The sequence below is a fragment of the Dreissena polymorpha genome, chromosome 2 (genome assembly GCF_020536995.1).
Source record: "Dreissena polymorpha isolate Duluth1 chromosome 2, UMN_Dpol_1.0, whole genome shotgun sequence".
Lineage (NCBI taxonomy): Eukaryota > Metazoa > Mollusca > Bivalvia > Myida > Dreissenidae > Dreissena > Dreissena polymorpha.
The window spans coordinates 78,546,645-78,618,733 of NC_068356.1; the positions used below are offsets into that span (position 1 = coordinate 78,546,645).

A 72,089-nucleotide genomic window follows, 5' to 3' on the forward strand; every position below is an offset into this window, starting at 1 on the left:
CTGTGTCGCTGGGAAAACCCCAAATGCAGTTATTTGTAGATTTGATCAAGAATGTAACCCGCCTCCCAGTTGTGCTTAATGGGTCAAGTTCCCAATGGGTACTACTTCCCCGTTTCCCCAATTTTTTTTTCGTACCTAAAATTTGTCGTTCCCATTTTTTTCGTACCCAAATTTAGTTTCTTATCCGTTTTGTTTCGTACGCAATTTCTTTTCCGTACACAACTTTATTTTTGGCATAATTTTATCGTACCCAAAATTTTCGTACCCATTTGTTTTCGTACCGAAATTTGTGTACCCACATACACAATTGAGGTGATGTAGATAAACTTAATTTGATGCTTTTATATCAATCCTCTTCAGAGCATCGTCACACCAGTACTGTCAGTACTTTGATTTTAACACATGATTATATATTTTGTAATTACAGATAGACTTCTTGAAACAACGTCATCGTTCTTAGATGAAAGTGCATACACATCAGCCGTTACATTAAACGCGCCTAATGACGTTTCAGAATTAAATCAGGCATGGGATCTCTTCAACAGTAAGTATAGCACATGCGCATGTTAATAACAAATTATTATATGTACGGTCATTGATTTTTTATTTTAACATCCGTTATGAAGCGATGGGGGCTTGATTTGAATCACAAAGGATTTCCGTCTTTTTGTCTGCCCCTGAGGTCAAACAAGACATGCCGTTAGTGACAAGGCCAATACAAACGTATAAAGCAGAACAACAAAACATTTTTGGAGCTCAAATTACAAGTTTTATAGGTTTTAAAGTTGGTATGCAACACAATACTATGGGTCCTTAACACCTTTGTTTTTCATAATGAGCATATGGTCGAAACTAGCCATGAATTTCATAAAATGCAGCAAAGACAAATTTGCGCCCGAGCCGATTTTGACGAAGATATTTCGTACAGATTTTCCTACAATAACCGAAGCATTTGCCTTTTTATTAGGATCAGAGTTAGTGTTCGACACGTTTGAAAATATATCGTTGCAGGAATTTAAAATAACCGTTGAACTTAATTTAGATCCACATCGTACATGCATGATATACATGCTGGCGAATTCGGCTGTACAGACATTTTCGATTTCATAATTAAATATTTGGCTTATATGGCATTTAAAATTTCGACACATGTTCTTCTTTCCCTTATTTTAATTTATATTGATATATACATATATATACAACGTGTAAATAAAGGTTTTTAAAATCGCTTACTGGGCCTCTACACTTATGTGCTTTATTAGGCTTCTGTTGTTAACGAGTTTATTTAAATTTGTATCATCTTCCTACATCAATCGGCATGTCGCGTTTGCGGAACTCTTCGTCATTATATTAAATATCGTTTTTTGTGTGTGTAGTTTTTGGCGTTGTATTCGCAGTATTTATTAACGTTAATACACTGTTTGCGTTTACAGATGTATTTATAAGAAATGCCATAATCATCAGTACCACTGCTATCGTGTTTCTTCTTGCAACAACTTTGTTGATATGCGTCTACAGAAAGTTCAAGACACACACAGGTCGGGAGGTGTATTATAAATTTTAAGTTTAATGTATCTTGATTCTCATGACATCATCATGTTCCGTATGATTATATTTGTTACCACACTAGCATAGTATCCAATCGCCTTTCGCATCATGTTGTTAATCGTATATTTGGTAAGCATATGGTACATTTACATGTCTGCGCATTTAGCTGTTTTACGCATTATATGATTTTTTAGAAGCAGTAAATCCGTTCAATGACGGTACAGGTGATAAAGTCCAAGGTGTTGACAATGGTAGGTCTACTGAACAACTTTCAACGGACCATGTAGTGGATCATTATGAACTTATCCCGATGATGAATATACCGCCTATGGCTGAAAGTTTTCCTCTTACAAACGATGACGAGACGCAAGTTAAAGTAATAGACTCAGGCACTGGACAAGCAGATACAAGTATTCAGTATTTTGAATTTATACGAGATACGAAGGATGCTATACAGGCTGATTTTAACGGTAAGTGACCGATTCAAATTACCAATGGGTTTAGATTTGTGTATGTTTTTCACCTTAACAATTATGTTGTAGACTTGATATGTAAAAACAAATCGATTACTGTAACACTAAGTTTATTCTTACAACTCATTGCATTTGTACTGAAGGCATTTAATCACTTATCTTCAATGTAAATAATAATTTCTAACCTTATCGTGATTTTATATTTTTAGAAATGCAAAGTGAACCAGAAGAGCATACGTATGTTTCAACATGATTTTTAAAGAACAACATACAATCATGTTGCGATTTTAAATACCAAATATATAATGCAAAAATATTAAAGGAAAATTCCAGTTGGCGATACTGCGCCATGTTCAATGAGTCTTATTTCTTTCTACTTTATGAGAACACAGAGCGAAATAATCAATGAACATAGTGATGTCAAACGGTAATACAACGAATTTTCAACAGTATTGTTAAGTCATACTTCAACATTTTCTTTTAAGTGCAGACTTTACTGGGCAATTCATAGTCAACACGTGATATATGACTAACTTGCAGTTCGTATCGTTTCTCATCTTTCTAAGCGCTGCATAAAAGCATGCAGCTAATGGCATCTTTAAATGGCTTTGTATTACATACTAAAGTAGTTAAATTATGATTGTTGTATGGTCGTTTCGTTAATATAAGGCTCATTCAATAATTTACTTTCTTTTATTATGCAGTTATTGATTGGCTTCAAACACTAAAAACTCGCTAATATATTTTAAAGCTCCCCAGCAATAGTTTTACACCAATATGTATGCGGCAATGTATTAAATAACTGTTATGGTATTACATATGTATTGAAAGTGAAATAGAATAAAACGATATAAGAATATCCAATTGACTTGGAGTTTTCCTGTCCTGTCCCTGATCATATGGATCACGTGATAAACATTCACAAGTTCAAGATTGTATTTGATGTTATCAGAGTTGATAAGAATCATGTTTTTCGTTGGCACGCTTAATAATATGCATCTTTAGACTTGAAGACCGCTTTGTTTAGAATGACATTGCATTTATTAGTAATATATTTAAGACGCATATAAACTAGTAAACCCCATTGAAGTTTACATGATACAGAGAAGACTCGGTTCGCTATGAAAGTCTTCTGGAAATATGGATCGATACAAAACACAGTACAGCAAAAAGTGAACAAATATGTTCTTTTGCATGGTTTGGAGATGGACTATACTAGGATATAACTAGAGCAAGACACAGTAAAAATTATGTGAAATCACGTCCGTACACATGACATCATTAACTTAGTAAAGAAAACAATGAAATAATTAGTGTAATTAAAGATTATGTCAAGTTTTGAATATATCTGCTGAAACGTTATGTTATAACCCACAAACGTTTTACTGTAACAGAATGTTTTTTTAGATAAGTGGTACAGAAAATATACGTCGAATATCTTTTTAAAGATATTTCTTGTTATATTTGATCAAGAATGTAACCCGCCTCCCAGTTTCGCTGAATGGGTCAAGTTCCCCATGGGTACTACTTCCCCGTAACCCCAATTTTTTTTTCTTACCCAAACTTTTTCGTACCCATTTTTTTTTCGTACCCAAATTTTTGTTCCTACCAAAATAAAATTCCTGCGCCAATTTTTTTTACCCATTTTTTGGCATTGTTTTTGTACCCACAATTTTCGTTCCCATTTGTGTTTCGTACCCACACACACAATTTTGGTTATGCAGATAAACTTAAATTGATGCTTTTATATCCATCCTCTTCAAAAGCATCGTCACATCAGTACTGTCAGTACTTTGATTTATTTTGTGTTTGGCTGATTTAAAAAAAAGTTCGGACTTGTAAAATATTGTAGGTTTTAAAATTTATTTGTGTTGGAAATTCAGATGTTAAACCACTATCCGAAACTCTGATATAAATAGCAAGGCTAACACATGCTTGAAGTTGCAGGACTCCATCATGCTCCTATATTTTACTTAAATCATACTTAAGGTAATCCATCTATTAATAATAGATCCACATGTTTAATCAATTAAAGCACATAAGGCACAATTACTTAAGAGGTACATCTGAAATAACCTTTTCCCCAATTCTCGATGGTCAACATTAATCATTGAGCTTGAAAATTATTTCCATACATAATTATTTTTTAAGATGTTTATTCAATTTTGAACAAAGCGGGTTTGTGCAGGTGCATCTATATGTTTATCAGCGTCCTATTTATACAAATTTTAATAAACAAGTTAACCATGATGACCCTAGCCGCCATATATTGCTTACCTGTGGAGATGTTTCATGCCAAATTTATTTGCCCTAAATCTCATGGTGTCACAGATTATTGTTCAGGTTTTCAATATATACACCAGGAAAACATTTGTCCCAGAGTGGAGTTAATTTCCACACCTAAGGCAAGATTTATACAGTCTTGGTTAAGGTCCACTAGACAAGGTTTCATGCCAAATATCGAGCTAGGTGTGTGGGTTTGGAGATTTAAAAAAATGTTTTTACTATAAAAACACAAGGAAAACACACTGTCCCCCTTAGCGGCTAATTTTGACCGTAAGGACAATATTTTAGTTTAAAAAATCTGGGTAGAGATCCACTTGGTGATGTTTCATACTTGATATCTTGACTTAGCCCTTGTGGTTTCAGAGATTGTTCAAGTCTTTAAGGTATACAATCTACATAACATATAATGAAAACATGTGGCCCCAGGGAAGGGCTAATTTTGAACCCAGGAGTTTAATTTGTAATTTAAACAATCTTGGAGAGGCTCAACAAACAGCGTTTTATAAAAAAAATATCTGTGCCCTTTGCCTTGTATTTCAAAGATTTTTTTAAGTTATTATTGCATGCGGGTTTCTTATAAGGAAAACACATGGGCTTCACCATAGCAGATTACATACCTATTTATTTCCATACATGTTAAAATTTAATTTGAAACTTCTGTCATATTTTTTTTAATTTGAAGAATTTCTTTATGGTCGAATACAAATACAAATACAAATCTAAGTGTAATAATTCGAAAATGTATTTATATACCCAAGTATAATGTGTTTAAATAGACAAGTATCTAATGCAAATTCAGAAGATGCACAATTTCGTAAGACATATTCTGTCGTGAATGCATTTTTCAAAACATCTAATCGTTCAACTTTTCAAGTACCATGGCTTACTTCAAACAGTTATCATGGTTAAAATAATTTGCTTCTATGTCGTAGTTTCTTCCTAATAAATGACGACTGACAGAGGTTGCTTTTTTAAATGTTATATTCATATATTGCAGTATCGATCATTCTAAAATATAACTCATTAGAAAGCGGTTATATTTTTTAAACAGATAAACCGTTTATTAATTACAAACTAGAATACAAGTTAAGATGAATTAGTATCAGACAACTTTTGTGGATATTAGAATTTTTATACTATTGTAAATACTTATTGTTAGCACGGTTGAAAAGTCGTTCATAAACGAAAGACATTTACCCTGTTGTGAATTCATACTATTATGCGTACATAGCCACAATATTTGTTTCTGAAACAAATACGAGTAAACGGTTTGGTGATGAAATGAAGCGGGTAAGTGTGCCAATAACAAAAGATGGAGGGTACAATTATAAGATACTTTATATATTTTGTTTTAAAGTAATCATTCTTCATCATATATTGTTTGAATTTTAGAAGAAACCATATTTACATATAATCGTATTCACTAACTTAAAATATCCCATCCATTTATCTGTTTTAGATTTGATACAAGTCAAGCTGTACGTTTTCGCTTATATTTTATTTCGACGAATATTAGGAAAGAAACTCAGAGAGAAATCAAATGTTATGCCAAATTTAAACGTAAGATTTATAGCAGAAAGGAAAAAAAGACTGGATGTCTTTAAATGCGCGTTCATAATATCTTTACATAAATGTTGTGGCTACACTATGATGATGATAACACTGATTATCACGATGATAATGGTTGCGAAAGTGATAATGATGGAGAGTATTATGATTTTGGTGTATTTATTATGATAAGCATGGTGATGATGGTGAAAATGGTGGTATAGATGGTAGCTGTGGTGACAGTTTAAAAATGATGAAGATCATTTTGGTCTTGCTTGCGAAAAAAGGGTATTCATGAATTTTGTTGTATTGGAATTGTAAAAATGATAATAATGATGACGATGATGATGATAATGATGATGTTGATGATGATAGTGATGATGATGATGATGACGACGACGATGATGATGATGATGATGAGGAGGTAACTTATGAGGTATAACTTTTAAAACTTGAAATAATGGAATTAAATTCAAACTATCGGCATGAATCTTGAATAACCTTTTTTTAAAGAAAAAAATATCAACAAAAGCCGTAAATTACTTCGATATATAAAAAATATCTCATCCGGTGAGGTAACATCTGACGCATCCTGCCCACTTGCGGCCCGAATATTCTGGAGCTTCCTCGCGCCTTATTCAGGATATGTTTGCGTTTGTTTGGTGTTGATTACTGTCGTTAAATAAATATTTCGATCACGTTGATATATATATATATATATATATAAATATATATATATATATATGAATTTAGAGCTACATGTTTAAGCAACGAAATTAAGCATGACCGACCATTAATTATTTTTTGCCGACAGTAAACGTGGTTTGTACTTTCGTCGGTGTGTCTGCATTGTATTCGTTCTTGACCTTTGGCGAGCACATATCTATTTCGCGTCTATTGTCATTTTTATATCGCAGGCGCCATGGCCTTTGCCTATTCATTTTCAAATTTTTCTAACAATTAAATCGCGGATAAAAAATAGCAGTGTCATGGTTTGGGTCAGGCACGTTGATATATACGTTTCATTCTTATTAGTGAAACCGAAATCATGTTCTTAAACAAATAATTGTTAATTATTTTACAATGTTACTTTCCGTGTCGCCGTTCGTGTCGAAATTCGACATTGAGTTGTTTGTACAAAACAGATCAAACGGTGTGAATTCTCTTATCTGATCTGTATTTAAAGCACTTCTTACAAAATATATCGCCTCATTAACATTGGAATGAAAGCACTTGATTTTTTTCTGATTGTATACGCTTGAAGAACAATGGCTGTATTAAGATAATAATGGGTTATTAAGTTCAAGTATAATATGTATTTTCACTATTGGTTGTATTACGTCAGCGAAGAGATTCGGGTCATGTAAATATAAAGGTGCATTGACAAACCCAGGTGTGGGACATATCACAGTACAAGAATGGTTGACAGTTATAGCCACACAGTGAGTATTGAATGTAAAAAAAACAATGCGTGTGAGAAACTCAATATTCTAACACGGCACGTACCAAATTTCATATAAACAAAAAAGAAAATCTTCTATGGTTTATTCTGCAATAATCATTAGCGATGCTTATACACTAAAAGCACGCGCTGTAACTGAACAAAACATGCCGATACATTTTCCACCAGGCTAATAATACGGTAGTTTGGCTGTTATTGAGGGCGGAGATCTGATCGACAGAACAGCCGAAAGTTATTTTTAAGGGCGGAACTTCAGATAAAATAGTACACAAGAAAAATAATATACATTGTATAAATCTTTAGTAAAAACCGTGTTAGAATCGATAATTCGTGAACGTTATAGTTTGTTGTCGAATAACAAACGGCCGGAAGTTTAGATGCGTTGTTTCAAATCACGAGTTTCTCGAGTACCCTTCGGTAGTAGGTATGGATTGATATACACCCTCAAACTTCTTAACTCATATGGCTAACACCGCAGGCACAATTAAAGAATAATGCCCAAGCGATTAAGTTACACACAATGTGAATGTTGAAACGAACAAAACAACCGTACTTTTTATCAACTAAAGTTAATCAAACTTGAAAAACAAAATTAAGACTGTGATCTGTTAAATTGCAATGTCTTAATAGTTTAATGGTGTCTTCTGATTATTTAAACAGGTTCACATTTCAAGACAGGTGCAAATGATAGCATATTTATTACACATGATACACCGTTTTAGACAATATCATGTCGAGTTTTTAACATGACGAATCACATTTCTTTGTAACACATGTTTGACACATAGCATTCATCGTTTGATTGTGTCATTGGAAAGGAAAATGGGATATTTTTGAAAACAATAAAGAAGATAATACACTATTGCGAATGTAATAGGCCCAAAATGCGATATGCTCCAATTATAATCTTTCAATAAGTAATACTTTTGAAACGAAATATAACCATTGAAACGTAACACTACAGGTATTGACACCTTTTTATTTTGGTAAAAGAGTCACACTGCCATTTTTTTCCAGTCTACTTAATAAATAGAATATCTATATAATGATTGGTACGAAATTTGCAATAAGTGTTAAGAGGATTGTTTCATATTTAAATTTTGTAAATTATGTAAATGCGTTTGTTTCATCGCATGTTCTATATCAATGTTAATGTTCTTACTAAGTTCTGATGAAGATGATTATAGCGTACTTTATGAAAACATTCAAAAAGGATAGTTGTGTTCCAAATTTTAATAAAAGGCATGATAATGAATTATTGCTTTCTATCCGTTTACATTTTTCGAAAACGTTTAGTGTTTTATTTTGTTTCTGTTCTATCTGTTCAATGATGTTATTTTCTCGTGTTAACTTTAAGGGCTTTTACAATATTTCAGAGAATTAAAGCCAGGAAAATTGTTTGGCTAATGTTAAACGGTTAAATATATTACATATATGTAAGGTCGTGTCCTAATAGGTGTGTTTCGTATACACATTTCTATATTCTATCTAGTTCATTTTTTAATTTCAAATGTCCATAAAGCAGAGCAATGTGCCATTTAACGAATTGATAAGAGGTCAAGGAATTGTTAGTGATTATACTGGTCTCATTGACACTTTATAACAATTGTCTTTTTTCTGATTGATCGCTTTGAAAGCCGAGACCATGTCTTGTGAAAACCTTGTATTGTTCCTTGTCAGTACATTGTGTACGAACTTTGATTGTCTTATGGTCAATACGCAACTAACTTTCACAATGTCAAGTTTATTTCAATGAATTCAATTAGTACCCATTATCACACTTATAAATCTTCAAACGCCTGATCAACGTTATATACTTTTCTACTTTATTGTTGGTATTGAATTTAACCACATTAGACTGCCTGACCTCATATTGTTCTTTTATTCTTTTATTCTTTTGACGCAAGGAAAGCAGTGCTATGTTCGACTCTTTCTTGGGCAACAATTAGAGCAGTTAAAAACCCAACGAAAGAAAATACTCCTTCAAATGAATTGTTCAAGTAGGATCTATGAAACCGCAATGTACTGTAAAGATTGTTGAATTATAATCTATGTATTAATAGTAAGATTGCTTTTGTTATTTTTGCATTGTATTTTAAATTAATATTACTCACCGCGCAAAGTAATTCTTTTTATTCAGCTTTCTTGAAATTGTGTTTAATCTGTGCTAGACAATGTATATCGAACACACAGCATTGCTGGTCAGTCAAACAAAGAGATAAAACAAAATGACAAGTTTCGTTTTGTAAAATGTACGCGTATTATTTTCCTTCTTGCCATTTAATTATTGTGTTTATACAACAATTATCAAGCGGGTCGCATTGATCTGAATGGTCGATTGACCCTTTTTGTAAGAACAATTTCCTTTCTGCTCAATATAAACTATGACTAATGTTATGAATGCGTCTTAAACACGCATGTGTGCGATTTCATGAACAATTAAATTAATGATTACATATTTATACTTTCACTCCTCAGAGCGAGTATTCATTGTAAATTTATATATATATATATGTAAATAAGATAGATATATAGATAGAGGACGGACGGACGGACGGACGGACGGACGGACGGACGGACGGACGGACGGACGGACGGACGGACGGACGGACGGACTGACAGACAGACAGACAGACAGACAGACAGACAGACAGACAGACAGACAGACAGACAGACAGACAGACAGACAGACAGACGACAGACAGACAGACAGACAGACAGACAGACAGACAGACAGACAGACAGACAGACAGACAGACAGACAGACAGACAGACAGACAGACAGACAGACAGACAGACAGACAGACAGACAGACAGACAGACAGACAGACAGACAGACAGACAGACAGACAGACAGACAGACAGACAGACAGACAGACAGACAGGACAGACAGACAGACAGACAGACAGACAGACAGACAGACAGACAGACAGACAGACAGACAGACAGACAGACAGACAGACAGACAGACAGACAGACAGACAGACAGACAGACAGACAGACAGACAGACAGACAGACAGACAGACAGATAGATAGATAGATAGATAATAGATATGTGGATAGACGGACAGATAGACGGGCAGATAGACGGACGGACAGACAGATAGAAAGACATACAGACAGACATACGGACGGATGGACGGACGGATGGATGGATGGATGGATGGATAGATAGATATAGATATGTGTGTGTGAAATACAGCGTAAAAATAATGTTTGCATGGTATTTAAATTTTTGTTGTGCATAGCCTTTACTGTATCAAGTCAACGAATATGTTCCCAAAGTGACCGGATGTTTGGAGTGCTTTAGCTCTGGACAATTTAAAACCGATGATAGTTAAACATGCTTTGTTTGCTTAATCATTTTAATACCACATGTATTCAAGGCAAGCAATTCTTATCTGGAAGGTTTTACAAGTTATGTGATATTAACTTCCCTTTAAGTGATCACTTAGTCGCGAGAATAACTCGAGGATCTACGTCTCTATTCTGATAAATATGTGCTTCAAAAAAATGCAATCGTCATCAAAGAAGTTAACAGACAAATCATAACAATTAGCTTGATTAATTCACAATTATTCAGAGTCGTTAAGGGATATTATTAAACAGTTGAATCTGATCATAATTTTGTCACTTTTCTACATTTGAAAATGCAGCCTTGATAAGCCTTCTAAAAACAAACAAAGATAAAAACATAAAATGCAAGTAACAATATAAACTAGAAGAGGCCGACGCGTATCCCCTGGGGTGGGTAACGTGCACATGGATGGTCAAAATAAACCGTGTTGTTATAAGAGATGTTCAGTATTAATTTGAATTCAATTGGTGAATAAATGAAGAACTTATGTAAAAATTAATTATTTTTTTATTTTTTTTTGGGGGGGGGGGGGGCGCCCCAGGGTTGGTGATGGGGCCATGCATAGTTGAGATTGACCGTAGTGTAATAAGAGAAGTTCAGTATCAATTAGAAGTTAATCGGTGCAGAAATGAAGAAGTTAATGTAAAAAAACGACAAAAATTAATGAAAATCTCTGAGCTGGCCCCATCCCAGCCCCCATTACTTTTGACCCAGGAGTCAGATCAAAATTCCATAAAGTGTACTGTCACAGATGCACATAACTACCACGTGTTTAAGTTTCAATGTTCTAGTGCTAATAGTGTAGGATTAGATAGTGGCCAGGACGGACGGACGGGCAGACGGCAGAGATAACCACATCATCCCGCCGCTCAAATTTGGAGCGTGGGGATAATGAATGACAAATAAGAATCAAAGTACTGACAGTACTGGTGAGACGATGCTTTTGAAGAGGATGGATATAAAAGCGTCAATTTAATTTTACCTACATCACCACAATTGTGTATAAGAGTACGAAAAGTTTGGGTAGGAAAACAACTTGGGTACGAAAATTTTGGTTACGAAAAAATTATTTTGCAACAAAAATTGGGTACGATAAAAAATTTGGGAACGAAAACAAAATTGGGTATGAAAACACTTTGGGTACAAATAAAAATTTGGGCAAGAAAAAAAATTTGTACGAAAATTGTTGGACACGAAAAAAAAATTGGGGGTAAATTTGGGTACAAACAAATTTGGGTACGAAAAACAATTGGGTTCGAAAACAAATTAGGTACGAAAAAATTTGGGTACGAAAACAATTTGGGGGTACGGGGAAGTAGTACCCGTGGACCTCTCGATAAATTTAAGAGGACGGGAACTTATTGCATTTACCTTTATCAATGGCCCTGAGGTGGGTAATGTTGTCATGGATGGTCGAGATAGACCATGTTGTCATAAGAGATGTTCAGTATTAATTTGAAGTCAATTGGTGAATAAATGAAAAAGATATGTTAAAACAAAATTTTGGGTGGGCGTGGTCTATGTGGGCGGGGCGCCCCAAGGTTGTTAATGGGGCCATGCATAGTTGAGATTGCCCGTATTGTCAAAAGAGATGTTCAGTATCAATTTGAAGTAAATTGGTGTCGAAATGAAAAAGTTAATGTAAAATAACCTAATAAATTAAGTGAAAATCTCTGACCCGGTCCACCCAACCCCCATCGGCCACTATCAGTTATTGAAGTTATTATCATGTGCGTCGCATATTATTAGTAAAATAAGTTTTTTTCCCCATTTATTTACCCATAACATTTGACTCAGGGGTCAGATAGATCAAAATTCAAAATATTGCACCGTCGCACATATGCTCATAGCTACCATGTGTGTACGTTTCAAGGTTCTAGTGCTAATAGTTTAGGATTAGATAGTGTCCAGGACGGACGGACAGACGGCGGAGATAACCACAATATCCCCACGCTTTTAAAAGCGTGAGGATAATACATATTATTCAGTGCTGGTTATCGGAAAAACGATAATAAATTTGCAAATAGTTCACATTTCTTATGATACTTTCACGAATAATCGTACTTTTTAGGAATAATCGCTTTAAAAAATTACACTTTTTGTAATACTACTATCAAGCATATTGTATGTTTGGGGTCCGAGACGTCATGTAAGCGGTCGGCGTAGACCTTTTGTTACTTTAGGTAGGACATGGCATCTCAAAATTAAATTCCACTCAATTCGTCTTACAAAACAACACCTTATGATTTAGTTATTTTTCTTAACCATCTGTTTCTAAAAAAATGTAGCACACACAACTCAGATCTGTAGAGTTCAGATCTAACAAATGTCCCTTGCATTGTGGTGGTGTTCAGTTCATAGAATGCATTTAATAGTAATTTGATACAGTCAGACGTGTGCAGGAAGTACAGACCTTGTTAGGAGCAAACTAAATCCGTGTATAGTTTCATGTCAGAGACACATCGATAGTATAAAATAATAAATGAACCGCTGAATTTAACATCATTCACATCACAGACGCATACTTGAAGTAGTTGTTTTAATGCAATATAAACCGGAAAGCAAAGTTAACAGGTATAATATTTTTTTCCAAAACAAATGTTCAATTGATGCATGTAATGCTATACAGAAGTGACTGAAAAATGAAACGGTTTCGAAAGTGTCTTCAGTCATATTAGAAGAGCACATGGGTTTACCGAAACCGTCGCAAAATGGGCACAACATCAATAATTTCCCTTACAATGTCGCAAAACAGGGTTAGACTGTAATTACTCCGTCTACTGTAACTCAAACTAAATTAAGAAGAAAATGTGTGAACTAGTTTCTACGAGTGCAAATTCAAACAAGAGGCCCATGAGGGCATGAATTGCTCTACTGGCTGGAATGTTTAACAACATTTGGAAACAGTTTTAACAATTATTGTTTATGTCATTTTCATCAATTCAAAATATCAGTTCAATTACGATGATTAATATCATATTAATTTACATGATCTGATTTCAGTGCTTGATCACTGTTTGTGTTGCTTAGTACGAGCATATGATTGTTTGGAGTAAAAGGTTGGCCATATCATGGTATAGTATACTAAAACGATATATATATATCTAATTTTTATGACATGCATCAGCGAAGAGAGTGAACCAATTCTGGACCGACTCATATAAAGTTTGCAAATTACTATTCCGAATGAAATAAAAATGGAAAATATTGCTGCGATAAGAGTAAAGAACATGGTGAGAAAAGGAGAAGTTACTCACTTCAATTACTTTTTCCTCTATGCACATTTTGAAAACGTTATCTGCTGCAGATACATTAAAATAATTCATCCTTTTATCACTATGTTCAAAACAATTATTCAGATGCTATAAAGGACAAGTAGTATTCACTGATCATATCACATCACAAAATGGTTAGAAGGCTTTTGACTCATTACCAAACCAATTTCGGACTGACCCAAAAAAGACTTCGCAGATGACTATTCAGAATGTAGCCCCTTACAGCTGTCATAAAGTTGGAAATAAAATTGCGTACCTAGCATCAGAGGACAGCTACCACTCTTTGATGTATGATTTCCGGGTCGCACAAAACACCATCTCCCAGATCATCTGTATATTGGACTGGGGCTTTAGCTGCTATTCAAGGAGCAATATATAATTGAATGATCTGACCAAGAACATTCTAATACACCTGATCTCAGAGCTTCAATATTGGAATAAGCATGGTCTAAAAGGGACCCTGATTCATGTGTTGGTTTTGATATAATCTGCTTACAATGAAGTTCATTTTCAATATATTCACAGGTTGAATTGTTTTGTTCAAGCACATCTGAATTAAAGTCTCCGATGATAATGAACTCCTTTCCTGAAATTAGGGGTATGATGTATTTTTCACACTTTAATGTTGAAAGAGAACAAGCAGGGGATTTATACAGTGCAACAATTAAAATGTGTCTTGCTCCTTTTAAAACCTCACTCGTAATAAATTCAATTCTTTACTGGTATATGGAGTCTGTTTAACAATATTAATATTGTCTTTTTAGTACATAGCAATGCCTCTGTGAGGTCTACTGTTGCCATGCTGAAATACATCTGCTCTGAATAAATTGTACCCTGCTCTATTTACTGTTTCTTTTGTATCCCTAGTGGTTAGCCAGGTTTAAAGAAGACAAACCATATATGCAGCTTGAATATTTGGCTCTGAAAATATTTCACTATGATGGGGTATCAAGGATCTTGTGTTCAAAGAGACAACCGTATACAAAGCATCTGTTATCTCATATAATGTAACATAACATAACTTTAAAAGGCTTTCCATTCGTAGCCTTATCACTTCGTCTTTAACCTTTTGTGTTACTGAAATCTTGATTTCATTCAAGTTCACTAAATAAAGACCTGATAAAGACTTGGATCTACTCAAAGCAACATAATGTGCATGGGCAAAAAAAACCCCGAGATCCAGACAAGTCAATTATAACTTCTTTCAAAGTATCACCCTGTGCTTTATGCATAGTTTTTGCCATTGCTTGACGAAGAGGGAACTGTACCCTTATAAATGTTTTTCTCAGATACATAAAAGTTCTCTTTACAACAAAGATAGGTGTCAAAGTATGCAGAATATCTTTGTGAAAAAGGTATTTGTATGTTGATTGCCACTCATTTCCAACTTGTTCATCATTGAATTGCACCCAAACAATACTTGGTCTATCTGTATTTAGTTGTTTCTTTTCAATTGACTTTATTAAACAATTTGAACCATTGATAAGTCCATCATTCACATCAAGATTGGCACAAACATCATATGTCATTTCTACTACCATACCAATTTTCTTTGACAAACCTGCTGTTTTTGAACAATCATTTGGCCACCTGGCAATAAGCTGTTCTTTAGTCTCTTTTAAATCATCCCCATCGACCTCGTCGATAGATTTTACAACCATCTTTTGATTATTTGATGACTGACAGGCGTTATTGTTGAACATAGCAACACTAGAATTTGTGTTGAAGAGGCGGATAACATGTGTCAAGTTCAACAAATCTGATGGTTCGGTTACCGTAGTAATAAGAACCTTAATATCTGCATCATTATGATTGCCTTCCCGCAACTTATTCAGAATCTTTGCAAAGTTCTGATCATCTTTTTGTCTCATTATCTCTGTAAGTTCATGCATTGAAAACAACTCTTGCCACAAATTCGTAGATAGTTGGCCGAAATCATTCTTTAAATTTTGAAATAACCACCCTTCCATAACTGGCTTCAACTAAAAGAGGTCACCTACTAAAATCATATGAACACCACCAAAAAATGCAAGTGATCCTTTTATCTGTTTAAGTCTTTCATTAATCAACATAAACATGTTATTACCGGGAGGCGGACAACTGCAACGGGCGAGGCATGGTAATGTTATGCGCATGAGTCAACGAGGTACTTTAAATAGATTCTGGAAATTTATGTTTATAAATAAAGCGGTCAAAGTATAGCGTGGTTTATTTTTAGCTGTGTGAAATGCACATGGTTTCGGTTGCATTTTCGCGCGATTGAAACAACGTGGAATGAACTTTTCTCATGGAAAGAAAACAGTTTTTTCGGAAGTTGTCTATCTTTAAGCGACTGTCAAAACATAGTTGATGAGTTAGAATATTGTATATGCACATCGTTTTTACAAGTGCGGTCATCAAAGAATTTTGCGAGTTTTGATTTCTCAGGTTATTATAAATGTATGATGCATGCTGATGACTGCATATTATGATATAACTATATCTGGTAGTTTAAAGGTAGTTTTAAGTGTATTTAACATTCAAAAATAATCAAATAACACTGAAATTAAACAAACGTAAGAGTAGTATTGCGGGAATCAGTTTTGAACATATGTTTTTAGCAAATTGATGCCATTAAGTAATTTGTAACACTATTAAATCGTAGATTGGTGCAAGACAATGGTGCCTTTAAAATAATTTGTGACTGAGCTAAATCATTAAAACCAAGCATCCATTCGCAAAACCAAAATGAACATGGCCCCGGCGACGACGTAACATTTATGTCAATTTAGCAAAACGTCGCCAGATTTTCACACTATGTTACTAGCAAAAAACCCCATAAGATACACCAACATACGGTGGCATAGAGGTGACATTCACTTCTCTTTTTTAAATTGCTCTCCTCTTTTTTTCTAGAAAAAGAGGAGTGCAAAACTAAATAAAAGCGGCGTGCAATTAAAAAAAGAGCGGTGCTTCTCTTGTTTTAAATTGCTCTCCTCTTTTTTCTATCTCGTGGCCAAAATTTAGCTATGTCGTGGCCACGAGATAGAAAAAAGAGGAGTGCAAAACTAAATAAAAGCGGCGTACAATTAAAAAAAGAGCGGTGCAGAAAAAAAGGCAGAGTGCATTAAATAAAAGAGGAGAGCATTTTCGTCATCTCGAGATCCCGACATAGTTAACTCGTGGCCACGAGTTAGTCAGCCAATCAAATTGTGCGTAACATGTGTAAATATTCTATTCTGGTTCCCAGCTTCCACTGTAAATAAATAGAAGCCTGGCATTGGCGGAATCATGGTCGACGCGATGATAATGGTGAGTTAACCAAATATTTACAAATGTGGCTCGTCGGGGTATCATTCATTTTTCAATCGAAATGCATATATTTCATTCTGTAGACGTTCTTCCTTTTTTTCGAGTTCTTCCGCATATTAGAGTTAATGTTCCATAACCTGAGTATGTTTCGGACAAGTACACAGATAGTGTAATTTCGGATGTTTGAGTAAATTTGTAACATACTGTATTTGTGATGTATTTTTGAGTAGTGTGACAAATATGAAAGCATTGCGGTGTGGTTATCTTTGATTAACAGTAGTAATGCATTTTTATGTATTCATGCCTTTTTCCAGGTTCACCACAGTCAGAATTTCAGACCTGCTTTTCCCAGATTAGCAAAATGCTTCTAAATATCTTTTCTAAACTTCATAAAAAATGGTTCTTGGTTTTCAAGAAAAAGTTATTCATAATTCAAATCATTAATCATATTTCAGATGGATCATACTTGGTTCCAAGTAATTGAGTGTAAGTCTGGCCCAGATCACACATACAGTGCCTGTGCCCAAAAAACAAAAGTACCCCGCATAAACGAGGAAGCAAGAGGGCAATATCAACTCCCACAAGAAAAACACCTAAACATGAACATAAAAGGATTAAACTGGTGATTATTTTTCACTTTCTAGTACTACTTTCTTCTCTATAATAATTCAATTGTATTTTTATAATTGTGAAATCTCTTCAAACAATTGTAAAATTTGTTGAAAACACAATATATCACTTATTAAGTACCAGCATTTGGTATATATAATATCACTTATTAAGTACCAACATTTGGTATATATACTATGGATTTAATATTTGTTAAACATAGGCTTGCTTAATAGAACACTGTCTTGTTGTGTGTATATCATATTTTTGCCATTAATATTAAGTTCTTTGCATTAGGACATGGGCTTATATTTTAATTCAAAGATCAAATAAACCACTCTTCATTCATATAAACTATTTTGGCACAAGCACATCAATCCTTTTTCAAGCTTTGCCATTAAACACTCAAAATTTCATGTTTCATCACTGATCTAGGATGAAAAAAACAGACACAACAAATGGTCCATCAAAGAGAAATCTTTTCTGAAAGAATACAGTCAGAAATTACGAAAAGATGGCGAGTCAGAAAACAGTTTCTGGAACAACTGTGCAATTGCCATGAACAACATGTTTGGTGGAAAAAACAGAACAGGTACATAATGATTCTTAAACAGTAATAACTTTAGTATATTTTCCTTATTTTGCTGGCAGAGCACTCAATTTTATATTCAGGTATGATACAATGTCATATGAACCATGCTTATTAAATTGAATTAAGAAAACAATCATTACCATATGTCATAAGCTGTACATATGCACACAACAGAAACATTGGGAGATGATAAATGTAGTAAAGGGGTGGGTGATTTTATAAAATAAAAAAATTAAAACGGCTATCAATCAGATATTTTGTTTTTGTAAAATATATGACTAATTTTTTGTCAATTTAAACAAATAATGTTTTTGAAATGACTACTAATAATGTATTTAACACTTTTTAAGATGTCTATGATATAGAAACATAGATTATTTATGTTTGCTAAAATAACATTATATTGTCATTTCTTTTAAAGAAAAAAAGATTTATCAAGCAATATTATCATATATTATTATTTCTGTTTTGTTTTTTTATTTTACTTTTTTTTGCTTCAATCAGGTTGCAGCTCTCCAAGAGAAGTTGCAGGGCATATATTGTCTTCTTCATTGAGAGGAAGTATCGTTGTAGAACTTTTAAATGAAATTGAATATGCAGCAAAAGAATGCTACAACAAGGACAGTGTTTTAGCCCAAAAGGATGTCTGTGACCTGGCTGAATTTAAATGGCATGAACTCATTGATGAACTATTAGAGCAACAGCCACTGCTAGCTGATGTTCTCTTGGCTGTGTCTCTACCAACCTCTAAGATAGGGAATACAAAATCTGTTCAGAGACTAATACTTGTCATATCTGCTGTGTTTGGAATGTTGATGAATACAGGATACCAGGAGTTGTCGTTACAACTTGTTAGTTCAAATGATAATCGCAATGACTTTAGCTAAAGAACAAACATGCCCAAAATTACATTTAGTTTCAACTGTGTTTCTTTTTTTCTTCAAATGTTTTGTTTAAGCCCAAAAACACAAAATATGACTTAACACCTTGTTTATAGAATGGAATATTGTAAAGTGTGCAATTTATATTTAATCATTTTATGAGTAACTCAAGAGAAAATTTCATTAAAGAGTTGCCAAACTCAGCTGTGAATGATTGTTTGTTTTATAAAATATTCAATGTATGTATTTTAAATATATCTTTATATGTTTTACAGGGTTTTTTATCCACTTTTTGGGAAGATAGCCCATGGCTTTGGAATTGGGAATTTTATCTGCATTTTCATGAAATTGGGAAAATAAATTCATTAGCCTTTTTTTCACATGAAAAGTCCACTGATTAGGGAAATACTAAATTTGATATAACTCTTTATAATCATTCAAATTAAAAGAACAAAATCATATAATACTTTGTTAGATGTAATTGAATTAAAATTGAGATAAAATATGCATAAGACACTTCTTTCTAAAAAAAATATTATTTTTTTTTGAAAATTGGGAATTTTTTGCCACATTTTGGGAAAAAAGTATACTTTTTGGGATTGGGAACATAGCTTAATTTCGGCTATAAAATCAGGCCAAAAAAAACCTGGTTTTAAATATTTCACAATATCTTAATACACATACAGTAAAAAAACATACCAGGTAAAAAAAAAAAATCTTTCTTAGCCAGAAATTAGCAATATACATGTATAGTTTCTTGCAATTTGATAAAAAAACAGTATTAAACATTAAAATGTGTACTATTTTCTAAACCTCAAGTTTGTGAAATTGGGCATTTGAATGTTTATGTCACTGTTCATGACACATGTTTTGTTTGGAAATTAAATAAATCTTTTGGAACATCTATTTAATAGCGCTGACCCAGGCTCTTAAGGTCCTTGATGTTTTAGCTCACCTGAGCTCAGATGAGCTCATAGGATCGATGAATGTCTGTTGTCCGTCCTTCTTTTAACTCCCCTTTGGGTTTTTTTTCTGCTCATAGATCGAGAAACTTGGTCATGATGATCGTTTGGAGAAATTGTAGGTCAAGTTCAAAGACGGGTCATCAGGGGTCAAAAACTAGGTCACTATGCCATTGACAAATATTGGCTACCTGTACTAAGGTGAGCGATATAGGGCCATTATGGCCCTTTTGTTTTAATTCTACCCTTAACAGATTCAGGAATAAGTTAACAAATCTTGCAAAAAAAAATTCTTATTTCTTGTCCATTTCGTTGCAATTTTTGAATAATTGTAGTTCTATATGTAATTAGAACACCATTTAAATTTCATTAATATACCTTACGTAAAAATGTGTTAAATTTGATGTCAAAAGTGAATTTCCCAGCAGGATTCTCAGGGTTTGTAATTCTTAACTAATAAATAATTTTTAGCCTTATATAGAAGCAAAAAAATTGGTCCTGTCTGTAGCCGGGGTTTGAGTTTATAACGCAACCTGGGTTTTACATTCCAAGCTTTTAATACTATAAAGTATAAATGATGTAAATGATGGCCTGAAACATGAAAAAAAATCATGTTATAATTAACAAATGGCAATTATAATAACAATTTAAATAATTCATTGTAATACATAATAATATGCAATACAATACAATTACAATTCAAGAAAATACAATTAAATAAACATAGAATACAGCACTCACCAGTGACCTCAAGACTTAGTGTAGAAAGTGGCAATTGGAAAAAAGCCTACTACCTCTCACAAGGTTTTACAAACAAGTGACCAAATGTTGAGTTATGATTTAAAATTATATAGATGACAATGAAATCATCTCACAATAAAAGCATGCACTGTTAGTAATTAAACTCACTCATACATCACAAAGTATCTCTCACACTGAACTTCTCTCAGTCTTGATTGGGTTAGTATTGTTAAAAGGATTAGTGTCAGAGTGAATACCCTGTTACATACTCCCTCTGTTGGAAAAAATGGCTCCTGAAATTTTAAATATAGAACACAAAAATTTAAATAACATCCTACCATAGTAAACCCCTTGACTATACCAGCAATTGAAAATTACTGTAGTACACTCTCCACTAGAGTAGACAGTGTTTACAAGGTGCGTGGGAAAATTCCTGACCTATATTTAAATACATCTGTTCAATCAGCTGATGGCTGACCTACTTGTCAGTCCAATGTAAACAGAATGAAGCTCTATAATTATGCATAGTGAAAATATGCAAAATTATTAAACTTAGAATGTTGAATCTAAGTATATACAATAATTGAAATAAAAATTGATAGATTTAAATAATACATTTACTAAAAACAGTCTTAATTTACTGATCAAGGTATTGATCAATATATACTGCTATTTATACAGTGACAACTGTTAACATAATTTTCTGTATGAAACAGTATTTTATACACTACATTTAGTGATTAAGAGAAATTGGAAATATACACAAGATGAAAATACAACCAATAACATTCACCAGGTTTATATTTTATTAAACCATTGAACTATGGAAGATATGAACCTGGAAAAGCAAAAATAATTAAAAACACTTCAAAATATTATAAAATCTGTTGAATTCAAATCTAAAATGCATTCCCATATGGGTTTTGTTATGTATAATTTAGTTACACATAGTAAATTATTGGCATGACCCATTCTCCATATCTATTTGGAGGTTGCCTAAGCCTTTTAGGTCGGCCAACTGATTCCTATTGCGTTGTTGGATATAAATTTAAACATTGGACCTAAAAATCTCCAGTAAAAAACAACAAGAATACAATTAAAAAAAGGAAAAAAAGTAAGCCTCATATGGACTCGAACCACTGACCCCTGAGGTCCTGGAGTAAAAAGTCTCCCGCCTAGACCACTCGACCAACCATGCTTATGCTATGAGCGGATTTTTTTTTAATGAAATAAGCAATCCTCTTAGTTTCCCAAACTATAATGACAACAACAAAACTTTCCAAATTATTCAATCGTTTCCAAGGTTTTCAAATTGTCAAAAGATGCATATAATGAATATTTTAGAGCATGGTAAATGTTCAGTATTACTATTTCCTCACGAATATCATTGCTAAAACGAAAATTTGCGAATATGAAACAATTTTTTTATTTTTTTTTTCAATTTACCAAAACGAAAAGGCCCCTTTAAGGTCAGCCTAAGAAAAGATAAATTGCTCTGCTACACAGCAGATGTCATTAATAAGAAATAAAAAAATGTACCTCGTGACTGTTAGTTTGTTGTTATTTGTTTATACTTCGGTTATGTTTATTTGTTATTTATCCTTAAAGTATTATAGAACTTCAAAAACCAAACACACTGAATTAGTTAAAGCTGAAAGTTATTGCTTCAATCTTGTTTTGATATTACTTACATTTAATGACAATCACCTTTTGACCAAATTGTAGAGAAAAACCAATGGAATTTTTCTAAAATGAAGCAAAACCAAGTATAAGATTTTTCATTGGCTAATTCATTCTACAACTTTCTGAAATGTGATGTTTCTATGAGCCTTTAAACTTATTGTTCCTATATTAAGTTAAGCGCACCGACTTGAAACAGGTGTTGTAAAATTAAGAATTATTCACTATATACATTTCGATATAATGTATCCTTATATAATTTCACTTAACAGAATGCCTTTCAGGTAAATGGAAATATATGAAGTATTACCTAAATGTGTTTGGTTTAGCTTTTCAAACCCATTTAGTTGATTTATTTAAGGTAATATTTAAAAAAAAAATCAAATGAATTATAGACAAAATTGTTTGATCATTGTAGGTGTATGATAGACTTCAACCTTTGGGTGTCACTCTGAGCCATTCAGGCATGTTGTATACAATGGATCAGATATCGGGTTATTTTAATACTGAATTAATTGATTCCATTGCCAGTGGAAAGAAATTCAGAATTGTTGGGGACAACATTAACTTTCATGTTTCAAAGAAAAAAATATTCTTTTTTGGGTTGGGTGGGGGTTGAGAGGGGGTATAATGTGGGGTGTGGTCATTTATTAGATGATCTTTCAAAAATAAAAAATGGGGAGGGGGGGCAGGGATTCTGGGTTGGGGCATGGGATATTGTTTGGGTGGAATCCATTGTGGTATTCAGGTAAGTGTTGTTTTGTCAAAGTATTAATAAAATCTGATCATAAATAAAGATGTAATGGCAATTTAACTAAAATTAACTCTTGACCTTCACAGTCAAGGTCATTCAAAGGTCAAGGTCAAATTGAACTTGGCAGGTACAGTACCCTCATGATAGTTAGAAAATATTTGAAATTTGAAAGCAATAGTGATACTTTAGAAGTCAAGTGGATCTAAACACAAAATTTAACAAAATACTCAGTTACTAAGATAAAAAGGGCCATAATTCTTACAAAATGCTTGATACAGTTGTCTGCTCTTGTTTATAGATTGGGGTCATGTTGTTAAAGAAGTTTGCAAAATATTAAAGCAATATGTTAAGGAACATTAAAAATATTTGAGGTGGTACACAAACTTTAACATAGATTTATCAATAAAATGCATATTCTAAGTGGAAAAAGGGCCATAATTATAACAAAATGCTTGATAGACTTGTCTGCTCTTGTTTATAAGTTGGGGTCATGTTGGTAAAGAAGTATGCAAAATATGAAAACAATATGTCAATGGACATTGAAAATATTTGGGGTGGTACACAAAACTTTAACATTTGCACGCTAACGGGAACGCCGACGCCAGGGTGGGTAGGATAGCTCCACTATATATATTTCATATATAATAGTCGAGCTTAAAATCCGGTAAAGAAGATTAATAGGGAAGAACTGCACACATGGATTTCTCAGAACCAAATTAGGTGTTATTATGAAATTGGACGTTAAAAAATAGGGTTACATTATTATGCTTAATAGTTCTGAACTTTTTATTCAAATTACATAGAATGATTGAATTTTAAAAACATTGTTATAGACAATGAATTTTTATTACTAAACTGTTTCCCATAAGGCCAAAAAAAATATTGTTTCTGGTCACCAGATTGACCCTCTTTTTTGTATCCCCACCCAATCTTTTTTTATTGACACTTTCTCATATGCCAAAAGTCAATTATTTATAAGTAAGTTCTTTTTAAGGTAGATTTGATCATTTTTCAACCAAAAAAAGCATAGCAGCACAATTAAGAACAGAACAAAAAAGAACTTTATTAGGTAACTTATACTACATGGTATATCGTTACAAACAAATGTTAATTTATAAACATAAATCACGCAACTCCCGTACCATTCTCACACATTTTCACCCATACGCAATATCCTCAGAAACACACAAACATACACACACAATCACACTAACATATGCATAAATTCAACATAGAATATACATTTTCATCAAACATAAATGATAAATAAATAAATCCAATCAAATATATTTAAGGTAGTGCACCTCTAATGATTTCCCGCGATTTCTTCGAAGGTTGAAGAGCCTACTATTAGGTGCCGTAGCCTAGTGGTTAAGGCGATAGACTAGAAATCTTTTGGGATATTCCCGCGCAGGTTCGAATCCTGCCGACGACGTATACTTTTTTGCGACGCGTTTTATTTATTTTCTAACGTAATTTGATTTAATATGGCATATAAGCTATATTTATTGTTAAATATGTTGCAATTTTTATGCACATTTTTCAATTATTAAAATTAAAACAACGTTATGGCGAAATTGGGTGATTTACTGTTGAAAATACGAACCATGCATGTTGCATTTTTATTTTTATTTCAAAAAGTAAACGGTAATTCTGTCTAGTTCTTGGTATTTTTGCTGTATATAGTGTTTCTATAAAAACTAAGTTTAAAATATGACTTAAATGATACTATTTTGAATTTTATGACACTTTGTTTTTAACCGACCCAATTTTTACTTGGCTGAAATCACTTACATTTCATGGTGCTCTTCCATAGATAAAAATTTGTAAAAAATAAATGTCTGTAAAAGAATACTTATTTCATCTTGTTTAAACTTTAAACACCTTTACAGCATCTGTACACACCAACTGCATGCCCATATTTGGAAATTTGAATGAATTATGGAACTTTTATATACCCCAGGGGTGAAAATAAACTGGACAAAAGCCGAGCGTGGGGGTGGTTTTGAAAAAATCGGTATATTTTTTTAAAAAGCATGGAAAGCCTACCTACAAATTTGCATGTAGTTCAGTGAAATGATGCTGATTAAGAAAATAATTAATTAGATTATATTTGGATATGTGCCCATTAGAGGTGCACTACCTTAAGATATTTAAAATATTCGAGGATAGATTTTCCTAAAAAGACGTGAACATTCAATTAATCAAGGAATCTTGTTATAATAATATGTATGCTTTTAGTTAGGTGACAGTTTACTAAAATCATATTCTATCCCCAGTTCATTATTACACAAATCACAACAAATTGAAAACTGTTAGACTTCCTTAGTTTCAAAACCAAAATACGGTTTAACTAAAGTTCTTCGGCAGATAGTTGAGTTTCCACAATAGTCCTTCATTTCTCTGGTCATATGTGCAGATGCAATGACTGATTTGTTAAAGAAGAGAATGGCCAGGGCATCAACATAACTTCTTCCTGCTCTGCTGATCTCTTGTATGTAAGCTGCAAATATAATGTGTGTGTGTATATATATAATATATATATATATATATATATATATATATATATATATATATATATATATATATATATATATATATATATATATATATATATACATAAATGAAGATGTACATTTTGCTAAAAATATTAGGAAAATTGTTTCTAGTTTTAGGAAAACTTTGTTAATAGGTAATAAACAGCTCCAGAAAAAAAAGGATTATTTGTGTCATGTTTGAGCTGAGAGAACAGATTAGAACTTAAAGCACAAAATAAAGTTGTAAGTTGTATAAGCTCAGGTCAGTTTGTTTGCATCAGCAGATCAAAACTTCATTATCTATTATCTTGTTTGTGCTCAATTCTGTGCTCATTGCTCAAACTGCAAATAGTTTTGTTGACTTTTATATCTAATATTGGAGCTTAATTATGCTTACATTATGACCAATGTTGTTTAATTCTGTGTTCGCAATCAGAGACGTAGATAACAACGTCTCTATCGCAATGCATCTGTAACTGACTGGCTGTTGATAACCTGAAAAAAAGAAGAAAGCAGTGTAGTGTAAGGGCTAGTTTAAATAATTAGACCTTGTTTACACAGGATTATCATCCAACCAAGGAAAATTACAAGCATCTGGATTTAAGCTCGCTTGGTAGGCATGCTAGAATAATGGTCATCACAGGTTTTAGTCCTGCATGTGTCATAATCTCTTTCTCTTGTGTACTATGACTATGTAAATTGCTTAGCAGTTGAATTTAAAATGAAAAAAAATTACCGATTATTTACAATAATAATTATTTTAACTCAGCTCTCTCAGCCATCATAGCAAAAATTGCAAGTACAATAGGACAATGTAAATAGTTCTATTAGAATGAGCAGTGGCTTGTAAAATTTATTATATAGCTGTTTGTTATAAATGAGCATTGATAAAACAATCAAATTAAATGGATGTACAAATACATTATCGATTTTTAAACAGAATAAATTGTATTATGTAAGCCAAAAATGTACATATCATTGGTAAAAATAAGGATTTTGACGGTACTATTACTCCATATAATTAATGTTATCCGAAATTACATTTTCCATTTATTTATCCGAAAACTATTCAACTTATGAAGAATGAAAATCTCATACAAAATCAATCGTTCCGTGAAAATGAGTCACGCCATTGAAATACTTTATTATTATACTGATCAAGAGATAAATAATTTGCACAACGAACCACCTTTTAAAATTTGCTAGTTAACTTACTATTACCATCGCCTCCGCCTGTACCTGCTGACTCTTCGTATACAAAGCGGCAGGTAATCCAGAATGAACGTTAAATTGACATAACAAACAATTTGATTGGCTGAGCTAAGTCGGGATCTCGAGATTGGCTGAGCTAAGTCGGGATCTCGAGATGACGAAAATGCTCTCCTCTTTTATTTTATGCACTCTGCCTTTTTTCTGCACCGCTCTTTTTTAATTGTACGCCGCTTTTATTTAGTTTTGCACTCCTCTTTTTTCTATCTCGTGGCCACGACATAGCTAACTCGTGGCCACGAGATAGAAAAAAAAGAGGAGAGCAATTTAAAACAAGAGAAGCACCGCTCTTTTTTTAATTGCACGCCGCTTTTATTTAGTTTTGCACTCCTCTTTTTCTAGAAAAAAGAGGAGAGCAATTTAAAAAAAGAGAAGTGAATGTCACCTCTATGCCACCGTACCAACATGACTTGATAACATGTGTGTGATTATTTAGTAAAACATATTGCTATCATAAAGGAAAATGTTGAAAAACTTCGAGATACTACTCGCTATCAAGAATTACCAGTACCTTCATTATACTTGCCACCATCAGTTTTCGTTCGTTCTAAAATAAAAAATATTATGTAGAATTTGACTGGTTAAAATTATATAGAAATTGCTTTCAATGTACTAAGTATGATTCTTCGAATGTTGTTATGAGCGAAATAACAACATGAATATCATTGTCTGTGCTTTGAGAATAGAATACCACCTACATAAACTGATGTCATCAACGTCAACTAGCAGGTAGAGGATTATTTTATTAAATGATATATGTTGACAATAAAAAACCATGCCTTTGCTGTTGTTATGAGCGTATAACAACATGAGCATGTTCTATATGTTGACAAAGGAATACCATGTATTGACTGCTGTCATGAACATATATCAACAGGCGTGGCATGGTCTATATGACAACAATAAAATATCCTGCCTTGACAGTTGTCATAAACATATTACAACATTAAGAGCATGTTTTATATGATAACCATAGAATACTATGCATTGACTGTTGTTATGAACGCATAACAACATGCGGAGCATGTTCCATATGTTGATGATAGATTACCATGCCTTGGCTGTTGTAATAAACTTGTAACAACAGGCAAGCATGTTCTATATGTTGACAATATAATATTCTGCCTTGCTTGTTCTCATGAACGTATAACAACAGACAGAGCATGTTTTATATGTTGAAAATAGGAAACCGTGCACTTACCGTGTTGTCATGAGCATATAACAATAGGCAGAGCCTGTTGTATAAGTTGATAATAGCGTACCATGCCTAGACTGTTGTATTGAACATATAACAACAGTCAAGAATGTATAACAACAGTAAGAGAATGATCTATATGTAAACAATATAATACTGTGCATGGCCTGTTGTTGTGAACGCATAACAACAGGAGGAGCATGTTTTATAATTTTATGTTGACAATAGGAAACCGTGCCTTTATCGTTGTCATGAACATATAACAACAGGCAGAGAATGTTGTATAAGTTGATCATAGCATACCATGCCTAGACTGTTTGCCATGAACATATTACAACATTAAGAGCATGTTCTATATGTGAACAATATAATACTATGCATGACTATTGTAATGAACGCATAACAACAGTCAGAGCATGTTCTATATGTTAACAATGGAATTCCATGTCTTGTCTGTTGTCATGAACATATAACAACAGGCGTAGCATGGTCTATATGGCAGCAATAGATAACCCTTCCTTGACTGTTGTCATAAATATATTACAACAGTAAGAGAATGTTCTATATGTAAACAATATAATACTGTACATGGCATGTTGTTATGAACGCATAACAACAGGCGGAGCATGTTTTATATGTTGACAATAGGAAACCGTGCCTTTACCGTTGTCATGAACATATAACAACAGGCAGAGCATGTTGTATAAGTTGATAATAGCGTACCATGCCTAGACTGTTGAAATGAACATATAACAACAGGCAGAGCATGTTCTATATGTTAACAATGGAATACCATGTTTTGTCTTTTGTCATGAACATATAACAACAGACGTAGCATGGTCTATGTGGCAGCAATAGATTACCCTGCCTTGACTGCTGTCATGAATATATAACAACAGTAAGAGAATTTTCTATGTTTAAACAATATAATACTGTGCATGGCCTGTTGTTATGAACGCATAACAACAGGTGGGGAATGTTTTATATGTTGACAATAGGAAACCGTGCCTTTACCGTTGTCATGAACATATTACAACAGGCAGAGCATGTTGTATAAGTTGATAATAGCGTACCATGCCTAGACTGTTGTAATGAACATATAACAACAGGCAGAGCATGTTCTATATGTTAACAATGGAATACCATGTCTTGACTGTTGTCATGAATATATAACAACAGGCGTAGCATGGTCTATATGGCAGCAATAGAATACCCTGCATTGACTGCTGTCATGAATATATAACAACAGTAAGAGAATGTTCTATGTTTAAACAATATAATACTGGGCATGGCCTGTTGTTATGAACGCATAACAACAGGCGGAGTATGTTTTATATGTTGACAATAGGAAACCGTGCTCTTACCGTTGTCATGAACATATAACAACAGGCAGAGCATGTTGTATAAGTTGATACTAGCGTACCATGCCTAGACTGTTGTAATGAACATATAACAACAAGCAGAGCATGTTTTATATGTTGACAATAAAATACCATGCCTTTGATGTGGTCATGAACATATAACGTCAGGCGGAATATGTTATGCCTTGGTTGGTTTTATGTGATGACATCAGGAGGTGCATATTGTACATGTTGAAAGTAGAATACCATGCCTTTGCTGGTGTCATGTACATATATCAACAGGCGGAGCATGTTGTATTTGTTGACAATAGAATGCCATGCATTGACAGTATTGAAACAGCAACAATCAAAGCCTGGGCTGTATGATGGCAATATAGTACCATGCTTGTATTGTTGTTATGAACGTATAACATTAGGAAGAACATAATGTATATGTTGATAATGGAATACAATATTTAAACAATTTAAACGAGCGAACAGCGACAAGCAGTGCACTGGCCTCGTATTATTTGGATTTTTATTTTTCTGTTTTATGATAACTATATGCTGTCACTCACTCTAGGTTCTCACCGATTCCGCTTCAAGGATGACACACGTGTCAAAAAAGGAAGTCCAATAGCATCTACTGGTGCACCATTTGTGATCGTCGGCTCTCGGTTACTTGAATGCCACCAAGGTCCCGACCATAGGAAACAGGCCAACGCGAGTACAAATGAGCTCGTAAATATCAATGTTCTAAATATTAATGGTTTGCTTTATATTCTTTAGTTGCACCTTTCATTATGTCTCATGAAACGACTAAATATAACTGAGTTTGCCATGTTTTACTTTGATATTTTGGTCTGGTTGCTCTCGACGGATCGACAACTTCGAGTGTGTTTTTACATTATACCTGTATAATGTTTTCGGTAAGTTATAACTTTCTCACAATTTTACTGTTATTTTCATTATGCAGGTCTTTATATCTCATTATATTAAAGCACAAATAAAATTACTTTCTATACAATATGTTCCACCTTCTTGTCCAATTAAAGGCTTAAATTAATTGCGTCAATATAGAGAGAGTGCGTGTAGGCGACCACGCAGATCAGTCGATAGAGCATTTGCCCTTTAAGTGAAGGTTCTCGGGTTTGAGCCCCGGTCAAGCTGCCTACTTTTCTCACCCTGTGACATACTATAAAATATATAATACCTATATAAATATGTGTATCCGGCCAGATTTTCATACTATTGAATAAATACACTCCCTACGCGCCGCGAGTCGCGAGTATGTATATATCAAAGTCCAAGTGGAAGATGTAAGTACAAATTAAATAAAACAAACACTTAATTTTGTTGGTTGTTAAATAATTCGAGACATATTAATAGAAATGTTAACCTGTCTTCAGTCGCAAGTGTGTAAACTTGTATCCGTCTCATAACGAATATATACATGTTATACATAATAAATAAATTTACAAAGCTGATTTTACATTAGCTAGAAAACGACTCGGTCTGGTAAGAAGTGGCATTATTATACTCATAGCATATGCACAACACTGAAGCCCGCTCGTGATCACACATTGACAATGTTACCCATGGCATGAATATTTAGCAACATAAAATAACTTCAAAATGTCCTACTTGTTATGCTGCATCTTTGTCTCAGTCGGGTTCATAAATAGTCTGCAATTTAAACTGTGTTACCTGATTATTATCTTCATTGCTTAGATTTGGTGACATTGTTGTATTAAAATTAAAATAAAATTATTAATTCCTGTTGATATTATGACCGAATCGAGTTCAAGCGCACATATATTCAGTGAATTGATCCCATGGCGTCTCTTTTCGTTTCAAAGTTATTTGCGTTACTACAAATTTGAAGTTTAATATAAAATTATTCATAGCCAGAGTTCCGATGTTTGAAAGTGCCCACTTATAAACAAGTGGCGTTACCATCTTGATGTTTGAATCAAGACAAAACAAAAAAAATATGGGAAGTTTCTTACTCCTCCTGGCTTCGGCGTCTGCGGTGATGTCCATGTGACACCTTCGTAAAGTGTTTTTAAGCTCGGCTGTTTTCGGAGAAAACCCGAGGTATTGTCATAGCCAGCTCGTCGTGTCGTGTCGTTCGCCGTCTTCGTGCTCATACCTTAACATTGGCTCTAAAATCAAAGTGCTTCCACCTACAGCTTTAAAACTTCATATGCAGATGTACCCTGATGAGTTCTACACGCCACACCCATTTTTGGGTCACTAGGTCAAAGGTCAAGATCACTGTGACCTCTAAAAAATATTCTTACATGCTTTCACTTTTTAAAAACTGCACCCGCAGCCGAGCGTTGACACCCGTTATGCGGTGCTCTTGTTGTAAAATCCGTTTTTTTCCTTAACCCTTCGGAATAACGTTTTGAATCTTGAAACATTTGTTAACCATCAAGGCGCCATGCGTATGAAAGAGAACACACATGTCTACCAACCACTCTTTAAATATTTGCTGCTGGTATAATACGAAACCATTTAGTCCTGGGGCACTTCATGTTCATGCATACGAGCATTTCGATTCGGAAATGTAACGATGCTTATAGCTTGTAACGACCATCGATAGTTATTGAATTTTGAACACAGAATGGATGTAGATATAGTTCAATTAAGATATTTAGATAATAAATATATAGATAATTAGATACAGATTAGGTAGAGCTAAATATCTTACACACTAATTTAAATGTATTCTATCAATGTATGACGATTCAGCCAATCCCTGTTTATAGTTCCGAAATTATGCTCCGGCTAAGAAAACTTAATTGAAGTCCAGGCCATTTATTGCACACTGTACTTCTCTTCGTGTCTCTCTTATAATATTGTATGGCGGTTTAAACCAAATCCCTTTAAATTGGAAGTTATGTTCCAAACAACAATATTCAAAGTTAAAAAGCCTGGACCATAACATTGCACTTTTTCTTAATGCCGTCAATTGTAATGTGACGGTTCGATCAAATTCATTTAATAATTTTGAAGCTTTTTTCTGAGCAAAGTTGTTTCGGACGGATAAACAAAATGTCAACATAACTTTATCCCTTAAGCCATTCAACCGGCGATTTGCATCATTGTAGGTGAGGCATCAAGCTGGTTTGTCAGTAAACGTATATAGTTACTAGTATTATGCTTTATTGTTGAAAATCACTTAATTAACCACATGGGTGTCGGTTTAATTCGTACGCGTGGTGTGTAAACAATCATCGGGTGTAAACAAAAGCCATACAAGGGACACCATTGACACTTTACTTCAAGAACGTTGTACTGAAGAACATGTTATTAATTTTAGAAGTCACATCTTACATATGTACAAAATAATTGTTCACAAGAGTACATGTGCAAAGACATAATAAAGCAACATACATGCATACATGTATATTTTTTTTCCCTAACACGTTTTATTACAAGACAGGAAAACAGCTACATATATATATATGTACATATGCAACACAAACTATCATATGAGTCGCGTTCTGAGAAAACTGGGCATAATGCATATGTGTAAAGTGTCGTCCCAGATTAGCCTGTGCAGTCTGCAGTCTCTGCACAGGCTAATCTGGGACGACACTTTACGCACATGCATTATGCCCAGTTTTCTCAGAACACGACTCATATAATTAAAGACAGTGACATACAAAAGTACACATGCAAAACAATTAATGTCACAGTGTCATACTTTATATATGTATGTAGACAGTGACATACAAATAAAAAGCAATTTGCATAGAAGTTTGAAAACAAAAGATGTGTTTGTCAAAAACAAAATGCCCCCTACTACGCCGCTTTAAGGCCATATATTTGACCTTTGACCTTGAAGGATGACCTTGACCTTTCACCACTAAAAATCTGCAGCTCCATGAGATACACAAGCATGCCAAATATCAAATTGATACCATCAATTTTGCGAAAGTTATGATCATCATCATCATCATCATCATCAACAACATCATCATCATTATTATTATTTTCATTATTGATTTTACAGTATAAAACGTACGCCCATTGAAGAAAAACAAAATCTTCGAAGATCGGACAGAGTGCGGCCAAACTGAAAACATATATATATATATAACACTCTGCCGTTGTTAACGTTTTAAGGTTTTCCTAAACTTCGACTGGCGCCATCATTAAGTGATTTTGGATGTTGTAATTATATATTACATACGCTTTCAAGTCTGGCGTAAGCTCATAGGACTACAGTTAATGCAGATTACCCAATGCGTTCAATAAATCATTATTATAATGATACATATATAGTTCGATAAATTACCTTAGTTGTGTGAATAAGCTGGTAATTGCTGTATTAAATCAACGAATAGTGTCACCTCTTTTTTCCACTACTACACGTTTTAATACATATCAATATTAAAGTGATACTACTTATGTATTACAGTGAATTCTCTGTCTCAATATTTTATGAACAACGGTCAGTATCAATGTTAAAGTGACACATCTTATGTTACGAATCAGTTAAATCTTTGTTAACTTCAACGATTACTAATTTTTATAATTATTATAATCCAAGTCATTACACTTTTCTATTTTGCATTTGGCTAAAAGCAACTGTATGCTTAAGAGCTAATAAATGTTGTTGTTGTTGTTTTGATTTAGGCTAGTGGCCGGTCGCGCCTTTCAGATGAAGTTTTATTTTTGTTTTCTTTGTAATTTAGCCAGTGCTTGTTAGTGGTGTTTTAGAGTTTGATTAAGGAAATTGAACATAACACATAATTGTTATTTGGTATTATCGTTTTTTGACATTTAAGAAACGATAATATCAAACAATAGTTAGATTGAAACACCGTCTGATATTATAGTTTTAGGAAATTGAACACAATACCTAATTATGACTTAAAACTAATTAAAACAAAATATTTTAGATGACTTAAATGCCGCTCGAAGTATTGAAACATCATCATAATTATACTAATGATTAAAGCAGAAAATTTATCACGGAATTATATGTTGTATTCCCTATGAGCGTAAAAGCCATTAAACTATACATTTTTGCGTCCAAATGGGTATGTTTACTTTAACGGGCGCAACTTCTTTCGAACTTTCAAAACTGAAAATTATTATCGTAAATTGAATATTTTCGCACTGCAACTAATAGAGAGAAAACATATACTATACTGGTTAGACTACAATTAATAGATTTTGATTTTTTTTATCGACATGTCCTTTATATGTATCCAATAAACGTCGTTGGTGCCATGTCTAACATATTATTTAATCAACAGCTGTCCGTGCATTTTGGATAAAGACAGGAACTGCAGATCTGCTCAGATAGACCATGACCGACTGCTGGAGGTCACATCCACCACACTGACGTATACATCGTTGAAATGTCATCCATGACACTGCTGTTAATACAAAGATAAGCGATATTTTGTTAATAAATTATATCATTTAAATTTAAAATAACAACATTTGCGCGTATGTAGTAAGAAAGTGGTCAGTTAAAATCAATTTACGGTATTTTATCTGGTGTGTTTTGAAATCGCTAAGACACGTTTGAATTCTTTTTCACTGGTAACCTTTGAGATGAAATACTACCACATACATTTGTACTTATATTGATCGAATTCTTTTCCTCCAGATCGTAAGGCGAACACAATACGTTCTTGTCAAATGTAATCACTTTGTTAGCATTTCACATGATAAAAACTACTTCTACAGTGGTCCTTTTTTAACCCTTATCCACTCAGATACCCATTTTGACTCGTTTGTAATCTCTTAGAAAATCAAATATAATTAAAGACCATTCTTAATGAATCCACGTTTAAACGGCTTCATTTCGAACCCTAAGATACTGATGAGCAGCAAACAGCATTTTGCTTCTAAGTGGGTGGAAAGGAGAGAACATCTGCACTTTGTTCTCCATTCATAATTGACACTGTAAACCGACTTAACTTCTGTAGACGTTGCCATTCTGGTACAAAAAATCAATTTGTGACTATAAATCGAATATTGTATATTAGAAATTCTGGAAATATCCTGTTAAAATGTGTAGTACAATAACTTATAACTTATCATTTATGTTGACTAGTTGATAATAGTATAACAAATTCTAGCATGGTTGTGATTATGATGGTGGTAATGATGGTGGTTATGATGGTGGTGATGATGGTGGTGATGGCGGTGGTGATGATGGTGGTGATGATGGTAGTGAGGATGTTGTTGATGATGGTGGTGGTGATGACGATGATGGTGATGATGATGATGTTGTTGATGATGATGATGATGATGATGATGGTGGTGGTACTGATTGTGATAAAGGTGATGAGGGTGATGATGGTGGTGATGATGATGATAATGGTGATTCTGGTGATGACGGTGTTGATGGTGGTAGTTGTGGCGGTGATGGTGCTGATGAGGGTTGTGATGAGGGTGGTGATGGTGATAGTGGTGATGATGATGATGGTGATTTTGTCGGTGATGTTGGTTGTGGTGGTGGTGATGGTGCTGATCGTGCTGATGCTGGTGATCGTGGTTATGGTGATTAGGGTGGTGATGGTGGTGATGGTGGTTTTGATGATGTTGGTGATAGTGGTAGTGGTGGTGATGGCGATGATGATAATGATGGTGATGATGATTGTGGTGATGATGGTGATGGTTGGGATGATGATGATGATTGGGATTCTGGTGGTGATGGTGGTGATGGTGACGGTGGTGATAGTGGTGATGGTGGTGGTGTTGGTGGTGATTGTGTCGATGGTGATGATGATGTTGATGATGATGATGAGGGTGATGAGGGTGGTGGTACTGATTGTGATAACGGTGATTAGGGTGGTGATGATGATGATAATGGTGATTCTGGTGATGACTGTGTTGATGGTGGTAGTTGTGGTGGTGATGGTGCTGATGAGGGTTGTGATGAGGGTGGTGATGGTGATAGTGGTGATGATGATGATGGTGATTTTGTCGGTGATGTTGGTTGTGGTGGTGGTGATGGTGCTGATCGTGCTGATGCTGGTGATCGTGGTTATTGTGATGAGGGTGGTAATGGTGGTGATGATGGTGGTTATGATGGTGTTGGTGATAGTGATGGTGATGGCGATGATGATGGTGATAATGGTGATGGTTGGGATGATGATGATGATGATGATGATTGGGATTCTGGGGATGATGGTGGTGGTGATGGTGCTGATGGTGACGGTGGTGATAGTGGTGATGGTGGTGGTGATGTTGCTGATCGTGCTGATGCTGGTGATCGTGGTTATGGTGATGAGGGTGGTGATGGTGGTGATGATGGTGGTTATGATGGTGTTGGTGATAGTGGTAGTGGTGGTGATGGCGATTATGATTGTGATAATGGTGGTGATGATGATTGTGGTGATGATGGTGATGGTTGGGATGATGATGATTGGGAATCTGGTTATGATGGTGGTGGTGATGGTGCTGATGGTGATGGTGGTGATGGTGGTGGTGTTTGTGGTGATTGTGTCGATGGTGATGATGATGTTGTTGTTGATGATGATGATGAGGGTGATGAGGGTGGTGGTACTGATTGTGATAACGGTGATGAGGGTGGTGATGTTCGTGATGATGATGATAATGGTGATTCTGGTGATGACGGTGTTGATGGTGGTAGTTGTGGTGGTGATGGTGCTGATGAGGTTGTGATGAAGGTGGTGATGGTGATAGTGGTGATGATGATGGTGGTGATTTTGTCGGTGATGTTGGTTGTGGTGGTGGTGGTGATGGTGCTGATGCTGGTGATCGTGGTTATGGTGATGAGGGTGGTGATGGTGGTGATGATGGTGGTTATGATGGTGTTGGTGATAGTGGTAGTGATGGTGATGATGATGGTCATAATGGTGGTGATGATGATTGTGGTGATGATGGTGATGGTTGGGATGATGATGATTGGGATTCTGGGGATGATGGTGGTGGTGCTGATGGTGACGGTGGTGATGGTGGTGGTGATGGTGCTGATCGTGCTGATGCTGGTGATCGTGGTTAGGGTGATGAGGGTTGTGATGGTGATGGTGGTTATGATGGTGTTGGTGATAGTGGTAGTGGTGGTGATGGCGATGAGGATGGTGATAATGGTGGTGATGATGATTGTGGTGATGATGGTGATGGTTGGGATGATGATGATTGGGATTCTGGGGATGATGGTGGTGGTGATGGTGCTGATGGCGACGGTGGTGATAGTGGTGATGGTGGTGGTGTTGGTGGTGATTGTGTCGATGGTGATGATGATGGTAATGATGGTGGTGTCGATGGTGTTGATGATGATGATTCTGGTGATGAGGGTGGTGGTGTTGGTGGTGATGATGTTGATGGTGCTGATAATAGTGTTGATGGTGGTGGTGATGCTACTGATGGTGATGATGATGATAATGGTGATGATGATGGTGGTGATTATGGTGGTAGTTATGGCGATGATGATGACGGTGGTGGTGTTTGTGATGGCGCTGATGATGTTGATGGTGATCATGGTGATGATGGTGTTGATGGTGATAATGGTGTTGATGATGTTGGTGATGACGATGGTGGTGATGATGGTGATAGTTTTGGTGATGATGACGGTTATGATGACGGCGGTGTTGAAGGTGGTGATGTTGGCGATGGTGGTAATGATGTTGATAATGGTCATTCTGGTGATAATGGTGTTGATGGTGGTAGTGGTGGTGGCGATTGTGCTAATGGGGATGATGCTGGTGATCGTGGTTATGGTGATGTTGGTGATGATGGTGGTGATGGTGATGATTGTGTTAGTTGTGATGTTGGTGGTGGTGGTGATGATGGTAGTGATGATGGGGATGATGGTTGTGATGGTGAGGGTGGTGATGAGGGTGGTGATGGTGATAGTGGTGATTATGATGATGATGGTAATTCTGTCGGTGATGGTGGTTGTGGTGATGTTGGTGATGATGCTGGTGATCGTGGTTATGGTGATGAGGGTGGTGATGGTATATAGGTTTTTTTTCAGCTATTTTTTTGTTTGTTGTTATTTGAGATGAAATACTACCACATACATTTGTACTTATATTGATCGAATTCTTTTCCTCCAGATCGTAAGGCGAACACAATACGTTCTTGTCAAATGTAATCACTTTGTTAGCATTTCACATGATAAAAACTACTTCTACAGTGGTCCTTTTTTAACCCTTATCCACTCAGATACCCATTTGACTCGTTTGTAATCTCTTAGAAAATCAAATATAATTAAAGACCATTCTTAATGAATCCACGTTTAAACGGCTTCATTTCGAACCCTAAGATACTGATGAGCAGCAAACAGCATTTTGCTTCTAAGTGGGTGGAAAGGAGAGAACATCTGCACTATGTTCTCCATTCATAATTGACACTGTAAACCGACTTAACTTCTGTAGACGTTGCCATTCTGGTACAAAAAATCAATTTGTGACTATAAATCGAATATTGTATATTAGAAATTCTGGAAATATCCTGTTAAAATGTGTAGTACAATAACTTATAACTTATCATTTATGTTGACTAGTTGATAATAGTATAACAAATTCTAGCATGGTTGTTATTATGATGGTGGTAATGATGGTGGTTATGATGGTGGTGATGATGGTGGTGATGGCGGTGGTGATGATGGTGGTGATGATGATGGTGATGATGATGGTGGTGATGATGGTAGTGAGGATGTTGTTGATGATGGTGGTGGTGATGATGATGATGGTGATGATGATGTTGTTGTTGATGATGATGATGATGATGATGAGGGTGATGATGGTGGTGGTACTGATTGTGATAAAGGTGATGAGGGTGATGATGGTGGTGATGATGATGATAATGGTGATTCTGGTGATGACGGTGTTGATGGTGGTCGTTGTGGCGGTGATGGTGCTGATGAGGGTTGTGATGAGGGTGGTGATGGTGATAGTGGTGATGTTGATGATGGTGATTTTGTCGGTGATGTTGGTTGTGGTGGTGGTGATGGTGCTGATCGTGCTGATGCTGGTGATCGTGGTTATGGTGATTAGGGTGGTGATGGTGGTTTTGATGATGTTGGTGATAGTGGTAGTGGTGGTGATGGCGATGATGATAATGGTGGTGATGATGATTGTGGTGATGATGGTGATGGTTGGGATGATGATGATGATTTGGATTCTGGTGGTGATGGTGGTGGTGATGGTGGTGATGGTGACGGTGATGATAGTGGTGATGGTGGTGGTGTTGGTGGTGATTGTGTCGATGGTGATGATGATGTTGATGATGATGATGAGGGTGATGAGGGTGGTGGTACTGATTGTGATAACGGTGATTAGGGTGGTGATGATGATGATAATGGTGATTCTGGTGATGACTGTGTTGATGGTGGTAGTTGTGGTGGTGATGGTGCTGATGAGGGTTGTGATGCGGGTGGTGATGGTGTTAGTGGTGATGATGATGATGGTGATTTTGTCGGTGATGTTGGATGTGGTGGTGGTGATGGTGCTGATCGTGCTGATGCTGGTGATCGTGGTTATGGTGATGAGGGTGGTAATGGTGGTGATGATGGTGGTTATGATGGTGTTGGTGATAGTGGTGGTGATGGCGATGATGATGGTGATAATGGTGATGGTTGGGATGATGATGATGATGATGATGATTGGGATTCTGGGGATGATGGTGGTGGTGATGGTGCTGATGGTGACGGTGGTGATAGTGGTGATGGTGGTGGTGATGTTGCTGATCGTTCTGATGCTGGTGATCGTGGTTATGGTGATGAGGGTGGTGATGGTGGTGATGATGGTGGTTATGATGGTGTTGGTGATAGTGGTAGTGGTGGTGATGGCGATTATGATTGTGATAATGGTGGTGATGATGATTGTGGTGATGATGGTGATGGTGGGATGATGATGATTGGGATTCTGGTGATGATGGTGGTGGTGATGGTGCTGATGGTGACGGTGGTGATGGTGGTGGTGGTGATTGTGTCGATGGTGATGATGATGTTGTTGTTGATGATGATGATGAGGGTGATGAGGGTGGTGGTACTGATTGTGATAACGGTGATGAGGGTGGTGATGTTCGTGATGATGATGATAATGGTGCTTCTGGTGATGACGGTGTTGATGGTGGTAGTTGTGGTGGTGATGGTGCTGATGAGGTTGTGATGAAGGTGGTGATGGTGATAGTGGTGATGATGATGATGGTGATTTTGTCGGTGATGTTGGTTGTGGTGGTGGTGATGGTGGTGATGGTGCTGATGCTGGTGATCGTGGTTATGGTGATGAGGGTGGTGATGGTGGTGATGATGGTGGTTATGATGGTGTTGGTGATAGTGGTAGTAATGGCGATGATGATGGTGATAATGGTGGTGATGATGATTGTGGTGATGATGGTGATGGTTGGGATGATGATGATTGGGATTCTGGGGATGATGGTGGTGGTGCTGATGGTGACGGTGGTGATGGTGGTGGTGATGGTGCTGATCGTGCTGATGCTGGTGATCGTGGTAAGGGTGATGAGGGTGGTGATGGTGATGGTGGTTATGATGGTGTTGGTGATAGTGGTAGTGATGGCGATGAGGATGGTGATAATGGTGGTGATGATGATTGTGGTGATGATGGTGATGGTTGGGATGATGATGATTGGGATTCTGGGGATGATGGTGGTGGTGATGGTGCTGATGGCGACGGTGGTGATAGTGGTGATGGTGGTGGTGTTGGTGGTGATTGTGTCGATGGTGATGATGATGGTAGTGATGGTGGTGTCGATGGTGTTGATGATGATGATTCTGGTGATGAGGGTGGTGGTGTTGGTGGTGATGATGTTGATGGTGCTGATAATAGTGTTGATGGTGGTGGTGATGCTACTGATGGTGATGATGATGATAATGGTGATGATGATGGTGGTGATTATGGTGGTTGTTATGGCGATGATGATGATGGTGGTGGTGTTTGTGATGGCGCTGATGATGTTGGTGGTGATCATGGTGATGATGGTGTTGATGGTGATAATGGTGTTGATGATGTTGGTGATGACGATGGTGGTGATGATGGTGGTGATGATGGTGATAGTTTTGGTGATGATGACGGTTATGATGACGGCGGTGTTGAAGGTGGTGATGTTGGCGATGGTGGTAATGATGTTGATAATGGTCATTCTGGTGATGATGGTGTTGATGGTGGTAGTGGTGGTGGCGATTGTGCTAATGGGGATGATGCTGGTGATTGTGGTTATGGTGATGTTGGTGATGATGGTGGTGATGGTGATGATTGTGTTAGTTGTGATGTTGGTGGTGGTGGTGATGATGGTAGTGATGATGGGGATGATGGTTGTGATGGTGAGGGTGGTGATGAGGGTGGTGATGGTGATAGTGGTGATGATGATAGTGGTGATTATGATGATGATGGTAATTCTGTCGGTGATGGTGGTTGTGGTGATGTTGGTGATGATGCTGGTGATCGTGGTTATGGTGATGAGGGTGGTGATGGTATATAGGTTTTTTTTCAGCTATTTTTTTGTTTGTTGTTATTTTTTTCAGGGATGGTGAGACACGATGCGACAAATACTAGTACCACGTCTTTCAGGGCACGTTCTAGCAATTCATCCACTTGATAGTAGCACTGTTACTCTAAGCGTTGTTATATGGTATTGCATTTTCACAGCTTTAAGAATATCCACAATTTAAAAACATGCGCGTTTGAAAACATCCACTCATAACTAAAACACCTATATATTTTAAACCGATATATTTGTTGCAACAAATGTTAGTGAATTGCATATTTTCATGATGTCATTTTGTAATCGAGTGGTTGTTGTTTTGCCGTGAGACGATAAATAAAAGCGACGTCAAGTCATTGTTTAGTGTGCACACTGTAGCTGTTGTTGTCGGACTGTTGACGCACATAATGTATAAGTGGATTTTCGTTTCTAGCAAAATCTTGAAAAATGCCGTTCAATTAGAACCGTGCTTATGCTCACTGTTTATTATCCGCGCAAAATGCGGATTGAAATAAAATTGGCGTTGTCCGTCCGTCCGTCATTCCGTCCGTCTGTCACAAAATTTTGAAAGTTGCGGTTGATATCAATTTAACGAATTTGCTTGTTCATATGCATTTTAACGCATTTATGTTTTCAAGTCATTTAACCTGTGTGACTTTATAACACACTCGCTAGTGTTTAATATAAGTATGTTTTATTTCAGAATACATTAGGCTTTAAGCAAATGAGTATACATACATATAATACACAATGTAGTAAACAGTGATCAATGACATATAGGTATATACATATACTATTTGAGGCAATATAAGTTAACAATTTATAACGAAAGAATTGGCAACTCTTAAGACATTCATAATCAAAATAAGCAGATATTCTTAACATTTATATATTAAGGTAATTATATAATATGCATATTGTAGAGTCGTATCGTATTCAAAATAAACTTGAATCTTCTAACAATGTGAAAACATATAACTTTTTTTGATATGACAACACAAAGACAGTAATATGTGGAGAGAAACTATTGATAGTATAATTCAGTTCTCAATTTTGCTGCTTTAAAAATAAATGTTGTCAGAATTTTTATTGTTTTAGCGTTGTCATTTTGTAAAAGTTCGATAAATTTTATCATATTTGTGCGATTCCAATAATATCTAAGTATATATTGTTTTCTAAGACTATTAAAAACTGGACATTCGAGTAAGAAATTGAACTCATCTTCGAGAACGTTACGGTGTTTACATTTTCTGTGTTCATACGGTGTCTTTTCAGGTTTGTGCCATCGCCCTGCTTCGACTTCAAGTCTGTGAGCAGATACTCTTAAACGCGTGAACTCGAATCTTAATTTTGAAATATTTACAACATTGAGATAAGGCTGAATTCTAAAAATTCCGTAAATGCAATAGTTTTTACCCCTTGTCGTTTGTTGTAACTATGTTATCCAATTCTGAAAGTATATATCAGACATGCGTTGTTTAACAATGGATATAAAACAACTTACGTTTCCTACTCCCTGAAAAACCATGAATCACCGAAACCTAGTGTTTTTAATAGATGTTTATATATACTGACACTACAATTACATTTGTAGCAAGGGAGAAGAACAATATAAGACTTTGTCTTTCGTTCCAATCCTTTCGAATTTGAATATTTGTTTAATGTTGTATGATATTTTATATATAAATGATGTTTACTTGTTTGAATTAATATGTTTAAACTAATTACATTTTCACTCATCGATGTATCGCATTTTAGTTACCATTCTCTTTCTTTATTATACCAACGTCACTAGGCGCTTAGAACCCTCAAGCAAATTTCACTTTGGGTTTGATTTAACTGAAAACAATGCCGAGTTGTTGTCAATGCAGTGTCTACACTTTGCGGTTAGCCGATAGAAAACTGTTCGCGTGCACATTCATGCATCAAGTGATTGCCTCAGTTTCGTCAACATCAACATAAACACAAGCTAGCGTCAGAGTGCTGTCCTGAACTACTTGTAACGAATCAATCATCCACATACAACATTAGATGTATTTTGTATTAATTATCAACCCTAACTGATCAAACATAAATATTTTGTTATGTATGATGCATGTATTAACTTTACATTCGAAACGCATTGAGTCATGTTGAGTAAATTACAATTAAAGTTTGTTAAAGTATTTTTTAGAAAATACGTATCTCAATTTCTTGTTCAAAAACTGCACGTGTGGCGTCGATTATCTACTCGATACAAGTTATGCATACACTGACAGTAATCAAGTACATGCATATAAAACGCGTGTGCATAACCCGACGCATTGTCAGCTGCATATTGTATTGGTAACTTGTACGGTTAGATCAGATCTTGAATCAGAAGATACCGACACCTTTTCAATAAACTCTCGCAGATAAGTGAGTTTCTCTCTTTATCCAGTCGCGATGCTCGCAAGCAACTTAACAATATGCGTTTCAAATATACACTGAAATTTATTTACAAATCGATTCAAACAAAGGAATACAGAAACGGTAACCGCGATTACGCTCAAAAGGAAATTGTCATTGACAATATATTGCTTCAAATAATTTTTATAAAACCACATCTTGAGCATGTTAAATGCCTGACTCAATTCTAATCCTTTCCAAAGTCCATCAAAATATGACCTCAGTTTTGCAACATCATAAACCTTGCAAACCTCATTTTTACAGCAAAATAATTTAAGAATAAGATATGTTTCACAATGGAATAAGTCAATAACCTAGATACATGAGTTCCACTGACTTCCCAAACCATGGATTTGATTGACTCTCCCTCTCTCTGACTTTCTCTGTGTTGTAAGTGTAGTTTTAACGTCATGATAGTAAGCAATCATTGACAATATATTGCTTCAAATAATTTTTCTCCGAAATGTCTATATCCGAACAAATTTCAGCTATACAGTAAGGCAGTGGTGGATTCCGTTAAATGCCAGGTTTATCACAAAAACGTGATTCAATTAAACAACCAAGAATGTGTTATAAGTTATACTTGACTTGGACAAATTTGATAAATGTTTACCAAAAATGCTGTTTGACTTTCATATGGTACATCGGAGTCTTGACAGTAAGAGTATGTAAGGGCAGAGTACTCCCAACAGTGCCAGAAATAAGCAGAAAACACGTGTTACAGTAAAATTATAATACCCGTTTTAAATGTTGGTGTTTGTTTTGGTATTTTACAAAAGAGAGTTTAAAATTGTGTGTAGATGGTATGCGTCACGCAGTTTAACTGTTCTATTGAAGAAATTAGCCAGTTTGTTTAGATAATATTTTGAACCTATTTCGGATATTGACATATTTGGACAAGGTATATTTTGTTGTCAAAATTTTTAATTAAATTGTTTTTTTTTTCGCAATTTAAAAGAGCTTGATTTTCAAAGGATCATGTAAAATTGAATAAGAGTGAAAGTATCTGGCAATTATTCAACACTGAATATCAGGCACAAATTGTTGGATTTGTGTTTGAATTTTATTTATCTCATTCAGTTCATTTAGCGTTGAAGGAATGATTTGCATGAGTGTTGTATTTGCCTCTTATTTGCCAAAAAAGGCATATCTTAAAAAAAGTTTTTTATCCTTACCTATTGTGGAAACGTCTTTCCAGTTAATATGCTAACCTTTGCACAACAATTCATTTAATAGATCCATTTATTTCTATTCTATTCTTAAACTGTTTTTGTACACGAACTGAAATGATTAAAACGTGATTTATCAATATATATTTATCAAACTGTGATACTTTAAAATGAATAAGTTTAATAGTTTAAACATTAGAACTGTGTAAACATTTTATATGTATGTTCCTTCTATGTATTTATGTTTATATCGTGATATTGACATTATTTTTATGAAGCAAAAAATCGTATCAATGCTTCTATCTATCTATCTAGTTGGCATAACTGACCCACAATATACTGGAGAGTGTAAAGCCATCCCAAAGTGGCCAAACAGGTCTTTTTATTGCACAACTGACCTGATGTTTCCTAACATTATTAAAAATAAATCATCAGCCACTTAATAATCTGGGGCATTTACAAAAGACAACCAATACTATTTTATAATTATTATATTCACACTCACAAGAACCGCAATGGAAATAAGTGTTTTTCAAACCCTTTTTTAGCTCCCCTGGCCAGAGGCCAGCGGGGCTTATGTCATGGTCCTGTGTCCGTCGTGCGTGCGTTATTTTTAAAGATCATCTAATAAGTGACTACACCCTCACACTAAACTCCCCCCCCCACCGCCCCCCCCCTATTTTTTTAAACATGGTTAAAAACTAAAAATATTTTTTTATTATTTTATGTTTGAAATACCGTCCAACCATCCCACCCAAGAATTCCCTCCCCCCCCCCCAATTTGTTTTTTCATTTTTTTCCTATTTTTGGAATATAATGTAATAAATGACCACACACCCACACTATACATCCCTCTCCACCCCACCCTCCCTCCTTTGTGATTGAAGTATTGAGATAGGTCCCTTTACCTTTAAAAGAAAAATAGATTAGCGGTCTGCACCCGCAAGGCGGTGCTCTTGTTTTTTTTTTCGATATGGTAACCTGTTAGTACAATCGATATTCCTTACTTGAAATTATGTCATCCTCTGCGTATAACATATTTTCAATCATCAATCGATCATAAAATTGTATAACCATAACATAAGCCTAACATATATTTTTCATTCTTAAGTTGAGGATGAAAACACTTATTAAAGTAAAATTAGTAACTCAAGTCCTCGTATTTAATACATCCTAGTGCATGTGTAGGGTTAAGTAGTTATTTTTTATATTTATTTATTTTTCAGACGCCAACACTTTCATTTGTGACTTCCACAGAAAACAGGCTCGGTTGCGTTAGACAAATTTTACGAAAAATGGCGTAACTGATTGCAAAGACGCTGTCCTGTCGATGCTTAATGTACGTAAAATGGAAACTGTAACTGGTCTACAAAATTTGATTATTTCTTTAAAAAATAATTGACCACTGTCCAGACGTTTCCGGTATCACAGAGGTGTGAGTCCATGAAAAGTAGTTTCCCCTTTCCCTTTCTGTCAAACTGAAAATCAACAATTCAATATTAATAGACGTTCATTCACTTGTACGTAACACACGTTTCTTAGTTGAAAATTTGATGTGTGCAACACTATTGAGGTTCTTATCCCGTTTATGCAAGTTTTCTTTACATGAAACTCACGAGTGAATGCTATTGCATGTAAATTTTCATGTTTCGTGGTCCAATGGATTTAACTTATGTCTGTTGCTTTTGATCCTGAGTATATGGATATTGTTCATTCAACAAGGTATTGCTAAAGCCATTACCGAAGAGGAGTTTAACCAAAGATTGAAGGACATAACGGAAAGTGAAATCTGGAATTCTAATCCCAAATTGAAACAAAACATAGAACGAAAGTGGCTACCAAAGTACCAGGTATATTTTATTTTCGGTTATGTCGGTTTTAAACATAGTTAAGAATTTCATATACTCGTATAGTTCATAGGTCGAGAATAGATTTAAGTATGTCTCTTCGAGGTTGCTTCATTGTAGAATAAGTCTCGAGAGCGACTGTTGTATTTCGAACTTGTTTCAAAATGTAAAATCAATAAATTATTACAAATATAAGGTCAATGTTTTGACAAATGCCGATGCTTTATTTTTTCAGCCAAGAACGCGGTAGAAAAATATGGGCTTTGCCAGATGGCACTGATTACATAGCGGGAAAGTTCCATAACGTAAACATAACATACAATGACATTCGATCGTTGGATATTGGTGAATGGCTGATATATCAGGTAGTTTGGTTGTACCATTTAATATATTTGTGAATAAGAGGCTAACCACATATTATGATCGGGCATGTTCATAGCCATAGCGAGAATGAGTCCCGTATTTCAAAAGGAAGTATTTTTGTACTTGCAAAACTGCCATAGTGGTTTTTAGCTCGGCTGTTTTCGGAGAAAACCCGAGGTATTATCATAGCCAGCTCGTCGTGTCGTCCGCCGTCCGCGCCATGCTAAAACCGTTACATTTTGTTAAGGATTTGAACATTGGCTCTAAAATCAAAGTGCTTTAACCTTCAACTTTGAAACTTAATATGTAGCTGCATCTTGATGCGTTCTGCATACCACACCCATTTTGGATCACTAGTGCAAAGATTAAGGTCACTGTTACATGTTAAAAATAATAAGACAAGCTTTCTTTTATTCAAAACTGCAACCGCAGCCGAGCGTCGCACCCGTTATGCAGTGCTCTTATTTTTTTTATGCTGTAAAGACTATTGGTACCAGGGTTTTAATAACATTACACTGCAAGTGCTGTATATGGTGTTTTTATCAATATTATAACACATTGCTGACTATCCTCTTTAATGTCTTACAAACAATGAAGATAACCATGGCATAACTTTCCAGGTTATAGACGGTTATTTGGCCGATCTAACCCAAGCTGCGATCGACAAGGGTCAAATAAAGATCAAGCATGAACTTTGTTCAACTATGACTAGCATCATGAATGATTCCCATAAGCCGAAAAATAATAACGTAAATATATCTTTCATTATAGCGAACTAACATAGTAAAGCTAATTAATTCGTAATACAGTACAACAATATACGTTATTGTTACTTTGGATGAAATCAACATAATTTTTTTACGCTTTCTCTGTATTGTATGTAAATGTTATAATGCTCGTGGATTTTTGCAAGTTATTCCTGATTTACTTACAACAAATTTAATTGTATTAACGCATCTGTTTATTTTCGCAGTGTGTCCGGAGGCTTACAGTTTTTGAACTGTCCGTCTGTCATTCCGCCAGTCAGTCCGTCCGAAAACTTAAACATTGGTCATAATTTCCTTATAAGTCATACTTGGATAATATGGCCTTTGGGCAAGATCTTTTCGATGACACATTAATTTATGACCTTGAGCCCAGGAGACATTAACTGTGAAGGTACATTTTTTTTAAACTCTTAACACGGGCCATATCTTTCTTACAGGTTAATTGATTTACTTTATATTTTAACACAACACCCCTTGAGACAAGATCTTTTCGATAAAACTAATTTTATGACATTGACTGTAGGATGACAATGACTATGAAGATACCCTATTTTAACTTTAATATTGGTAATATCTTTCTTACAGGTGAATGGATTTACTTTAAATTTTCATTTTTGGCACGACACCATCTTTCTTGAACGAGCCATCTTTATATGGCTGATGGATATATTGATTTTAACTTGATTTCCGAATGAAATTGACCTTGAAAATCTACTTATCCAGTTTTCAGATGTTGTTCATAATTAATTGTACCATGACTTTTTTTAAACAAATACATTTATTTAATTTTGGACATCTCTCAGGACTATAAACGTTACATTTCTGCTGACTTTTTTCAACTTTGATCAATAGTTACCTTCACATCTGGTGATAATATCAAGGTAAAATGATCCTTCGGAGGGATTGTCATATAATCACGAGGGTCGCTATACTTGAGTGATTTCTTTTATACAGCATCCAAAACGACACAACAAACATGCCAAAATATTTTTAGGAAATTCATGGCAGTAGCGTTGAACTGCATTTAGCCGAGCAAACTTTTTGTTCACATCATTTGGTATTTATATGGCATTATATCGTCCAGGTACTTTTATTACGAGCCAACGTCTAACTCGTGGAATTAAACACAGGTCAACATGTGGGCCATTTCTGTAGACTTGCTAACATAAACTTAAATTACAACCTGCTTACGGCAAGATTACCTGTAAAAAAAAATCTTATTTGTATTTTACAAACACGATTACATTTATACCCCCACATACTCTATTTGGGGGAGGGGGGATTATAAAAGAATATGTTTGTCCCGTCCGTCCCTATCCCAGCACGTCCCGTCCGTACGTCCCGATTTGTTGTCCGTACGTCCCGTCCGGACGACCCAATTTTGTTTCCACGAATGACTTTTTAACCAATAAACAAACAACCTCCAAAGGTCATATGTAGATACACCTCAATGAGTTTTGCGAGTCGACTCTCTTTCCGAACAGTAGGTCAAAGGTCAAATTTACTTTGTCAGTACTTCCTGACTTTTTGTCCGCACGTCCCGATTTTATTTTCATGAATACGTTTTGAACCCATAAACATACAACCTTCAAAGTTCAAATGTAGATATACCTCAATGACTTTTTAACGACAACTATCTTTCGGGTCATTAGTTCAAAGGTCAATGTCACTGTGACCTCTAAATAAAAAACTTTAACATTGGCTCCAAACTGGAATCGCTTCGACTATCAAACTTCATATGTAGATGCACCTTGGTGATCTTTACATGACTTGTCAGACCCTCTTTCGGGTCCCTAGGCGGTAGGTCAAAGTCAATGTGATATGTTATAGCAAACTGTATTATTGACTATGTAATAAAAGTGCTTCCATCTACAACCTTTAGAATTCTTACGTTGATGCTCTGCTATTAGTCTTATATGCCACATCATTTTTATGCCCCCAGAACATAGGTTCTGGAGGCATATTAAAATCGCACCGTCCGTCAGTCAGTCCGTCCGTCCGGATTATATTTCGCTCAATAAGTCAAGCAATTGTCATCCGATCTTTACCAAACTTGGTCAGAAGTTGTATCTAGACATTATCTAGGTCAAGTTAGAATAAGGGTCATGCCGGGTCAAAAACTAGGTCACGGTGTCATTTAGTGCATTTCAATAACTTCTATGAAAGCGTTTATAGGGTGCATATGTCATCCTATGGCGACAGCACTTGTTCAGGTCACTATGTCAAAGGTCAAGGTCACTTGGACCTCTAATGAGAAACATCATATGATTCGATTTGAAATCTTCAGTTTTTATATATGTATAAGCACCTCAATAAGTTCTACATATCAAACTACATTTTGGTCACTAGGTTAAAGTCACTGTGTTCTCTCATTAAACAAACATTTACATAGACTCTTGATTACCGGTAATGTGCTTCCACTAAAAACCTTCATATTTAGATTTAGATGCATATCAATGAATTTTGAGCACCACAAACTCTCAGATCTCAAGGTAAAGGTCACTGCGTCATCTTCAACATTGGCTTTATTATGAAAGGGTTTCAAACTACAAACATCAAACTTAATGTGTAGTTATAACTTAGTGAGTTCTATCGAGAATAGACAGTGTACATTTATTCCAATTGGAAATCACATAACTTTTATATATCAACTGTTAAATTAAAATGTAAGGTTTGTTGTGGGGGGAATGAATCACTCTTAGTGATAGCTCTAGTTTATTTTTACAGGTTATTGAGCCGAAAAATAAATTACTGTACTTTTATAACTCATTGGGAGAAATAGCCTTCCAACAAAGACACATGTTACAAAACTGGAAGTAAGTTGAATAATGTACTGACGTGAACAGCATCAACTGATAACATAAATTACATTTTATCAAATCATATTTTCCGTTTTTGTTCTCGCGTTAAAATTAAACAATTTTTTTTATGTTAATGTGCAAACATTTTGATCGTTTAATTGCATGTTGCCATTCTTTCTTCAGAAACTTTCTCGGGCAGTTCCAGTTCATTCAAAACAGATTGATGGTTTCAACTGTGGCATTTTTAGTGATGGTATGACATCAATCGCTGTAATCTATGTTTCTTTAAAATATGATAAAATTGTGTTAATGTCAAACCTTATTTCAAATTGACGACACAATGTCGATTTCATGATAACAAGGATCATGCTAACAGTTTAAACCTTAGTTGTTTTTCGTAGGAGCTTTTTTTTTAATATGTGAAATTTTAATTTATACTATACATCAAAATTTCAGGAACATGTACACAGTATAAACCACTGTCATAAAATAAAATCATAACCGGCCTTTTGCTTAAATGCGTTACTAATATTAAAACACTTACTAATTTCAGTTCGCAGAAAACCATATTTTGGGGTTGCCATGTATCTTTGAAAAAAAGGACGTGCTCAACAAGAGAAAGAGATTGCAGCCACTCTTCTTTTATATTAGGGTATCGATACATTTGAATGTTACGAGTGAATTTTTAGTGGAAAGTTCAACACTTAAGACTATATTATGAATGCTTTTGTATCAAATAAATTCCACATAATTAGTATAAGGCAAGTGTAGGTATAAGTACAAGCCATCATGTATTAACGGACCCTTTACAGTTTATTTTTTCAATTTTACAAGCGCCTTATTTGTCTTTCATAAATGTATGTCATTATGGAATTTTCGGGATAATATGTTAAATTGTTTGTATTATAATATTTCACATGATCTACATTTATCATGTATTATATTCAGTGAATGTTAAAGAGTGCTGTCCTGCATGTGGTTGGAAACCAGAAGGAGAGGAAAATTTGGTAAGAATTTTAAAATCATTTCATTCTTAGATTGTAAAGTAGAAAAAAATCATCATTTTGCTCTTTGATTTGCTCTCTCATCGTGTGGAAAATCTACAGATTCTATTGATCTATAATAGATTTTTGAGTTACGAATCTATAGCTGTATGTTTTTAAAGAGGAAACTTGGTAATCCGGTATATAAATAGAAAATTGTAGAATAGTTTACCGTTATACGCATTGAAATACATTCAGGCCAATATCTAGGTCAAGTTACAGCTTAAACAAATTCACATATCCGAAAATACGTTTGAAATAAAACCGTTCAATAAGTTTATGATGTCTTAATTTAGAAAAAAAGAAAGAATAAGGTTATTTGAATACCATTAATTGATTTATTGTTGTCCATTGTACTTTATGAACGCGACCGTCGCCCTTTTATATGCGATATCTCGCCCTTTGAACACGATTGTCGCCCTTTATGAACGCGACCGTCGCCCTTTTATAGACGAGATATCGCCCTTTTAGAACGCGACAGTCGCCTTTTAGAACGCGACAGTCGCCCTTTTATATGCGAAATCTCGCATAAAAAGAGCGACGGCCGCGTTCATACAGGGCGACGGTCGTGTTTAAAGGGCGACTTTCGTGTTCAAAGGGCGAGATATCTCATATTAAAGGGCGACTCTCGCACAAGGGCGATATTTCGTGTTATATGTATCGTGCGTCGCCGCCACTGTCGCGCAAAATATCGTGCGTCGCCGCAACTATCGCGCAAAATATCATGCGTCGCGCGAAATGTCGCGCAAAATATCGTGCGTCGCCGCGACTGTCGCGCAAAATATCGTGTATCGAGTGTCGCCCTTGATGAAAGAAGTGCGAGATTATAGATGGCACTATCCGGATTCCGTACATTACTGTTGATTCAGAGTCGTAGTGCAAAGGTATTACAAACTGTAAAATGTGATCAAACAAAATGTTGTCATCATTCCTAAAACCAGCCTCAACAAGCCTGATAAAGAACGTACCAAACATATAACAGTTTGGATAAATATAAGTCTGTGTTTTAAATCGGAATATTCAATTACACAATTGTGTCTGTCACAATTTGAGTCAGTTATTCCGGGATGTGGAATGTTCATTTTCCATGATAAATTTCTTTAGCATGTATACACTTGTTTGTATTTACACTGTCACGTATAGGTTATGTTTTTGATCCTAAAAGTGTTGTAAGCGACCATCTGAGATCATTTGTAAACCACCTAAGATCTTTTTGTAAGTATATGTAGGCTATAACAATTTTATATTAATTTAAACGCCGTTTGTCTTTTATAAACACTATGAATAATACGTCCCTCAACATAGTAACATACGCATTATATTATTAAGATTTGACCAACTGCCTCGATACTGTTATCGATAGAGTTTATCGTTTCAGGTAAAATTTAGTACATATAAAGCGTAAACATTTAGATATTGTAGTTCAACACTATTATTTACTTTCTTAAGATATCATTACAAATGTCAACGCAGATGTTTGTCAAGAAGTAATCATGTGTTTCTTTTGTTTTTTTCTCATTTCCTCTATAGTTCCGAGAAAAGTTTCCTTGGAAACGATAGTCGTTAAAATAAAAATCAACGAACAACCGGTAGGAGGAAATAGTGATATTATAAGGTCTCCACTCCTTACTGCCTTATTATCCGCGACTGATATATAGGAACTAGCTTTTATAGGAAATTATATTTGTAAATCTTGTTAAAGAAAAAATAATTCGTGGTTACATATACCGTTACATATTTACAATTTTATCAATAGATCATTCTAACCTGTTCAGTATCTACAATACTTATTATAGCATGTCAATTACATACTATTTGTTTTACTTAATATTTTAATTGGTATGTTCTTACAATGAAACAGTGCATGGCTGAAGTGCAATTACTTCTCAACGACTTGCAATCAATCTAAATTAGGATTGAACTACTCGTATGAGAAACATTTTCGATGCAAAATGCGAATACAAATGCAGTTAAAGGTGCACATATGTCATTTATTAAATTCTGCATTTGTTTCATTTCTTTCATATCAACTTTTCAAATATAATTTTATTATTTCGGCCATGTACCAACATTTCCTTTTGGTCGGCCACTGACGCATTCAAACTCGTTAATGCGTACAAGGAATGTTTGACAAATAAAGATTCATCTGATCGATATAAAATCTTAAAAGATTGAAAAAGTGAACACAATTTACTTGCATAACATCAAAAACTAACAAGTTCGAGCTTAAAGCCTTAAAGCGAGATTGTACGGTTTTGTCAAACATTTATTAATTTATATAAAATGTGTTAAAAACTTATTAAACATATATAAAGTTAACACCTTAACAATCAGTGTCTCTTATAGCAATAGCCTCAATTTCAACGCTTGATGTGGTATGATTTCATAGATTTGTGTAGATACAAAATGCTCGTTTTTATTTATTTGTGAACCAAAATAAATTCCATGTTAATTTCCTGCGAATATATCTATTCATACGACACATGAACACTAAAATAGTACCATGTTAAAACCATAATAAAAACGAGCATTTTATTTCCACAAACATATATTTTACAAGACCGCATCCAGACGGTAAACTTTGAAATTTCGACAATGGCCATAAGGAACAATGATTTTTAATAATTTAGCTTTATTTTACGAAATATTGTACGAAATTTTCGTTGATTTTGAGTAGTAATGTTATATTCTGAAGTCGAAAAAGGCTGTACAGTCGAATTTGCCAGCATGTATATTATGCATGTACGATGTGAATCTAAATTTAGTTTAACGGTTCATTTTAAATTCCTGCAACGATATTTATTCATACGACACACGAACACTAACTAAAAAGACGAATGCTTCGGTTATTGTAGGAAAATATATACGAAAAATCTTCGTCAGAATCGGCTCGGGGCGCTAGTTTGTTTTTGCTGCATTTTATGAAATTCGTCTTCAATGTATATTTTTTCTTGCCTATTTTGTGTTGTTGTAACATATTTTATCAATATATTACAATTTAACACATATAAAAATCGTATAATCTCGCTTTAAGTCAATATCTGCAAGACGTTTCCTGTAAGTTTGTGGATTCTATATGTCGAACGCAAGCGCTCTACTGTGTGGTTGTGAAAGAGAAATTTGGTGTTACGTACGCAGTTTCTTTAATTACACAAGTGAATACTTTTTTTCTCGATGAATGGAATAACTTAATTAACAAAATAAGTATAAAGTAGTATGATTCAAGTGATTGTTTGAACCAAACGTGTGTAGTATCCAGTGTACATGTACAATGTAATTTGCCGTTGCAATGCATCCTTTTCGATCTAGATCTTTACTATCTTGTTCGATTATCATCTTGTATCATTACTTTATAAATACTTAAAGATCAGTTAAATCCCCAGTAGTTTGTATACTATTATTACTTTTAAGCAATACGATCATGAAAGCAACCGAGAAATTGTATTGTACTCAGTTCGTCCGGCTACTGCCTAAAACTAATAAGTTGCATTATTAGTGATCTTAATAATTCCCACGGAGCATTATAAGTGCACATTCTCATTATGCCATCGCTATATCATTTTGTAATAATTATGATCTTATTGCAGACTACAAAATATTAGTCTGAAAATAATGCCGGACATTTGTTATAACTCAAAAAAGGAAAAATAACCCGGAAAACATTGGTTCATACAACGTAGAAACATCCGTATTTAAAACGCTCATTATTTTGCATTTATCAGGTTTACCGTTAAATAATCAATTGTTTCATTTGTGAGCTAGTTTACTTCATATGTCAGAGAATAATTGCTGTAGTAACGATTGTTGTTGAATGCAAGTTATTTTCCGAAAAATGCTATATTCAAGTGTTAATTTCCCAATCAGACAACTTCGCATGGTAGGGTTGAACAAATGTTAACAATGCTTCTGTGACTCATAAGAAACGTGCGAGGAAACGACATAGTTAAAAACCGCTCGTTTCCCACTGAAACACGTAATGACGTTGATGCAATTAGGAAAAAACATGACACAGTTGCAGTCCTACCCCGTTTGTATTATTACATGTGACTCAAAAGAAACTATAAAGAAAATGACAATTTGGGTTTCCTGCTTTTCTCTTCTAGTTTAAATGTCAAAATGTTAATAAGGCATATATAAAATGCGTAACACATTTAGTATAAATGTGTAATAATTGTAGTTATTACGTAGATTTATTATTTCATATCTCGGTATTTGGTACCTCATATTCATGTCCAACTTCTGAATTATTCATGAAAATAAGAATTCATGTCTAATTTAATACTAAAAAACAATTACACATTGTCCATTTTGAAGCATATAATTAGAACTTTCACATAAGAAAGTGGTAAAAGCATTTTCTTAGTGCTTAATACATAAAATTAAATCAACAATAATCATTGTTTAACCAATTTATTCCAAAGCTGAATTGTTTTTGGAAGGTCCGTGTAGGTAACATGCTGCTGTAAAGATAGGACTTCAAACACAGTAAAATTATAAGAACCATATTTCATCACACATAAATAAAGTCATGAAAGTTTTCTAAATTATTTACACATGCATTTATGTATGAAAAATGTATTGTGCCGGTTGTCTGGTGAGGGGTATTGAGCACGTGAATTGGTTATTTTGGTCTGATATATTCAGTTTTATTTGGTGTGCAAAGCAGTTGTAAGTTTGCATTGTCAGCATTGTTTATCCCATCCAACGTATGCTAAAACAAGTATGAGGCTTGTGCAAATGCTATATTCAAGTGACTTGTTTTGTTTTTTTAGTCTTATAATCTTTCAAGTTTTAAATATAGAAGAATTTATTTTTTCCTCGTGGTTAATTCTAAGCATCAAATAAATCAGATGCAGAGGCCTTGTTTATATACGGTTGTGCAATTTTGTGTATTGGTATAGTTTCAGTTTTAAGCTAACGTCGTTTCAGACTACTGCCGTGATGTACCGTGATGCGCAAAAAGCAAGGGTCCGGATATATCCCTATATTAAATATTGTGCAAACGATAGACCTGGTTACCGAACATTATTGATTGAAACATTTTTCTGTTAATGAATAATTGTTATATTCACAACTTTTAAGCGATAAACATGGCATGTTTTGAAATGCAATTCGTCCGTCTGGCTAAATTTATTTAATATATGACCATTCAGCCGTTTTCAATTTCGATTGAGAAATATAAGTGTACTTAGTCTACAATTGCCATGCAATTTGAGAAATAGTTGATAACGCAAATGTAATTTCACTGTATAAATATCTATGATACGGTTAAATATTTTCTGCAGTCTCTTGAAATGACTTCTCAGCGTGCGTGACAAATATGTAGTAACATTGTTATTGAATAACAAATATATAAATTACATGTATACAGATCATAAAGTAATTTTTTCTTCAGAAATATTAACTTTACATCAAATAAACTACAGTGTAAATAACATCCTTTCGTCTTGTTTTCTCTTAGACAACTTAAACGGAAGGGATACACGAAATGCGTATCCGTTTGATGTGTAATGTTTGAACGAGTATACTAACTGAATATGAAGCTAACATCGAATATTACCACTTAATATGATAAGATAAACTCATTTGACTTGTTGAACAAAACAAACAGGGATTGTGCAGCAACAACGCACCGATTTTTGTTTGCATTAATGTGTTTTTTTTCCAGAAGAAGCAAATGTATCAAACACTAATTCAGTCACTCGGGCTTCCATGATCAGCATAGTAAAACCCAATTTAAGGAAACAATGTCAAATTAAATACTATTGATAAAGGTGCAGAATCATTGTGTACCTTCATGGTTTCAAGCGTAATATGAATTAATAACTGGTTAGTTATGTCAGATTTTGTTTGCAAAAACTTGCTATAACATTAAGTATATAGGCAGCAAATGTCTAAAGCAAAACTTTAAACATGATTTTTTTATCAACGTCAACCTTACAATAACCACCGATTATATCGGAAGCTGCAGCTGCATTTACCGCATGTTATTATTTTAATGATGAATGTCATTTCCGATGGAGGTACGCAATTAAATCGGCATTTCTCGCGTTATTAACATGTCAGCAAAGCCCGTATCAGACGATCTGTATTAAATACATATTGAAACACAAAATCAACAACAGATTTGTTCGCAAATCTGTATGTAGTTGTATATGTTATCGATTTGTATATACATTTCATACACATGGAGGCTTAAGTAAACATAGATTGGTTACCGAGAGGAAATATTATTGTTAGTAATCGTAAATACGATAATAAAAATGCGCTGTTGTAAAAAAACCATTTACTAATAAATTGCATTCCATATTTCAATTGTGTATTAATGATGTGTAACCGTTGTAAGAGTCGATACATTGAAAGAATCTTTGACTGTTTTCAGTGTTTATACCTGTCAATGATCACATATAAAGTGCATACATTGTACCAACAAATTTGTCCGACATGTATGTACTTTATCGTAACTAAAATACTTCATTTGAAACAAATGTCATGAAATCAATAACAATCTTTATTCGGTAGTTGTAGTCATATTAATGCAAATTTAAAATTAATTTGTGTAACTTAATGAGGAGCATTTGCAGATATAAACCGTAGAAGGAACGTTGGTATATACCGCTTATTAACTTCGACCACATGATAGACAAAATAATTATTCTGACCAAGTGTTGAAAGGATGTCTGTTATTGACAAGTACCGGGTAATCTCTAAGGGCATTTTTATTCACGACGTTTTGTGTCTGTAAAACTATGAGAACCGCTTTGAAAATAAAAGCTTGGAGTTGTGTTATTCAATTAAATATATTGTGTCATTACGTTGAGGACTTAATAGTATATAGTGTTGTCTTAAATATCATGCTTTAATAGACATATAGTTGAAATGCGTGTTTGCTTCAGCGTGGTCTAAACAGCCGTGGTACAATGTGTTGTGTTTTGTAAAGCTATTTAGTTTTCAATTCAATGTCTCGCGCAAGTTTAAAGTGATATCATGGGCATTTTTCGCTAATTGAGCTAAACAGAATTAACAGGTCAAAAGAGTAAGTAAAAATGTGGTTACTGACCAATTATCTGCAACTCATCTTGCTACCAGTTATTTATAAAAATGTATTTTATATTCGATATCTTACGTGACTCACCCAGTCCTGTAAGCCGAAATGATCCGTAAAACAAAATTGGGTCTTTGTGTCGTATAAACGAATCTGCACTAAAACTAAATTTAGGTTCACATTGTACATGCGTGATTAATTGTCAAACGAAAGTACGGTTGTTATTCAAATGCATTATTTTTTCTCTTTTCGAGATATTGTTTTAGTATGTTGGTGCTGCATTAACAAATATAAGTGTATATGAAGTGAAAACACCAAAAATAAACAACGGTTGCGATAGACACATATAAACTGTTAGTGTTAGATGCCCATAATATCACTTTAAACCTGCATCAAATACATATGAAGCATGCTGTGGTTATCGTGTTTAGCCTATGTGTGTAAGATATTGGAAACTTTTTGAAGGATGAACGTGTGGGGTTCATTTCATGTGAAATTTGATCTTCTGTCGAAATCTACTGCGGAAACGCCTTATTTTGCCGATGTCATTCAGATGAGATGCATGCACTTAGAAGTTACATGGTATATCTTTTTGTTGCAAATTTCGACAGATGATTCATATTCATCTTAAAATTGATATCATGTTTGTTTAATTCAAACAAGAGGAATGTCATGACAGATGCATTTGAATAACTTCAGTTAAGGATGGGGCAATGTGGGAATCAAATTTCAGCTTATCCAACATCCAGTTGATGTTTAAACCAGAAGTGTACGTCGTAGCAAAATATTGTATTTATTGACGTAGGTAATATATATTTTTATGTTTAGTCCGGCAGATTTCCTTCCACCAAAAAAATAACAGTTGTATGTAACCTTTTCACAATTTTGGCGCATTTTCGGTCTCCAACTTTGTTTTGTACATATTCAGTTAAAGTATTCGTCATTCACAATAATAAATGGCATTTAACCATTGTGTTGCCTTTTCTTGCACAAAACAAATAAAACCATACCTTTGTCAGGTCAGGACGTCAACATAAATGTGTTTACAGCGTAAATGCGTTCTTTATTCTTTTGATAGATATTCATCAGTTTGTATGGCAAAAATGCAAAAGTTATTTGCGAAGCATATATTTTTAACTAAATATTTTCTAACTTATGGAATGTGACACTTGCTATTCACGTGATCGATTTCCACAAAATGATTCATGACATTTACGATTATACATATCCTCTCAAAACGATAGTTTGAACTCGTTATTATTTCTTTGCAAACCTCTTGTATATAACACAAAATAGACATCGAACATGCTGTGTGACATGATGTGATACATGCCCACAAAAAATATGCTTTTCATGAAGAGGCACTACAGCACCTAATCGTCGTCATTGGGAATAATAATACGAAATTATGCTTCATATTAAAGGTAAATCAGCGTAAACTACGTTGTATCACGTTTGCTTGGAAATATGACATTGACCTTCAAACCGTATGATGGGACTTGTGCAGATCAAATTATTTTTTGGAGGAAATCTTACTCCGAAGTTATTTTAAAATCCTTCATGGCGTTTTAAAGTATATAACAAAACAAACTATGTTTTACTTTGACGTTCAGTTAAATTCTATCTTTGACCAAAGTGCATGGGAATTCATTGTGACACATAGTCTGGTTATGGGGAATATCAATATCAAGTTGAATTCAAAGCCCCTTTGTGGTATAATATATGCATAACGGACACGGACTTTGGACCAATGGACACACATCCTATACAGTCACCCACCCAATAAATGACTGACAGAACGGCTGCTATGAACCCTCTTCAGGGGCATACACACCAAATGTCCGTGCAATTACTATATCGCCTCAAAGCAATTATATAAGCGTTACTGAGTTTCAAAGTTAAAAGCCATCGTTTTTTTCCAGAAATACGTAAATCAAAAACATGGCCATTTGCGTTCTTCTGTTCAAACAGACAACAGTTAAAATAGCATGATAATAGGTTCGAAAACATCGTCGGATTATGGCAATACATCAATCCCGTTTAATGGATACTTACGTTGAGGAGAAATACAGTAAATTCATAAGAATTTCAAATTGCAATTGTACAAGTAATAACATAACGCGCAATAAAATATAACGAGGATACATTACAAGATGAATGATATGGAAAGAAAATGCATAATAACTCGTTTGAAGTGGTCCTTCACAGATAATAAGATATCGTTTTATAAAGTATCTCCGTTCATTTCCATAAATTCAGTCGGTGTTCATGCAATACGTTTGTGTTACGCTGATGACAGGATTATTGTAACAATAGTGGAACGCATATTTAAAGAGAGATTTACTCGCTATTGGCGCTAAGTAACAAACATGCATTGATTATTAGCTTCAATAGACTAAGTACAATTGCAATTAATATGCAAAAATGCATTGTCGTTGCCTTGTGAAAGTACACACATATTGGTGTTCACTTTAATCATAAAAAAAAACTAAACAATAGATTTGGCGACACGTATGTTTATTTTTGTAAATACATGTTTGAGTTTAGTTTGACTAAAGCTTATTTTATTTTATAAACAAATGTCACATCTTTTAAGCAATACTAATTCAAGATTTCTTTGATTAACAAAAACATATTAATAGATTTCAACGAAAGCTTGCGCAATATCAGCAATCGCTCATTAGTATGAATATTGGCTTTCATTTCCGGCAATGGCTCGTAATGATCATATTATTTTAGAAGTAATTGACGCGTTAGCGAACAGCTGAAACACGAGCTGTATCCAATAACTATTGGAAACCTATTAACTTAGTTTACTACTGTAAACACAAAAGTGATTGAGATTTATCGACAACATACTAATATTTATTTACGAGCAAGTATACGGAACGGAACACAAATTGAGCTCAGTTACAGAGACTATTTGATTGTTATTTATCGACAACTAGTGTTTCTTTGTATATCGATGTAAAATTTATTTTGAAGTCAACATGCAACGGCTGAAATGTCCATTTTTTATGTTGTGCTAAATATTCTTTATTTTTATACACACACATACACCACATTTGAAAGTCGAATATTGTTGATAATGGGCCTGTTTTATGTTTCCTTTGTTAAAACTAACACAATATGGAGTTATTTACGCACAAAATCAAGAAGTATCGACCCCATGTCGGCTTTGAGACTTGACTGCATAATATATTGTATGTCACCGAATCAGGGCGAACATGTTTTTTTCGTTTTAACTGGTTAACTGTATTTAAGAAAGTTCAAAGTGAGAGTATTCGTAATCGATTGTATGCTATACGAAAATCGATAACAAGTCTGATTCATTTTTTTCCGACAAGTATTTTCAAGTGCGGCAGTGTAATTGGCTTATTATTAAAGTAATAGTTTTGGAATTGTGTATAAAGACGTGACCTATCAGTAAACCAAAACGAATTTTGGCATCTTCTCACAGACCATTTATAGTAAATGTCAAAGGAGCCTGATCGATAGGATTCGTTAATAAATAAAGTCAATACACCTATAATATAATCGTACCTGTAACCACAAATATTCAACAACATAAACATGTTTGAGCATACTGAAAAAAGCATTAATTGTGAAATGTATGTGTTGCCTCAAATGTGAAACATCCCATACACTGAACAAATACAAAACGCAACAGTAATGCCTACATTACTGTTATTGTGTAAATGGCGTTTATTGCAAATGAACTCAAAGCGTCGAACTGCGATGTCGTATGATATTATTTTAACCGATTAGATAGTAATATGAAGTTTTATACATTATCTTAACCGTTATAGTCAGTATGCACGCAACCTTCAATTAAGGGTAAGTTGATGACTTTTCATTTTTAGAATTCAATTAATTATGCTAAACTATTTTACATATATTAACTTATTGTTTCTTTGCAGAACAGTGGCAGATAATAACACTGACAAATAAATAAACTGTATCAGATATATCTTTAGCAAACGTGTTTTCTTAATTTTTTGTCTTGAACTTCGTCGAATAATTATAAAGCGATTATGCATATTCGTGATTTCCCCGATAATATAGACAAGCAAAGATTGAATACACATGTCTTCTTTGATTCATTCGTAACTATTAAGAAAATTTAGGTGAACTACCTTTCTCGTTGGGCTTTAACTATATATATATACACATAAATATAACAAAATAAGTCCCACGTATAATAACAGTATTACTTGTGTAGTTTTATCATTTTATATCTCATAGGTGATGCATCCATGTTTTTAAGAAAGAAAAGGCATTCAAAATGCGCATGCGCGGCGTCTCATTTAAGATTTTTATAAACCACATTGTCAATTATGAACCAGATAAAAGTAATATTTCAGAATGTGGAAAATGATTCAACACATTCAGTTATTCAGACTCGTTTGATCAACAACGCAACCCACTCCCTGTAATCAAACAATGTCAAGGCAAGTGGTATGTATTTAGTTGCAGGAATCTTGAATACATTTAAGAGTTAATAGTAAATACTGTAGATAAAACTGGAGTGTCAGACAATCTTGAAAAAAATATGTGCAAAAGTACAAAACGAGCACTGATTAAAACAGTGCCTGAAAACAATATTTATTTGATCAACATCAACCTTACACAATTTAGAGATTAAGCCGGAAGCTGATACTACATTCACCGCCTGCTATTATAGAAATATTGCTTTTCATTTCCGGCTTGTGAAACAGAATAAAATATGAATTTTACTCGTAATTTATATGTCAGCAAAGCACACAAGGAACGATCTGTATAACGTTAATATTGGCAACACAAACTGACAATCACATTGGTTTACAAATGTGTATGCATGTCTGTGCATTTGTTATAGATTTGTACATGTATATGCATTTGTGTATACAGCTGAAGTGAACAAATGTCGGTGTTCGTTACGAGACTAGATGACATTGTTTTTATTTCATTTACACGTTGTATGAAAATGAATTAATGTATCATACATATGGGCGCATGCATTGCAGTAAATATTGAGCAATTATATGAGTGTTGTTTTAGTTGTGTTGAGCAGAAACATGAATAGTATATTTGACTGTTTCAAGTGTATCATCGATTACAGACATAGGGCTGGAATTTTAGGACCAAAATTTACCTTCGGCAGTTTAGGCATGTTTTAGCCATGTTGATTAAAAGTAAAAGTAATCTATATCAAAAGGTTCATATGCATATACAAACCGCAAAATGTGCGTCGGCTACACATACATGTAGCGCACACAAACTTAAATCGCATGATATAACCAATAATGGTTCTGACGAAATGCTGAAATGATTCTTAAAGTGTAGTAACACACTCGAAAAATCGTTGCTTTCAACTACTGGAAGTGAACCTACGCGTGACACTATGTTTACCAAAAGTTCAATGCATACGAATCCTAATGTGAACATAGTATCCAAAATTGTATAAAGTGAAATAATCATCCATGTCTTAAATCTGTAGTATAATGTGGTTTGCGAAACAATTGAATTGAAATGTAATGCTCTATCTTAGACTATTTGAAAATGCATTAATTACACCCCAGCGATACCCTGCATTTACACATCTCAAGTATCTGAAGTTACATCCAAAATATGAAACAAAACTCCGTCATTAAAATGCAATATCTTTTATTTAAAAAAACGAATCTAGTTTATAGCTAAATGTATATAAATTGAAATCATTTGCTCACAACGTGCGGCCTGTTCTGTTTACAAGTCTACATCTGTGTATAGATGCAATAGACTATGCGAATCTTCCAGCAAAGTCGCTTTTAAAGAATATCCGACTAAACATGTGGTTTATTCCTGAAATTTATCCAACCATTTTTTTTCGTTGATGTGACCTACCTGGAATATCAGGCCCGGTTTACCGGAGAGGATGTGCATTATGGAGGAGGGTAAGTGACACGTTTAAAATAAATCCAACGTAACAACATGTAATTGCATGATTCCAAACCATATTTATATTTGAAGAAACCATCTACTATTGCTTCCTGGAATAAAACTATGAACGCACATGGAGGTCCTGACACAAGCCACTGAGCCAATCGAATTACCCCCCTCCCTTGATGAATGAATAAAAAATGATGAATGAATGAAAAATTGAATGAATGAATTAATTAATTAATGTCTTAGTGATTGTGTGAATTGGTGATAAATGAGTGATTAAATGATAGAGCGAGTTAGCGAATTAGTTGTTTGATGGGTAATTTGTTCAGTGACGGGTTGGTTAATGGTTGGACAATTTATTGATTGATTGATTTAGTGTCTGATTGATTTATTGATTGAGTAAGTGAGTGTCTGGGTGAGTAAGTGTTTGAGTGATTGTCTGAGTGAGTGTCTGAGTGAGGGTATGAACTAGTGTCTGAGTGAGTGAGTGTCTGAGTGAGTGAGTGTCTGATTTAGTGTCTGAATGAGTGAGTGTCCGAGTGAGTGTCTGGGTGAGTATCTGAATGGGTGTCTGATTGAGTTTCTGCGTGAGTGTCTGAGTAAATGTCTGAATGTGTGTCTGAGTGAGTGTGTGAGCGCGTGAGTGTGTGAGTGACTCATTGTGTGAGTGACTGATTGAGTGAGTGTAATAAAATGAAAAAAATAATGATGAATTGATTTATCAAAGATGTTAATGAATGAATGGACAAATGAGTCGACGAATGAATAAAACAATCAATTAATGAATGATTGAGTGAATGAATCAATAAATCATTTAATGGGTTAATAAATGAATTAATGAACTAAATTTATTTTAGAACCCTGACATTCGAAGTCTGATAAGTCAGCTAGCCTTGCATAAACCAAGGTTAAGGTAAAGTGAGCCAATCCATGCTTCATTCATGAAATACATCTACCTTAGTATGTGAAGTATCCATGCAAACGCACTTTGTAAATCATGCCGTTTTATTTATATAACGTTTTATCATTAAGGGAATATGAATTGTAGTATAACGTCTTCGGTTCCAGCAATTTGATTCAAATGCAAATATCCCATATAAAAATATCATTTGAAATTGACAATATTTTATTGAAAAACTGTTAAGTGAAACATCATTGTATAATGCTGTTCACATTTTGTAAATATTATACAACAGAGTACAAGAGTAAAATTTTAAAAGGAAAAACAAAACAAATGTATATTCAAAACACTTACGTGGATGTGTTACCTTAAAACCTAATAGTAAATAGATTGTACGTGTCATACACTATGGTCATATGGTCAATAATCATAGCACTACTATTAGATACAGAAGTTAAAAGTAAAAGAACGGGAATGAAAGATTATTGCCTTAAATGCTGATCCATAACCTCGACCTTTCAATTGTTGATACGTGTCAAATTATTTGGTAAATATGACTATTAATCTGAAGAATAATTGACATGCAGCACGATGTTATGAAGTTAAAGAAACAATAATTCACGATCTTTTTGGAATGTTGACCTTTCAACGTGAAAACATGAGAGTTGCACACAGCATGTCGTGATCATGGGGGATAATAATACGAAATTATATTAAAAACTAAATGGCACAATCGAATTCAAATGTGTAACATTTTTCATTTAATTGTGCCCATGAGCTTTTACTAAGGAGCGTTGGAAACTTGAGCAAAACATTGTTTGCCTTTCGGAAAAAACGATCTGGAATTATTTAGAATTTTTCCAGGTATCTTGAAATTACAGAGCAGATATTAAAATATTAATTTTGACGTTAAATTGTTACCATGGCCTTTAATCTAGGAATATTGTTATTGTTAAAACACATTATCAAGTCATGAGAAGTTATTATCAGAAGTTGTATTAAAATCTTTTCAGGAATATATAATATGCATATCAGACTCAAAATATTAAAAGTCTAATACCGGTGGCGTCTCACACAATAACCCCCTTAGAGACGGACAGACGGTGCGACAAGAATATGCCTTTGTTCAGGGGCAGACAACCCAAATGGGCCTGCTTCTCTTGGTGTTGGCGATTAGTATATCTTTAGAAAGCAATTACAAACGCAAATGTTTACACCATCATGTTTGCCCAGAAATACGTAAATCCAAGATTTAAAAACATGTGAACATGTGTTGAAACGTATTGTTTTGGAATAGCAAGAGCACACCTGAAGGGTCTACAAAATGGTCTAGTTTTAGAAATACGTTTATCAATAGACGAAGCTCAAATGATATCATTAATTACGCCCAATCACGCATAAAGAAAATAGCAGACGCGATGACTTTTATGGACAACACATCTTTAATAAGTGTTTGCTATGCCCATACAAAAAGTAGGATGTTGTGAAACGCGCCCTTAGGCTATAAAATCAGGCATTGCTTATTCAATACTTTTTTTTACGATGATCGGCGATTGCTTGCTTTTGGGGACAAGACCAAATCATGCATACGGACATCCAATATCGTGTCATTAAGCTGCACTTTGTCTCCGAAAAAAACAACACACGAATATTGTCGTTACATCGTGGGTGTACAAATACTCTGGAAATATACTTGAACAAATATACGTGTTTGGTTCAATCTACTGATTTATTTTCCCCACGCTTTTCGGTTATCTCCGCCGTCTATCAGTCCGTCCGTCCATCTGTCCTAGCCACTATCTCCTCCTACACTATAAGCATTAGAACCTTAAAACTTACACACATGGTAGCTATGAGCATATGTGCGAACCTGCAATATTTGGAATTTTGATCTGACCCCTATGACAAAAGTTATGGGGTGGTGGGTGGGGCCAGGTCAGAGATTTTCACATTAACTTGTTCATTTCTACACCGATTTACTTTCAATTGATACTGAACCTCTCTTATGACATTACGGTCAATCTCAACTATGCATGGACCCCTTACTAACCCTGGGGCGCACCCGCCCACATAGACCAAGCCCACCCAAAATTGTATTTTACTATAACTTCTTCATTTCTACGATTTACTTCAAATTGATACTGAACATCTCTTATGACAATACGGTCAATCTCAACTATGCATGGCCCCATTTCCAACCCTGGGGCGCCCCCTGGGTCGAACATGCGGCGTTGGGATACGCGTGGGCCTCTGCCGCGCCATTTTTAGTTAAAAAATGCTTTGTGAGCAATATGTTAATTAAAATGAATGCATGTTTGAGTATCGGTTGACAAAAACTCGCACACAATATGTATTTCAAACAACATATTTAAAGCAGCATTGATTCAAGAACAGAAAGAATATCAAATATAATCAATTGCTACGGAATAGTATGCAATATAAGTCATCGCATGTTTTACTTTTGACTTTTACTTCCGGCTCATGGTACATACTTGATTTATTATTTCTGGAGTAATTTACATGTCATAGGAAACGATATACACGAGTTTCATTCAACAGCTATTAGAAAACTATTCAATAATTATTATCAACACAAACGCCGTTACGATTTATTTACAACAAGATGACTTCATACTATTTGCACGCAAGAATTTTGAACTGAACAAATATTGGTTTCCGTTACAGAAAAGATGTGATTGTTATTTCTCGTAAAGAAGTTTAAAAACAGCTATACCAGGGATAATGTATTCAATTTGATGGATGTACAATTTTTTCTGAAAATGTTCATGTCGTCTAAAGTATTCTTTGACAATAAATTATCCAAAAAAATGTTAAAGACATAGGGAGTTGTGTATCGGGCATAACTCTTTTAATGCTGAGTGGCTTCATATGTGTTTTAAGCTGGGTTCCCACTACCGATTAGATCAACTCGATCAAGCCCGACAAAGCGGTCGGGTACTGGTCTGGTTCGGTCGGCATGAGTGGTCGGGGCTGTCGGGTAGGTCGGCATTGGTCGGGCTTCCTACCCGATATTTTTTTAAATGCAAAAAAAATATCGAGTAGCGGTCGAGTAGGAAATGGATCGAGAAGCGCTCGGAGAGTGGTCGTTATTTTAGTCGAGTAGAAGATCGAGTTGATCGTGAAGCAATCGTGTGGCGATCGGATTGACATCTTCTACACGATCTGTACCCGATCCGCTCGACCTCTACCCAAGTTATTTTAGATCGCAACACGATCCACTCGACCTCTATTCGATTTGATGTGCAGATTTACTAGACTGCTACCCGACGGCTACTTGACCGTACACGATCACTTCCCGATTTCTATTCGACCATACACGAGCTCATGTCACTAAACAAAACTCACGTGCGAAACGACGTGCTTGTCTCTCATATTCTTCCTAGAGTCGGACGAGTAAACGTCCAAAGATTCCAAAAAAGGGCAAAAAGTCGACTGATACTGCTTAAACTAGTAGACTAGAGACAATACACCGTTGGGATCCCATGGGGGATGACAACTTTATCATCAAATAACTCTCTACTTTCCAAAAACATTTTAACTATTCTTATTCAATTATATGTATGTACTCATTGCCTCTTACAAATATGCAAAATTTCATAACAATTGTTCAATAAAAAAAAAATAAGTTTGCAAATAATCTGGATTTGCAAACTTAATCTGGATACTGTTTAGTGGTAAATGTACAGTCGCTAGACAGAAGTAACTGTATCCCCACAGGAAGAGAGGAATGATCCACCTACACATCGAATTGAGCTAGTGGAAGAACACCCTTATTTTCCCGACAATGAGTTACCAGAATGTTTTTTCTTCGCTTTCTCTACGATTCTATACAATAAACCTGACATAACACTTATTTTGTTTGCTAAGTAATTCGAAAGTTATTGTCATCCATTTATTTATACTGTTAAACGGTTGAGCTCCTGTAGTTGTTGCTCATATTGTCAATATAGTGGCCGTCGCGTAAGCCACTGCTTAACCCACACTTCATTGCGTCGTGGCCGCCTACGCCTACGCACCTGGGCGGCTTCCTTCTCCTCTAGCAGCCATGGTCCCTGTCTCTCTGGAGCTCTAACCATCTTGTCCACAACTGGTATTGTTCAAACTCCATGATGATTAAAGTGATTAGTGAACAACAATGTTTGAAGTTTTTATTCTTAAAGTTTCAATACACGACCTTTTGCGACGAGAGGTCGAGAAGAACCATTTTAGTCGAACTTGGTCGGGTTTGGTCGGGAAACTTCGGTGATCGGGATGATCGAGTTGATCGGATCGGCAGTGGGAACCCACCTTTATACAAACAAGACTGGATCGAGTTTTGACCTCCAAAACAAAAGTGGTTACCGTGTGACTATGATATTTATTAATAAAAAACATCATTTTGAATGAGAAATAATCAAATTATAACGACAAAGCAACTTCTCTGAAAAACAAATCACTATCTCAAATATATATTAAACTCAAAATGACCCGAAAACAGGGTGCATCGCTTTGAACAGCCATACCTTCATCAATTGTACAGCGATTTCCATGAACTCGGTCTTGTTCAACGTAGAAATGAATGTTCTTTCTGGAAATGAACACATCGTGAATTAATTTTACAAATGCTGGGTCATACGCATTTATAGTAGTGTTGTTTTTAGTTGTGTTGAGCAGAAAAATTAATAGTATATTTGACTGTTTTAAGTGTATCATCGATTACAGGCATAGGGCACGATTTTTAGAAACAAAATTTACCTTCGGCAGTTTTAGTGTAAATGATTCAAAAGGAAAAGTAATCTATATCAAAAGGTACATATGCAGATACAAACCGCAAAATGTGCTTTGGCTACACATACATGTAGCGCACACAAACTTAAATCGCATGATATAACCAAAAATGGTTCTGACAAAATGCTGAAATGAAGTGCAGTAACACACTCGAAGAATCGTTCCTATAAACTAAAGCCTACTGGGAAGTGAACCTACTCGTAAAACTATGTTTACCGATAGTATCCAAAATTTAATAAAGTGAAATTTTCATCCATGTCTTAAATCTGTAGTATAATGTGTTTGCGCAACAATTGAATTGAAATGTTATGCTCTATCTCAGACTAATCGAAAATGCATTAATTACATCCCAGCGATACCCTGCATCTCCACACCTCGGGTATCTATACTTACATCCAAAATATAAAACAAGACTCCGTCATTAAAATGCAATTAATTTCATTTTAGAAAACGAATCTAGTTTATAGCTGAATGTATATCAATTGAAATCATTTGTTTACCACGTGCGTCTTGTTCTGTTTACAAGTTAACATCTGTATATAAATGCAATAGCCTGTGCGAAATTTTCCAGCAAAGTCGCTTTTAAAGAATATACGACTAAACATGTGGTTTATTCCTTAAATTTACCTTTTTTTTCGTTGAGATGACCTACCTGAAATATCAGGCCCGGTTTACCGGATTTGCATCATGGAGGACGGTAAGTGACACGTTTAACCCATTTATGCCGCATCATGTGGCGTCTCATCTGGGTCTACGCTGTTTGCCAAGGCTTTTTTCT

General features: G+C 34.8%; 3 protein-coding genes and 2 long non-coding RNA genes across 5 annotated transcripts; 3 read left to right on the forward strand and 2 right to left on the reverse strand.

Annotated features, from left to right (window-relative positions):
* Positions 1-17,178: 17,178 nt before the first annotated feature.
* On the forward strand, positions 17,179-21,298 carry LOC127867720 (uncharacterized). Its single transcript, XR_008043627.1, has 4 exons — positions 17,179-17,243; positions 17,699-17,865; positions 18,288-18,444; positions 18,949-21,298. It is a non-coding gene; the product is annotated as an uncharacterized LOC127867720 (long non-coding RNA).
* Positions 21,299-25,657: 4,359 nt separating this feature from the next.
* LOC127867722 (uncharacterized) lies at positions 25,658-27,265 on the reverse strand. The gene is made up of 3 exons (XR_008043629.1): positions 27,215-27,265; positions 26,397-26,494; positions 25,658-25,965 (listed from the first exon to the last, which is right to left on the reverse strand). It is a non-coding gene; the product is annotated as an uncharacterized LOC127867722 (long non-coding RNA).
* Positions 27,266-36,154: 8,889 nt separating this feature from the next.
* LOC127869849 (uncharacterized PE-PGRS family protein PE_PGRS54-like) lies at positions 36,155-39,804 on the forward strand. Its single transcript, XM_052412509.1, has 6 exons — positions 36,155-36,337; positions 36,628-37,084; positions 37,459-37,593; positions 37,856-37,976; positions 38,222-38,760; positions 39,578-39,804. Exons 1-6 carry the CDS (start codon positions 36,155-36,157, stop codon positions 39,802-39,804), a joined length of 1,662 nt encoding a protein of 553 aa, XP_052268469.1.
* Positions 39,801-41,505, reverse strand: LOC127869850 (uncharacterized; the record flags this gene model as incomplete). The annotated part of the gene is made up of 3 exons (XM_052412510.1): positions 39,801-39,890; positions 40,802-41,015; positions 41,444-41,505. Coding segments are annotated over 3 exons (366 nt in total), but the record flags the coding sequence as incomplete, so codon positions are not given.
* Positions 41,506-41,678: 173 nt separating this feature from the next.
* Positions 41,679-42,250, forward strand: LOC127869851 (uncharacterized). The gene is made up of 2 exons (XM_052412511.1): positions 41,679-41,779; positions 41,827-42,250. The coding sequence occupies exons 1-2, from the start codon at positions 41,679-41,681 to the stop codon at positions 42,248-42,250; spliced, it is 525 nt and encodes a 174-aa protein (XP_052268471.1).
* Positions 42,251-72,089: the final 29,839 nt, after the last annotated feature.

Bases quoted from the DNA above. Each gene is read 5' to 3' on its own strand.
- LOC127869849 (XM_052412509.1), top strand. From the start codon at position 36,155: ATGGTGATTCTGGTGATGACGGTGTTGATGGTGGTAGTTGTGGCGGTG. The intron at 37,085-37,458 runs GTGATGATGGTG...GGTGCTGATGAG, and splicing joins TGATGAGGGTGGTGATGGTG to GTTGTGATGAAGGTGGTGAT. The intron at 37,594-37,855 runs GTGATGATGGTG...TGTTGGTGATAG, and splicing joins TGATGAGGGTGGTGATGGTG to TGGTAGTGGTGGTGATGGCG.
- LOC127869851 (XM_052412511.1), top strand. From the start codon at position 41,679: ATGGCGATGATGATGATGGTGGTGGTGTTTGTGATGGCGCTGATGATG. The intron at 41,780-41,826 runs GTTGGTGATGAC...TGATGGTGATAG, and splicing joins GTGATAATGGTGTTGATGAT to TTTTGGTGATGATGACGGTT.